The 72089-nt window shown below is 41.1% G+C and overlaps 3 protein-coding genes across 4 annotated transcripts in view; 1 reads left to right on the top strand and 2 right to left on the bottom strand.

Annotated features, from left to right (window-relative positions):
- Positions 1-30334: 30334 nt before the first annotated feature.
- Positions 30335-33450, bottom strand: aar2 (AAR2 splicing factor). Its single transcript, XM_028583217.1, has 3 exons — positions 32286-33450; positions 31976-32205; positions 30335-31392 (listed from the first exon to the last, which is right to left on the bottom strand). Exons 1-3 carry the CDS (start codon positions 33049-33051, stop codon positions 31225-31227), a joined length of 1164 nt encoding a protein of 387 aa, XP_028439018.1. The 5' UTR covers positions 33052-33450; the 3' UTR covers positions 30335-31224.
- A 3913-nt stretch (positions 33451-37363) lies between these two features.
- Positions 37364-53431, bottom strand: prpf6 (PRP6 pre-mRNA processing factor 6 homolog (S. cerevisiae)). Its single transcript, XM_028583496.1, has 21 exons — positions 53194-53431; positions 52418-52580; positions 52128-52246; positions 51909-51987; positions 50393-50569; positions 49706-49819; positions 49507-49601; positions 49256-49412; positions 48835-48997; positions 47300-47418; positions 46549-46767; positions 45411-45533; positions 45196-45317; positions 44876-45014; positions 43960-44079; positions 42597-42773; positions 42282-42415; positions 41890-41981; positions 40887-41001; positions 40588-40714; positions 37364-39343 (listed from the first exon to the last, which is right to left on the bottom strand). The coding sequence occupies exons 1-21, from the start codon at positions 53379-53381 to the stop codon at positions 39191-39193; spliced, it is 2895 nt and encodes a 964-aa protein (XP_028439297.1). The 5' UTR covers positions 53382-53431; the 3' UTR covers positions 37364-39190.
- Positions 53432-70721: 17290 nt separating this feature from the next.
- The window catches only part of samd10b (sterile alpha motif domain containing 10b), a 48613-nt gene continuing 47245 nt past the window's right edge, over positions 70722-72089 (top strand). The window contains exon 1 of one of the 2 annotated variants that reach the window (XM_028583861.1): positions 70722-71075. In XM_028583861.1, coding sequence (XP_028439662.1) covers positions 71063-71075 — 13 coding nt within the window. In that variant the 5' untranslated portion in view covers positions 70722-71062. The remainder of the gene's footprint in view (positions 71076-72089) is intronic. The other variant, XM_028583862.1, reaches the window with a different exon arrangement.

The raw sequence follows: 72089 nt of genomic DNA, 5'->3' as shown, positions 1-72089 counted from the left end.
TCTGGCAGGTGAAAAAAATAGCTGCATGGGTCACGATTTGTTTGTGAGTCAGTGAGCTGTGTGACAGTGAGTCTAACAGCCCCTCTGCAGGACAGGTCTCCACCTGTGACTTTGATATAAGAGCAGTGCTGAACTGGATCATTTCAAAAATACTCATCTGACCTATAAGACACAGAGGGAAGGGTAAGTAGAAAAACAATGAAGTTGAGATATTTCCTGGAAGGAAAGGGAACTAATCTGGAATTCTGGAATTCCAAGATTCCCAGGTTTCCCACAGCGGCCCCGGAGCTGCAGGAATCAGATAGTCTCGAAGTGAAAGGATGGTGCAAAGTCAGCTTCCTGAGAGGATGTGCATTTATATGCAAAGGAGGGGGAACATGATTTGCAAGTCCAATGGCTAAGCTGTTCTCACATTTTGTGTAAAGAAACATTTATAATGCTGCACCTATTGTGCATATTTTTACATTTTTCAAAAGAGGATCAAACCTTTTTATGATCATATCTGTAGAAACGGTAATGCTAGGAGTTAAAGAACAATTCCAGCGCAAAATGAACCTAGGGGTTAATAACACGGGTACTGAGTCGACCGTTCTCTGGGATATGTTTTCATGCTAATCGAATATGACCAGTTTTAGCACTAACCGCTAATTAGCTTGTAACGCACTGGTAAAGTATAAAAAAAAAATTGCTATTTCTATACCACTGTAAGGTTTAGAAGTGGAGTTAATTCATATTTGAAAGGTTAAGAATTTAATATAATTTATATGTGAGTTAATTTACTAGAAATGTATTTACAATGTTTAGTCAGTTAATCATTTACATATTTATGTTACACAATTATTAGTTACATATTTACATGTTTACATATTTAACACAGTCAGGATATTCTGTTGAATCTGCCTCTCTGATTCCCTCACATTTACCTCAGTCTAAGTTCTCGCTTCTGATTGGTTAGTGCAGTCACGTGGAACAAGGAAGTGTTGTTGTGAGTGGTGTTAAGTAAAGTACCGCTTGAGAAAGTTATCCATCTCCATCCTGCTGTTTATTCTCATAAAGAGTGATCCACCACCACATACCGAACCCTCATGTTACACCACTAACAAGGCTCAAAATAGCACCACACTTACACAGTAGCATAATGAGGGTCCCCACAGGTAAACCGAAGCTTTGAGAACTTTGTAAAAAGATAGTTTATAAAGACAGTACTGTTTGCGTATACAGGCAGGCGCCATCTTGGTCTCGACCAGTCCAACCACGACTGCCATGCAACCAGTAACCAGTAGCATAGCTCAAGCACGGCGTTCGTGGTTCGACTGGTCATGACTGGTCATGAATGTTTTCCCAAGATGGCGCCTGCCTGTATACGCGAACGGTACAGTCTTTATAAACTCTTTTTAATAAACTGTCTGTACACTTACAAAGTTCTCAATGCTTCGGTTTACATGTAGGGACCCTCATTATGCTACTGTGGAAGTGTGGTGGTATTTTGAGCCTTGTTAGTGGTATAGAAATAGCAATTTATTTTTACTTTACCAGTGCCCTGACTACTAGCGTTACAGAAATAATTTTATTGTCATTTCAGTTCAACTTTAAGCATTTGTGTTACATCCAAACTGAGTATTTGATCTCTGTCTGTTAAGTCACTCAGGCGTTCTCAGTGGCATTGTGTTGGGTGGTCTGGTTATGACACATACACAAAAGCTTCCTTCAGCAAGACAATGAACATACAAAGGGATTGCATTGCCTCATCTCTGTCATTGTCACCAGTGATTAATACACACTTCTAGTGTGCTGTTTGCACTCGAAAAACAATGAGTCACTGTGTTGGACAGCATCTTGCCTCAATGATTTTTGATTATTTGGAAAGCAAACTAAAACCCAAACTGCAATTTGAGGATGACATAATAAATGAATGTACTGTGACCGGGGGAGAAGTAGAAAACTGAAAGATGGGTCGGAGCACAAAGCAAGCAGTCTGGGAACCACAGGGAGCAACAGAGCAACACGGGGTCACCCAAAAAAGAAACAAACACAACGGTTTCCTCCTTCTTCTGGGAAAAAAAAAAGTCACTCACTCACTGCATGCAAGGAAACGGCTACATTAGCAGGCATGAACAAATTGTATTTTACAGAGTTACAGTAGGCCCTGTAGTGCCAACATCATCCACTCTGCATTTTAGGCCATGATACCAATAGCTCAGGGCATTTATTGAGCATATGGAAGCAGTATGTGAATAAAAGGCTTTTGGTTGGTTGGCCAGACATGAGAGAGAATACAATGGGAGGGATGAAATCCGAAACACTAATCTAGCTGTAAATTCATAGCGTGGATTGGTGGTGGTGAAAGGTCATGGAGTTGAGCTTGGACACCTTCGCCTGGAATTGCTGTGTCGTATTTCACACATGAATTTAGTGTTGGGCACCAGCAAGGATTTTTACAGTTGAGATTTGTGAGAATATATGACATTTCATACAAGCAAAACATGTGTATTAAATGTCAGGAAGCTGGGTTCAACTGTGTGTGTGTGTGTGTGTGTGTGTGTGTGTGTGTGTGTGTGTGTGTGTGTGTGTGTGTATGTATATGTATGTGTTGTAGGAGGGGTTGTCTGTGTAAATGTATCTGGGTAGGAGACTGCATACTTGAGAATCATTGCATTTTGCTCCATTATCTCTGGGTGGGTCCTGATTTCTGGCAGGGATGATACATATTGTTCTCTTAAAATCACTGAAAACCAACACCACAATCTCTGACTGCCCACAACTCAAACCCCTCAAGATCAGTACTGTCCATGTGAACTCCAGTTCCTTGTTATCCCCTGCTTTTCACAGTGGGACATGCTGGCTTGGAATTTCTTTTATGTGCCAGAACAAAATGATATTGTCTGCATGTCCAAAAGCACTAGTCAAATTATGGCCACAGTCACTATCATTTGAAATTACTTTAATGTTCATTGACAAGTCTTACCCATAACCCCATCCACTTTGACATTTTAGTGTCATACTTATGTCTCAGCCACTGCAGGTGTCAGATGCCTTTAGGCAGGTGTGTTTGGAGTTTCATAGCAAGACGCTGCCAGAGGGCAGATATTTAAAAAAAAAAAAATGCTTGTCAGGTGATTTTCTGACACATCATTTTTACTCATTACACTTCCCATCTGAAAAGGCCAAGCATAAAAGGATTACAGGGTACAGGCATGTCCAAATATCCCCATCACCACCGTAGGCTCCTGGTGTCAGGCCACATTAGCATCAGCGCCCCCCAATAAACACACCTGTCCCCCTGCATTAAGCTCCAAATCTAACCCCAGGCTTCCTGGGCCCAGGACAGGCCACACCTGGTTTAACCTGTCCACAGATGTTGACTCTGTTTGGGTGAAGGAGAAGGGAAAAGCTGCTGAAAAGTGATATTGGACTCATTCATTGGCTGAGTCCCAATGTTTGATTCCATAGTATCCTTGAGCTTCTGTCTGAAGTAATTAGGATTGTTCATTGGGTGCTCTTTAGACTTTTAGAATGTAGTTCATACTAACAAATTACAATTACCTTTCTGAAGAGCAAGTCTTTAGAAAAGCAATCCACTAAATATCCATGTCTGGTTTAAGTATACATTCACTAGTCATGTATTTTTTTATTTTACATACAAACAATACACAAAACAGTACAAATACGTACCCCACCCTATGATGCTGCACAACAACCTTAAACAGAGTTAAGAAATGTGTTTGTAGTGTTTGACAAGGCCTTTTTTAAGACTCAATAAAAGACAGTATTCCTAAAGCTCAAACCTGCATTATTCCATGTCTTGGAATAACTTGTGCAATCCATAACAAGTGAACCTACAGTAGATCAGTTTGTAAACAGTTTTATCATCACCCTTCCTTTGGACCTTGTCATCATTTCTCTTCAAGACAGTGGATGAGTTCAGAGCTCAGGACAGGTCAAATCCCAAACACACTGAACAGATCTGCTGATCTCTGGGCTACCCTGTAATACAATAACTGATAGGTTCCAGCTGCCCTCTCTCCTCTCTCACAGGTCCAATGCATCCCAGATGTCTCACGCTGACTGGCTGGACAGGCTCACAGCTGGCTAGGAGCGAGGCGAGAGAGAGAGAGAGAGAGAGAGAGAGAGAGAGAGAGAGAGAGGAGAGAGAAGAGAGAGGGAGGGAGGGAAGAAAGAAAGAGAGAGGGAGGGAAGAAAGAAAGAGAATTGAGGGTACCTGCCAAACCTGGATAGCTCTGCTAGTCTGTCACACTGAAGACTTTATGGTTTATGTTTCAGCTCAGAACAAAACACAAAACACAATAGTGCAGATAAGCAGCAGTCATTATACAATCCAATGCCAAACATATAACAAAGTATAAAGTGTGCACATTGTGTTTATTTAACTGCTCTGTATTTTGCAAATGTCAATTTTATTTATGTAGCACCTTTCATTACAATTAAACTCAAAGTGCTTTACATTAGACATTACATTTAACAGCATACAGATAAATATGTCTATACAGAAAGTGAAGGTGATAGACCAGATGTTCCCTCAAACACAGGCAAGTCCACAATTGATGTTATTACAAACTAAAGTAAAACTAAAAACAAACACTAAGGCCAAAATTGCTGTAACTGTCAACTAAAACAATCAAAAGGCTGTCAATACAACCCAGGTAAAAGTCAATAAAACAAAAAACTAAAATAATAGAATCGAGCCGGCTTGTGCACAAATCTAAACTGGCAAAAAGCAGCAGTGACACTCTCTGCTCTGCAGGTACACAAAGACATGGGTTGGTAACCATTGTTTAAAATGGCATATAAGTCAACCACAACGTACTAAATGTTTTAGCTCAGCTGTGCGCAATGCTCCGACCAGTCATAGGACATCGTAAACTCTCGGCCCCAAGCGAAGATTTACGCTGGACCTCAACGAGTTAATCCTAACTGGCGCATGAGCAGCACAGCACACGGAGACATCTCTCTGGAACACACTGTGGAATACATTTCACAAACTTAAATGACATAAAATAAACGAGGTAACGCTACCATCACAAGCGCACTCCACATACCTTGCACCCGAAAGATTTGCTACTAGTATTTATATCCGGGGAACTGATCTGTGCACTCGCTGCATTGGCCAAATGTGTGGGCGCGACAAGGGCAAATTAACCTGCAGGTTACACAAGGAAATCTGCGAGGCGAGAAAACACAACGGCACCGGGGAAGTTAGTAACAGCATTACTGGTACATGAATGCACATGGATGGAAAGAGAGATGAGCTCAGTGTGTCAAAGCAGTCTAAAACTATAGCAGTATAACTAAGAGCTGGTCCAAGACAAACCTGAACCACCCAACAAAGGGCTGTTAGATGAATCCGACAACTAAGAGAAGCAGAGTTGAAGAGAGGGTGTGCCGTGCCTTTGGCTACACACCCTCCCCTGCCGGTCTAGGCACTCCTCACTCCCTAACTATAAGCTTTATCAAAGAGGAGAGTTTTAAGCTTACTCTTAAATGTGGAGATGGTGTCTGCCTCCAAAACCAAGACTGGGAGCTGGTTTCATAGAGAGGAGCCTGATAGCTGAAGGCTCTGGCTCCCATTCTACTTTTGGAGTCTCTGGGAACCACAAGTAACTCAGCATTTTGGGTTCGCAGTGCTCTAGTGGGGCAATAGAGTAATATGAACTCTTTAGGATATGATGGTGCCCAACCATTGAGAGCTTTGTAGGTCAGGAGAAGGATTTTAAATTCAATCCAGGATTTTACAGGAAGCCAATGCAGAGAAGCTAATACAGGAGAAATACCAGAGTTCTGAACCTCTGGGCCTATCTGATGACGATGGAAGCCCATTAAAACAAATCCCAACTATTAATAATGTGTCCATAATGTCCTAGAAAACAGTCAAGCACCATTTAGCTGCTGTAACACTCCAACATGTGCTGCTCAGAGTGACTTCAGCTGTGTTTGCAACTCCAAGGACATTGTTGTCCTGTTGCAGCTGATGTAACAGCAGCCACTGGCCAGGCAGTTACATAAGCTCTGAAGCCACATAAAAACGCCAAATTGGAAATGAAAATCACAGAAAATCTCTTTGGTCACTTCGACAGAACCACACGACTCCTCCTAACACAGGCTACTGGCCAAGCACATCATAACAGCTCTGCACTGCTATGATCTTTCTCTTTTACGCAATATGACTGCCATACAGAGGAACCACAAATCAACAGCTGAAGGGATGTGTGCTTGTGCAAATTGTTAACATATTAATGTGATCTGCTGAATTGAAGTGTGCGTGTGAGCACCCAACTGCCACATGTAAAGTGTTTAGAGCTTCTTTTATTGCTTACTCTTTTGCAAATGAAAATAAAATACAGAAATCAATAACATACCATGACACAAACAATAGTGAGACTATAAAAGTTGCATTGTTGAAAAAAAATGCTTTGCAACAAATACAACAAATTACTTCAAAATTCAAAGTCTGTGCCCCTTTGGGCCAAGCTGATGACACAAACAAGAAGTTATATGATTGTGATCATAAAAATGAAAGCCATTTCTCCTGGTGAGAAGCCAAGAATTCCAAACATGTTTGATCCAGTGAGGCAGGGCGCCCAGCGTCATGCACTCATTCAACCCTCTTTCCTCTCAAACTGTGAGATAAACAGGAACTTATGCTTTATATAAAATTGTCGGGACACTTGAATCAAGAAGATTAGCAACACTAGGTGCACCAAAAGATTGTTTGTTATATCACTTAAAGTACAAGAGGCAACTGAATGTCCACTGAATGTTTTCTCCAATTGTGAAACCCTAAATCTGTGATTTGAGCACTTTTGTTACTTTGTGACTCTATACATTAACTATCCAATTAACAGTGTAAGAGACTGCTGAGGTCACACACTGTTATCCAGAATTAGTTGACTTTACTAGAAATTTGCGTGGAAACCCGTTGCCTAAAACTGTCTAAGTTTTTACACAAGGTGAAATTTAACAGGTCAAGTTGCATTAACAGTAAGTTGATGTGTCGACTTACAAATCAAGTTTACATTAGTAGTCATTACTAAAAATAAAATAAGCATGTTAAGTTAAAGCTTTAGTGCGTAACATTTTTATATTAATGAACATCCGTTACATTCAAGCCATTGCCAAATGAGTTGATACAAAGCTATCAGCTCCACAAAACTCTCTCTGTATTTCTAAGTATGGCTATGTTCAGAAACTGGTGTCGTCCGGCGACCTTCACTTTTTTTAATCCTCCATGGCCTCCTTGGCTACTAGCAACTGCGTGAAGGAGGGGTGGGCATGATGCATGATCATGGAGGGCTTTTATCATGTAAATGCACAAAAAGTTTTGTTGTCATTACTTAGAATTCCTCACTTGGTAGACAGAAACTATGCACTATAGCTTTAAACGTGCAAAGAAACTAACAAATATAAAACATTAGACTGCCTATCAATACTAACTACTGTACTTGTTCAAACAAAAGTTTTCCTTTACAAAAGTTAGATTTGAAGAAGAAAGTATTCAATACATCTACTCTTTAAAAACAAAAAAATGACACAAACACATTGAACATTGTAATTTTTAAATGTGATGTGCTGCATGGAAAAATTCACACAAGCAAGAGATAGAAGTTTCCAAAAGGTGTACATGCCATTGTTCACTTTCTCACTGCCCAGAGGCCATCAGTCCCCACCTGGGTCTCGGTCATGGTGCAACAATAAATGTAGATAAACATGAACACTAAATCAACCATACAAAAACTAAAACCCAGAAAACATAAATGCACACCCAGAACATTATTAAAACACACTTTAACCAGGAGAGAAACATTCAGAATTTTTTTTCCCATGAGCCTTTGCATCGCTTCAGCAGAACAGTTCAAATGATCTCGCCCCTCCATACAGAAACTAACTTCTAACTTCCAATTTGACATCCTTAGTTATCTGCTTAATATAATATGTGCACTGCATACTTAAGCTGATTATTACAAACAACTAATGTGATTTAGTAATGAATGTGGTTTTTAACAAAACATGAAAAAATATGTAGTGACCACTAAAAAGTTTGATTACTAAATCTGGGTTTACAGTGCCATTGCTATGAGTCATTTCCTGTCACTACATATGGAACAATTACAAGAAAGAAATGCACCTAACATTATGTACCCCTTTCTACAGTAAAATTGCAAGACGAACACAACACTAACATACTGGGATGGCTGCGTCGTGGCTGGTGGAATCACAAGCATTGTCTTGAGTGGCCGCGGTGCAGATGCGCCTGCTGGAATATATAACTCAGCAGGTGTTAAAAAGCACAATGTAACATGTTGTATGAATCTGTGCTAATTTTAGCAAGCTGGGCTGGCTAACTAGTGCAAACCTACTGTAACAGCAGGTCCTCCCCTCTCACTGACACACAACATGCTAAATGTGACATGCCGGGCAATATATATATATATATATATGTTCAAAGTAAAACAGCAATACTACAACTTTTATTCCCATTGTAAAACCATGACCTCTCTTCACAGCCAGGGAGGGTCTCATTAATATAATTCTGCTTTTATTAAAGGGATACTTCACCGATTTAGCATTAAGCTTTGTATCAACAGATACACGGTAGTTTGAATGACCGTGCCTCCCCTCCCTCATGTCCCCCTCAGACGAGAGATCTCTGTATTGTGTGTCTGGAAAAAAATATTCCGATGACGTAAAAAAGGAACATTTTTGCGTCATTGGAAGATTTTTTGCCCAGAGGCAATGGACTACAGCCAGTAGTAGGAGCTACTTCCGTATGTTTTCAACCCGCCCATAGGGGGTTGGACTTTCGTCTTTCTCAGAGTATTGCCTAAGCAAAACGAGCGTCAGCCATCTTGAATCCTCGCTACTGGCTTCTCAGCAGAAAACTTTTAGATAGATAGATAGATCTATTCATCCCGAAGGAAATTTTAACAATTAATTAACAATTATGTGCATTCAAACTACCGCACATGTGTACCACCGGGATACATTAGTACAGATCGGAGAATATGCAGGAAACTTTATTACAGATGGAATACTCGACACACTACGCAAGTTTCGCCCGCCGGCTATGGAGACCAGCGGTGTTGCTTGATGCATCTGGCCGGTAAAGGGACATGATCAGCGGGGAACGTTGAACGAGTGTGCCGGTGGAAAGCTAACGCTAGCTGGCCACCTGTTCCATCAATCCTGCCAGCAAGTGTCCACTCATTAGACAACAAACTGGACTACATCCAACTTCAACGAAACTCCCAACGCAAGTTCAGAGACTGCTGTGTTTTTGTTGTTGTGGAACCATGGCAGAACAACAGTACGGTAGGACTATCCAGCTACCAGGCCGGCTGCTCTGTTGCCGGGTAAGACTAGTGGAGGTGGGCTGTGTTAACATGGATTGCCTGGTGCAGAAATGCGGTGCTTGTATCCAACTAACTGTTTGTGACTGTTAAATGCCGACCATTCTACATTCCACGCAAATTAACGGCTGTGTTTACAGCCCACCAAGCGCTAATGCTAGTAGCTATCTGTTAGCTGAACTTTACGGAGCATATAATGTGTGTGCACTAAATGTAGCCAGTTTCGTATGTCGTTTTTATATATTTTAATTGTGTAACCACACGCGCCACGGTGAAAACGTTGTTTCGTGTATATGGTTGAAATGACAATAAAACACACTTGAGTTGAGTTGACTGTCTCACTGTCTGTCTGTCTGTAAATGGTAGGCGTGGCTTGGGAGTAGAGCTAAAGCAGCGAAGCAAGTGCATTCTGGGATTTGGTGTCTTTCATCCACATGAGCCAAGAACATATTTTCTGGCTTTTTTCGGCCTAGAAGCCACCAATTTCTAAAATAGTTTCACATTTCTACTACATAAGTGACCCAATTTAAAGATATATTCATCTTTCCAACGGTGAAATATCCCTTTAACTTGATTCACAAGATAGTTTGAATCTAGCCTACATATAACATTCCTCTGAATAGAACCAAACTATTTAATGCACTGTGTGAATGTCAAGCAGGATAAACGACATAATCACTGATGAAATCTAATGCAGTGCTGTTGGATAAGTTTCCTCTCAAACTGCCAAATGGATGGGAGTCTACTTCCAGTTAGTGGTTAAATTGGGCCGGGGCTTTCCGGGGCTCAGGCCTGCATATAAGCCTGCTTGTGTCCGGCTCTGCCTGCTTGCAGTCAGTTGCCTACTGGAAATATGTCACAGAAAATTTGATGAAAGTGATGCTTTTGAAAACATGATATTTCTGACAATAAATTAAAGATTTTTGAAATGGCATGTCTATTTTGTCTCGGCGGAGCTGAGATGAGAACAACCGGAACACGGCAACAACCCGCACAGCACTGCAGGCAATTCACCACTGCGGGTCAACTACATAATGATTAATTTAGTGTCCATGTCGGTAGGATTAACAGATAAAATGCCTTCTCCTAAAGCTAAAACCCCGTTCGCAGCGGTGGAAGCCTGGTGCTCGGAAGCTCCAACGGCCGCTACGAGTTAATGTCGCTGACCAAGCCGTTGAACCGGTCCTCGCCGTCGCATCTCCTCCAGCGGCGCCTCCGAGCATCGGAGAGCCCCACTCGGCGCCGTGTGTGTGTGTGTGTGTGTGTGTGTGTGTGTGTAGTAGTAGTAGTAGTATTAGTAGTAAAGAGAGAGAATGGGAGAAGGAAGTTTGTGTGATCTTCTCAGCTGTTGCTACTGTCATATGCTGCACTGTCTCTTCATGTGGCAGTATAGGCTCTTATAACTTGCAGTTTTGCACATATCATGTAAAACTTGATTTCTCTGCACAAAACTCTCCAGAAAGTGCCATTTAATGGTTTATTTAAAAAAAAATTGTCCTGGGGGGCCTACCCCCGGTCCCCCCTAGGGAGAGCCCCCCCACATAACAAATCCCAATTTAACCCCTGACACACACACAAACACACATGCTTTCTGTACTGAATGGTATTATATAACCCAAAGTATGGATTGCAAAGTTCTCTGATCAACTAAGCCCATTCAGAATTAAAATAAAAGAATAGTGGAGGGTAGAATATATTTCAGAGCCAGGCATTGTAACCACAAACAGATGGGTCCTCTACCACTGAACTTAAGTGATGGAAGAATGGAAATAATTTCAGCCTCACCAATCAGAGGTAATAGAGCCTATGCCTCCCCTGACACCCCTGTTCTAATTAAATTGTACTGGTGGTGTACATTATAAATCCTTGGTTGGTTAATTCTTCTGTGAGTTCTCGACTTTGACTTGCCATTGTACCACATGACCTGACCCTGTAATTGTACATTAAATTATGTGTGCGTTTTCCAAAAAAGTAATCAAGATAAGTAGATTCCTGCATATCAGCAAGATCTCTCTCACTTTATAACTGGTATGACTTTGACGTCTATAAAACTTACAAATGAAGGTTCTCAATTCCACATTAATTCACTTTTTAACTTTTTATGGGATGGAACAAGTACTAGAATATTATACTCAAGTAAAAGTACTGTTTTACTCAGGTAAAAGTACGTGTAAAAATGTATTTAGATGAAGGTAAAAAGTTGCATTAAAATTGCATTAAACATTAACATACACGAACAACATCACGTAGCCCCTTTGTCCAAACTAACAATGAATTCCATTTATATAGATGCACTTTTCAGCATGCATATTCAACTGATTATCAATTTATAATAAATACAACCACCTTCTTGTGTACAGCCTTAATGGAAAACTCAGACTGTTAAACAAAAATGACCGAAAATGAATAAAAAGTATATGGACACAACAGCAGATGCAACAAGCATTATGAAGCCACATAAATTAAATAGCCTGACACTTCTTATAGAAATCAATAGCAGAATAAAACATCACCAAAGCAGACAACACAGAGACAACAGAAATGTATAAACAATATAAATGTCAGCGGTTGCAGCCACAAACACACATATTACGGCAAAAGAGAGTTGCACAGTTTTTACACACCGCACACACACCACACTACGTAGGCAAAGCAGCAGCTGTTGATGCGGCTCCCTTCTTTTGTTCCATTCTCACACTGTTCAATAGGACTTTTTCATGTGACTTTTGTTTTTACTCTGTAAGGGATGCAACTTGAAATGTAGTAAATGCAGTACTTAAAAAAAAAACTTCAGTAAAAGTAAAATTGCCTATTTAAAAAAAAATGCTATTACTAATACTAATAAGTACACAAAAAATAACTTTGTTACAGTAATGAGAGTAAATTAATTTGTTACTTCCAACCTTGCTTTTTAACCTTTATGTTAATATACAGGAACAAAAATGTAAACCTGAGGTACCATGAGAAAATGAGGACAGCATGTGTTACTGGTGATTTGCTCCTGATCCATACAGATGGAAAGCCAGAAGGGCTGGTCAGAGTCATTTCCCCAGGAAACAGCCTGTGTGGACCAAGTTGGCATGCTTTGCCACATTCCCCCATTGTAAAGGATTAAATCTGCACATTAAACTGGGATGCTTTTTTTCCTTTTGAATGTCTTATTTTCATTTGCTGTGCATTATTGTTATAAGATTAAACCTATTCAGGAAATCTGATAGAAGTCCTTTAATAGCCATACAGTTTTGTACATGCTACGATACAGGGAAGAAAGGTTGGAGATTCAAAGATGGAAATACAAAACATTTGAAATGAATCAAATGCATTCCGTTTAGGCACTCTTTTTGCCCGCGGAGGGGGACTAGAGAGAGAGAGAGAGAGAGGAGGGAAGGGAAGGAAGCTGTCTTCAGGACCTGACAAGCATCCAACAAAATGAGTGTTCACCAGAGGCTGGTTTGCAGTGGTCTGGAGTCCACTTGGTTCTGTTAATAATGCTGGAGTCAGCTCCACAACAGTAAACACTGAGAGAGCTGCAGTAAATCAGCACCTCAGTCAGTAAACAGACCAAATTGCCACTGGAGGCCGTATGCAAGTGATTGTGAGTGTACAGTCAACATGATCACCTCATGATTTGCCATAAAGTGGCACATTGGTGAAAAGCAGAGAACAGTAAATTACACAGCATTGTTTGACAGTGGGAAAAAAATATGGTACAGTTTATTGTAAAAGTCTTTCCAAAAGAGGATCCAGAGGTCTTAGTGGGGATTTGAGGCTCTCTTGAAAAAGTTGGAAGAATAGTTTATAATGTTCCATTCACTTGCAGTCTGGCAGTGAGCTTGTCTTTGTTAAATACCAGAAATAAGGGGAACAAGCATATGCCCACTACTCCAGAGACCTGGGTTCAGTTGAGGGCAGTACTGCTTTTTTTGGGGGGGGGTCTAATCGAACACAACTGTTCACTGCACTAGCAGGGCGCCTATGGGGATGGGATCAGGATCTGGAGGAGGATAGCATCAACATCCTTGCATACTTTGTTCTCCTGCTGAAGCTGCTTGCTAGCAGGTGAAAAGAAGTGGGTGGCGTCACAATGTCTATTGGGGGAGACACACCCTGCCCAGTCCCCAAGCCAACAGTGGTAGTTAGCAATAATGAGGAAGAAAATGGGAAAAACACATTTGAAATACACAGTAGACATATTTCTTAAAGTATAAACTGAATCAAAACATCTGCCAATTGCTATTTTACTATAAGGTGACTAAAGGTATGTTGAAATGGTCACATACGTATTTGCTGCTTCTCTACAGAGTATGTGATCCTAACCTTGACACCAAAACCCAGGTCAATTTTTACCCCAAACTGAAATTAGATCAACATCCAAACAATGATTATCTCTCAGGCTTGCACTTAATAAATGGCAAATGCCAGATTGGCTATCCTACTTTTGGACCAGCATCAGAGGAGAGAGTAAATAAAGTTGCAATTGGTCCACTGTTTATCTGCATTTTGGCAAGATAGTCTTTAACTGACAACGGACATGTGATGACAAGGTGTGGTTAAGCAGGATATGACAGACATGTAGACTCAGGTTACAAGACATGGACTCAAGTGAGATTTAAATCATGAATGTGATGCCTTTAGACATGACAAAACAAAAAACACTTTAAAAACTCACATGAGACTCTAACACTAATGACTTGCTCTCTTCCCCAAGCCCAAAGATTAAAATGTATGTTGTGCAGAGAATCAACTCTTTATTTTCTGATAACATACATTTTGAACCATTCCAACAGCGGCCAATCACATTGTGTGAGCAGAAGGGGACAATGCATTTGGCAGTGCAGGCCACCTGACGGATGATACCTCGGATCGCATTCACATGTAAAGACTGGTCAACAACTTGGCCCAGAGATTCCACTTGATTATAATTGCAACACAGGAATAACATTGCGTTTAAATGTTAGTTTAACTGTTAAATTACACATGATTCTCGTTAGAAACGTGTCCATTTGGGGGTTGGATTTAATGACTGACAGAATCAAACTGTCCTCCAAGTCTTTTACTGACATACAACTATCAACTGATGCTCAGCAGACACATTACGCTGATGTAACATCTGATAAAAGCATTGGACTACTCAAATAAAATGAGAAAAACTCTTTTCAGTTTGGGGCACCGTGGATGAATTTTATCCAATGAGAATGTTTGGAACGATGTGTTTTCCTTTGGGTACTCTTGAAACTCTCACATGAAAACACTTTCTTTTTTTTTTTATCCAGCAATACAATTAAATACGTGGAAGGCTAAGAATTGGCATCATTGATTGTACTGCATGATATAAGGGAGGGATTGACCTCAAATAAATGAGAAATAATGGACTTACAAATGGAGAAGCTCATGTAAACACAATGTGTGCTCAAGAGAAGACAGGGGAGAACTTTTGAAGACTTTGCTACAAGACAGAGGAATAAAATGAATTAAGGAAATCAAGACTGAAATATGGGAATTGATAACTCTATGGATAACTCTATCATTATCTAGCTATCAAACAGCCAGTAAACTGAGAGGAGAGGGAAATGCCTTTCATTAAAACATCAAAGAGTGTGTATCATTCCCAAACCTGAGCGCTTCACTGAGCTACTTGGTGCATTGCATGCCTTATTAGATGAGTTCAAGCTAATCCAACTGTAACCAATTGTGCGTTATTGTTCACGCTAATTACTCCGTCAGAGGAGGTTGGTCTCCACTGAGCTCGCCCTCAGGTTCGCATCAGGATGTCAGAGGTCACACTCGACCAGGGTTGAAACTTCTCGCTCAAATTCCCACCTCAACCCCCACCCTGCCTTACACCATCGCCCTCTGCTCACTCAGCAGCTTGACCCATATTCCCTATACCCTCACAGCCTGGGAAAGATTAATCCGAAATAGCGGGAGAATGGGGTTGTCATTGGAGATTTGAGTTAATACTTATACATCCGCTCCCTGCTGTGGCCCTGTGACCTGCGCATGTGCCCCCGTCACTTGAGAGCACAGGTATGCAGGGAATGCCATCGCATCAGAGTCAGACAGACGTCGGAGAGGGCCTGCCACCAAAAGGAATTACAGGTTAGGAGGTGAGGACCGCACTTCACGCCCAGATGAATGTTTGTTCAACCTGGGATCATTTATGAAAGGAGCCTAAGTTGGAGGAGATAGTTATGCCTCCATCATCTCTGTCTTTGACTGGATAAATATTTCTCCCTCAGGCTACGAGATTGAAAGATGTAATGATGTGGAAGAATTTGGTCCAGTATTGTACCCCACCCCCTTTGGTGCATCATTGCCTGAAGCTATCTCTCTCTATCGTCTGTCTTTAACCCTGATTTGTCCTGCCTGGATCATAAGAAGAAGTGAGAGGGCTCCTCATTTCACACATAATAATCTCATTTCACAGCCTCTGGCTCAGGGTCAGAACAGAGGAGAAGCATGTAGAGTTGAGAAAGCTGGAAGTCCAATCACATGGTGTGTGTGTGTGTGTGTGTGTGTGTGTGTGTGTGTGTGTGTGTGTGTGTGTGTGTGTGTGTGTGTGTGTGTGTGTGTGTGTGTGTGTGTGTCAGGGGCCTCTACTCTGCTGAGGTACTGGGATATTTGAGTTGTCTTGTAATAGCATTCAAAGCATGAGTATACAGTATGTGTATGTGCAGCGCATGACTCTGTACCTCACAATTTACGTCTACGGTGCAAGGTGGAAATGAAGTTTTTCCCAAACATTTAAAAAGCTTGGCAGTGGACGTACAAAAACAAAACAGAAAAAAATGTATTGAACGTAATGCGAGATTTTGCAATACTGTCTGGTATCAATGTTCTTGCCTGGTGATTGGGTTGGTTGATTAGTAAGTGTGTGTGTCTGAGGGCATAATAACTTGAAGATGTCATTGAGTTGGTCAGTTTGGACAGTTAAGAGGCTCTTAGGGTCAACTGTTGCACTTGAAGATCAGAGGGAAGATCTTAGTAGCAACTGTGCACCGATACCACACACAGACTCTCTCTCTCTCTCTCTCTCTCTCTCTCACACACACACACACACACACACACAATCTGTTTTCTTTCCTACCTTCTTTTCTTCTTTTAATTCTTTGGATAGTTTAGGGTGGTTATATGGACTATATGGTGGTGATGTTTATTCATATGAAGCTTGTGTAGACAAGAAGTAATTAAGACCAAAGCATGAAATGGCCTGACAATGTATGACATTGTGTCCAGTGTTGTGATGGTGATATCAATGGTAATCTCAAAACCATATGGCCACTTTGAGGTTTGCAGGATGGACACACACTACGGCCAAACGCTAATAAAACCTAAGCTAAATAGTGTTTTACAACTTGCATACAGTTTGCAACTGTGGTTTATTTATCCTTGTTTACTTATTGCTGCCTTCATATCTGCCGTGGACCTCCTGCTGCCATTCCTGAAGAATGTTTTAATGACACATGAAAGGTTATACATGCCATTATGAAGCTTAGAACACATACCAAACACACGACAGCTGCTGTCAGTGCCTCTACTCTGCATGTGCACTTCACTTGAAAAATCCAAAGCATGTATGTGTGCTCATACGTTACTTTAAGGGGAGCCTTCAAGTCTCACACTTGGCTGGTGCAAATGTACAGTTGCCATAATACAGTTTGGAATGTAATCATGCTTGATAGGCGGAGCCGTGTCAATAAATCAATAATGAAGTGTACAGTTTAAGCATGGGAGCTGGAGTATGTTGGTTTAAAGGAGAGTTACAGTACACTCTTTTGTCTGGCAGTGTAATCCGTATGACACAGTATTATCCAAACAAATCTCACATTTTAATAAAGTCAGGAATTCTTCTACAGACTGTAAAAGGACCAAGCCCAGATTGGGTGTGATGCTGGAGGGAATGCATATTGCAAATGTATTGCCATAATTGTCTCCCGGTTCATTTTGTGCCCCTACAATCTGTCCATGCAGTCACACTACGAGCAACTTAATCAAAGGTGCACTCACTTCCTGCAGAGGATGAGGGAAGCCCAGCCAGTGTACGCATGTGTCAACATTTATCTTTCATTGGACATTAACAATTTTACTTAATAATGATTTAATTTCATAAACAATTGTGCAGCTGGCACGTTTGAAGTTGAGACAGCAAAAAGTAGCATGTGAAACGAACAATTACTTATGAAAGTGATAATCAGTGAAGATTATGCCAAAATAGGGAAAATATGGTCCAGTCCATTATATTACAGGCTAAAGGGCAAAATGAAATATTTCAAATGCATTATTATTTAGCACTTCTTCGAATTAAAGTGGCTATAAACCATATTTTTATAATAATGTATCAAATGACGATGTGAAAACACTGTGAATTATCAGCTGAATCTGTAGCTCCCCCCGGCTTAACATAAGTTTATAGCATCTCTCAGCTTATTCTTTAGCTGTCTGGCTGTAAGTTAAATGTTTGGTTCACTCTCACTGCTCTTATAGTGTCATCTACAGCAGGCAGCTGATTGTAGCCAAAACACTCCAAAACCCATCCACTGTCTGCTCAAAACAGCAGACAGACAAAGTTAACGACTAGATGGTGAACATAGTGGAGCATTTAGCAGCTAAAGGGCAAGATATCTCCCTCAGGAGTTGGTAGAGACCAAAAACAGAGCAAAAAGAAGAGTCAATATTCAACTTACATTTGCCAGGTGACTAGAAACATGACTGTAAATGAATTCTAATGTTTCTTTGTATCTACTGGATGTGTAAATACAGTAAACAACTGTTTGCTAACATGTCACCATATTTACTTAAAAGATAATGATGCTGCGGTGGAGGATGAGGATGTTGATCTGCTGAAGAATGTAAGAGATTTAGCCAATTGTTAAAGCTTTGGACATTATTTTACTTGTTTATTTAGAGTTTTGAAGAACATTTGCAAACTTTTTTGACATCTGTTCTCTGATAATTGTCTTAATTTAAGGAGAGAGAAAGTCAGCAGATCATGGCTGTGTTTTTAATGGTACTTCTAGTAAAATACTGATAGAGAGCCTTGGTTTATACATATATCAGTACAACGGAAGTTATGAAAAACACCAACAAATCAGGAACTATTTTCCTGTTCAAAACTTAGCTGTAATGTAACATCACAACATGTCCTTTTGCATCAACAACAATTTATCAAAACAAAGCAACCCATCAACTAACTTTCTTGCAGTGTGAATGTGGTAACTCCATGATCCCCTAGACCTTGTCCTTGACCCCAACCCAGATCCCATGACCCAAAGCCCCCCCATCTACCGAGTCCATTAATCATTCAAAATACCTTCATGCCTATTACACGGGCTCTCAAGCTTTTTACCAGCGGCATGCAGTGCTAATGAACTTCCTTTTTAGTTAATTCCCATTTACTTTTTCTCCTCCTTGGCAGGTTTTAAATGCAAAGCCTGGCAGGTTCCAAAGGAAATGTTTTTAATAAGTAATTCATACTCTCAAATTAAGAAGAATATCTTCCTCAGCTCCCAGTTCCTTTGCCTGGACATAAGATGATTTGGTTTAATGAAAGAAAAAAAAATGTTTAGCCTCCCAGAGCAGTATGGATTTAGCCCCTCATCCAGGAATCTGAAAGACTAACAAATCTGGACAGGATATGAAGGATATCTGCCACAGCAATCACATAACATGTGCCAGTCACATGACACATTGTGTGTGTGTGTGTGTGTGTGTGTGTGTGTGTGTGTGTGTGTGTGTGTGTGTGTGTGTGTGTGTGTGTGGGAAAGAAAGAGAGTGCATGCATGCACATGTAAGTACATTTGTGTGGTTTGGATTAAGAAACCCTGATGTGCCATGTGTTTTCTCAGGCTATTGGTTATTAAGGTAAGAATTTGTGCATTGGCGACCCCAGATATTTAACTTTAGGCAGACTGTATCCACTTAGCACAGCAGCACTACTGCTGAAACTGAAGCAATTCCCAATTGGACCACTCAGGAATCCTGTTTAGCCCCCAATCCCACTAAAGCATGTAGGCGTCAGCAGTGCATCCCAAAGGGAAAGGAGGTCCCATTGTTTTATATGGTATGTATACGTTTGATATATTGCCTCACAATACTCTTGTCCCAGTCACAAAACCCTTGACTCATAAAACGTTGAGATGTCTTTTCTTCTCAACATTAAAACCCAAACAAACACATTTACAATAAGCGCCCATGTCCTTGCTGGAGACTGAGGTCTCTGTGGGGCGTGTGAAATAATTGTGTGAAAAGCTGGACTCCATTTTGGTTGGGTGTGATAGAAACCGATTTGCCAATCATTCCATTGCTTTTATGGGACTGACAGGGCTGCCAAAAGAAAAGTGAAGAGTGAAACACTGCCTTTCAAATTAAAGGAGAAACAAACACTTGCACACAAAGATAAAACCAAGCGGAAACAATGTGAAAAAAAAAAATTGTCCACTCTTAATTACTGCTCACATTCTCCAAAAACCTTCAAGTTTAACAGATGCTGTTGTATTTGTTTTTCACAATTAAAAGAGAAAAAAACACATTTTACAAAACCAGAGGCGTCAGCTGATGAATCTTCAAAGCTTATTGTTTGTGTCGCATGTTATCCCTCATCTTTTGATAACAGCCTGTATACTATACCTGCTGTCAGTGGATGTGAAAGGTTTAAAGGAACACGCCGACTTATTGGGAATTTAGCTTATTCACAGTAACCCCCAGAGTAAGACATGTCCATACATACCCTTCTCATCTCCGTGCGTGCTGTAACGCTGTCTGACGGTTCCAGCATTAGCTTAGCCCAGCACAGATCCTGCAGGTGACTGGTTCCAACTAGCCTAGTGCTCCAAATTGTGACAAAAGTGACAAAATAACGCCAACATGTTCCTATTTACATGTTGTGATTTGTAGAGTCACAGCATGTACAAAAAACAACGTAACATGAGACACAGCCATCTTCTAACCGTAAACAAACTGGGAACTATATTCACAGACAGGCTTGCTGCGAGCATATCACTCCGCCCAAGTACTATATTCTTCCGCTTGAGAATATAGTTCCCGGTTTGTTTACAGTTAGAAGACTGCTGTGTCTCATGTTGCGTTGTTTTTTGTACACGCTGTGACTCTATAAATCACAACATGTAAATAGGAACATGTTGGCGTTATTTTGTCACTTATTCGGAGCAGTAGGATTGCTGGAACCATTCACCTGCATGTTCTGTGCTGGCCTGATGCCGCTGGAGCCGTCTGACAGCGTTACAGCACGCACGGACATGAGAAGGGTATGTATCGACTTGTCTAACTCTGGGGGTTACGGTGAATAAGCTAAATTCCCAATAAGTCGGCGTGTTCCTTTAAACATATGGATAATTCCCCTGCCTGTCTTAGAACATAACAAGATTATCCATCTGTCCTCAAAACAGTAAGTTTTTTTTAATACTATTTATTAAACCAAATAACTAGTTTTGTTTTATATAATGAAAACCTTATTTTGTCTCTACCATTTTAAAGGTCCCATAGTAAAAAGTTAGATTTCCATATCTTTTTTTATTACAAAGCAGGTCAAGGTGCTATGTAAATACTGTGAAAGTAATCAAAACATTCACATATTCAAAAACAGTGCTTTTAGATGAGCCGTCAGGACTTCCCTACAGTTGTGATGTCACAACTACAGTATATATAGGTTAAAAATGCCGCTACAGTGCCGTAACAGTTATTCCCCAGCTGCAATGACGGTGCAGAGAGGCAAAGAGAGCAGATGTGGAAGACCTGGAAAAGCTAAACAATCAGAGCAGACTGGGCTTTTTCAGGAGGGGGACTTAAAGAGACATATTCAGACAGACAGTGTGAGAAAAATAATGTGTTTTTTGAACATTAAAGCATGTGAACATGTTCTAGGATAAACCCAAAATAGTATGAACCTAAACATTTGCATAGTATTTCAACCTTAAAGAGGCAAAGAGTTTTGAAGTGAGCCTGTGTAACTTTTGCTAAACAGTGGCCACTGCGCCCACAAGTGACAATTACAAAGGAACATAGCAAATGCTAAAACGCAGTGTAACTGTAGCACAAGAAGACACGAATCATACAGTCAGTGAACAGACTCAGTATTGTCAGTTACACAGCAAAATCTAACCAAAAGTTTGTTAACATTAGCTACCATAATTGCCTGGTCATTACAGACCAAGTAAGGCTGTAGCTAGCTGCAAAACTGTATTGAATTGAGCTAAAGTGTATTTTATTGCTTATGAATTCGTTTCATTTGGAGGAACAATTTAAATGTCTTATTTTGACTCTCCATACTTGTCATTTAGGCATGCCATTATAAGACTAGCATCAGTAAAACAAAGGTTGGATGTTTGTGTGCACCCCTCAGACTGCAAGGTGACAGCCACCACCAATCTTCTGAAGAAAAAGACCCCTTCCTTTCCCCTCTTTGAGCATTAAATGCAACCAGATCACCGCACGTGTTTCCGTCTCAGCCTGGGTCTTTGTTTGTCTACCCATGAATCCGGGCAGCTCTTGTGTTGGGGGTGCAGGAAGGGATGCAGACTGGAAGCTGTGAGAGTAGAATATCATTAGCCATAAGGAGATCTTCACTCTCCATTACTGTATATAAAACTCATAAGGCCAATGCCGTCTTTACTGTAGAGCCAGCTGCAAGTGACTGAATGAGCTCTCAGATCAAATGTTTACTTTGGACTGGACGTCTTCCCTTAAGATACTACAAGAACAAAACACCCTTAATCTGAACAGAAAGGTGGACCCTCCTTGTCAGGTTCTGACACCCCATCTGGCAAAACAGAGGAAATAGTTTTAGTGTGTGTTCTGAGCACACATTTACATACATACATACATACATGTTTACATACATACATACATACAAACACAACACACACACACACACACACACACATTTGTTAAGGCAATATAATATCTACCATGGGCTCCATTTGCTGAAATGAACATCAGTTCTACAGTGAGACATAACTGGATTATTAATGTATTACTGTATGTGTTTTTCCTGCACAAATACAGTATGTTGTTAGCAAATTGATTGACTAATATACTGTAGAAAATTATTTCGATACTGGGAGCAAAATCATGTCCTGATGTTTCTGTATTGCATCCAACCTTAAATGTTTATACTGTGATCTCCAAAATCACCGGCATGTCCACAGGTCCACAGTAGTAGTTCTCTGACTCCCCTCAGGACACTCCAGTAGTTAGCGTGCAGGCATTCTGTGAGTAGTCAGGGCCTGACTTTCATTAGCCAGCTGTGGTTCAGTGGTAATGCGGATTTGGAGAAGGAGCAGAGAGCAGAAAAAATTGAGTCGGTCCGGACCAGGACCCAGGCCAGTCTGTTTACTGGCCAGACACCATTGGTCAGAGAGGTAAACATCACCAGCAGCACCAGACAAAGCCCTGTAATAGGAAGAGGGTGACATGGGGAGAAGAGAGAGGGACAGAGCAAGAGTAATGAGTCTTCATGGAAACATTTGAGTTAAGCTTCTTCTGGGTTTGCTGCAGAGAGAGGGAGCGGTTCGCCAAAGTGTTTGTGGTAAAGTTTATGGTATGAAAATGCTTTGTTGCAGCTTTTAATGACATCATGGCAGATGAGCAGCTTCTGCAAGTCGTTTCTGCAAGTAATTTCAGTTAAATTACTTAAGCCCTTAATTATCCTTAAGCTGACATACCGCAACTATACCACACCTAACATGCTGCTGAATTGTTGCTAAAGCCATTTTATTATGATGATTTTATACTTTCACTTGTCTCTCAGTTTTGTAATGCACTCTTCAAGCCTCTCCCATTTCAGCTTCAAGTCCCAACCTACTCATCAGAGACCCAGTGAACACACAACTACAGTTTATCTGTGTTAGCCATTAGCCAAAAATCTCTGATTCATGGCCATTATTTCTTCTTCACAGTTCCAATAACATCTTGGAATAAACTCAAACCATGTTGGTCATATATGCATACGAACTTTAGCCAAACTTCTAAACTTACCAGTCAAATGTCCCATTCCTGGTAATATTTAATGTCTTCCCATGCATGTGTTGCCAAGTCTTTGGCGTTATATCAAACCTTGAGCTGTGTGCATCACATGGCTGTTTATTGCCTGTGGTCTAACATTGATAGAAAAATAGTTTTGTTAGCCAAACACGTGGCCACCTGGCTCCAGTAAGCCTGGCTACAACATGGAGCCAGCCGCATATGCGCTCACACACACTGACAGAAGCCTGTCCAATTAGACGGACGTAATTGCAGTGGTGACAGCAGCAGGATAGGACAGGAGACAGCTAGGGCTCAGAGTAGGGACGATCAGCTGAGATGTGTCTGGGATTCTGGCCAGCAACACTGAGGGAGAATTGGAGCTGGAGAGCAGGAGGGAAAGACTTTAAAGAAAATGGTCATTGAGAGTCATTTACATAATACCCCTAATAAACATACCCTGATGAGAAGTGATGTTTCTTTTGTGTCTGCGAATGATTATGAGCTGAGATTTTAGAGAGCACAGAATAGAGAAGGGACAGAAAACTAAGAAATACTGATAACAGATCAGTTTCAACTCTCTCTGCTACTCTGGATGATTGTCCCATAACTCAACTTGAGCCTGGACAGCAAAAGCAGAGGCATAGGGGAAGTGGAATACAGTAGGAAAAAGTGGGATAGGGAAAAAGAACACAGAGGAAGAGGAAGATTTACTGTTGTATTAAAGAGATGCGGGAATAAGAAACATGGGACGAGAAGATTTTTTTTGCATATTTTTAAAAGCTCCCTGTGTCACAAAACAAATACAGTTTCTTTCAGAATGAGCTACAGCATGATGCATAAGGAGGGAACTATGCACACCTGCACTGCCTTCTGAGAGAGGAGGGAGAGTTGTGACGAAGTGACAGGAAAAACAGGAAAAAAGAAAAGAAAACATTAAGGGACAATAAAAAGCTCAATTAAAACTGAGTTTTTTTTCATCAAATAATCTTAACTCAAGGTCCCCTTTTTAAAGAGCTTTCAGCAACATCTCAGTCTTTATTGGCAGATGGAGTTTCTACTGGAGTTTTTACTGCGAAGTGTCTCCAAAATGAATGTTCTCATTCTCAGTGAGTTTGGATTGATTTTTGTGTTAGCTGATGAAGACCGGGGAGTTGTGGTTGAAAGCTCCACAAAAAGCTGGTAATTGGACCTTTGGTTAAAATCATTAAGTTAAACTACAACTTCCAAGGTCAAGAATGAACTGGCAGGCTCAATTCTACAGTTTTAACAGAACACAGATTGAATCATTATTTTAAAGTGCATTGTGTCAATGTCTTTCACTCACTAAGCTCTTGAAAAGAATTTCTCATGAACACTTTTTATTTTCAGTTTACTTTCTAAGATAAATGGGAAGCTTTAACTGTCCAAAAAGATAGGTCATGATTTTTTTTTCTTTTTCTTTGTTCCACAAGAAAATAATAATCAACACAAGCCAAGGCAAAGCAGCCATTAAACTTTACAGCATTGGTCGCCAACCAAGGGTTAGGAATCATACAACAGGTCGCAAGACACACTTTGGGCCCTATCTCGCACTCAGCGCAATTGCCTTTGTACACCAACGCATGTATCATTCCTATTTTGCACCCGACGCACGTTGGTAAATTAGGGAATGTATTTGCTCTCCCGGGGGCGGTTCAGCGAAAAGAGGAGGCGTGTTCCGGCGCAAACATTACCCGGTGCTATTTTGCAGTTTCAGAAAACAATTCCACCACTGACCAGGAAAAACCTGGTCTAAAGTCTGTAGCGCGTTATTCAGATGCTATTTTAGGGGCACATGCTTGGCCATAATGTAGCGGGTGCACAACGTGCATACACTTCTCTCATCTAAACGGACGCAGCAGTTTCCATTTTTGCAAACCATACATAATTACAAAGACAAATATTACTGAAAATGTGCTTGCAGGTGTTTGGATAGATCAGGAGGCACTTTACAGTACAGTCCTCAAAAAGTCGCAGCATTCTTTGTGGCTTGTTGTGTTTTACACAACATTTCCATGAATCATGGATGTGTTGATGACATAAATGAGGAAATATTAGAGGAATTAAGGAGAGGTGTGGTTGAACTACGGTGGGATTGGACACTCCGGCGGAATCTGGTCCAGGAGTAATGCGCGATGCGCTCCTGGTGGAGCAGGTGGACGGAGATGGAGTGGGCGGAGGAGGAAGGGGTACAACAGGAACAGGTGGTGCGTTTGGAGCCTCCATGGCTGCAGCAATCCTATCCACTTGAGGAAATGCACCCGAGAGGCCGCAGCAACATCGCCACCCGGTCAAGACGGGCATTTATTACTTTGCCGCATCCCGGACAGCTCCCGCTGGCATGCGCCAGGCAAAAGCACCGTCATAATAGCAATCCGCAATGGAACAAGTGTGCCTGATCTTAAAGGGAATGTGAGATGACTCTCTGATTGGTTATTTTCACGTTACACCCAAACCACACCTAGCTACTTCAGACCAACCCATTTTAGATTTGCGTCGGGCGCAAGACTCATTTATCCCGCCGGTATTGAGAATGAGGAGATATTGTCACAGCACAGCGCCCCGCCCCTAGAGATCCCCCTTCCACCATTTTGAGCTGAATGTATTCATTGTTTGTCTTCGTTGCAATTCTGTTTTTCTAGATTCTAGATAATTCACTATTTTAGAATGCCTAGAACACACTGCTGTGTGAAAAACTGCTTCAGTTCTGCACACGATTTTTGTGGAAAGCGTAGGAACCATGTGTTTTTTTGTATCCCTACATGAAAAAAGCACAAAAGAGAGCATTTGTCCGATTTGACAATGAGATGTCGGATTTCTTGAAAGGCTGCAATTAGAAAAAAAAAGGACATTACTTTCGACCGCATCTCCCAGTCGATGAGAGTGTGTTCTCTGCATTTTCATTTGGGTAAGTTCTCTTAAAATCTCTTTAAATGTGTTTGTGTTGTCAGGTCTTAAAGCCACGAAGTGCACCTAATGTTGTTGCCTAGCCTGCTAGCTAGCTAACTACAGTGCTAAGCATAAGTGAATATACACACACTAATTATTTAACATTAGCCTGTTAGCTGTCTTTTGTGAGATTTCTATAGCAACAGCGCCCGAGATCCGCCCACAAAGCTACTTGCGTTTCATACTTGCGTTTCAGATTGTTAAAATAGGGCCCTTTAAGACAGAGGAAAGCACTTTTCTTCTTCTAAATTATTGAATCATTTATATGACCTGTATTAGTTGTATTCACTTTGGGGAAAAAACTATTAAGATTATTCTTTCCTTTTCTGAAAATATTGTGTATGAAATCCTTGAATCTTCAATTCCATGTTGGAAATACCTGCTGCTGACATCATACAGTTAGTATATCATACCTGATTGGTTGGAGGCAGGTAGAGGGAGGGATCATTTCACAGAGGCGCACAGACAAAGAAGTTACTTTTTTTTAAGATTAAGGGCAAAAATAAAAGTAAAGCTGTGTGTGTGTGTGTGTGGGGTGTGTGTGTGTGTGTGTGTGTGTGTGTGTGTGTGTGTGTGTGTGTGTGTGAGAGAGAGACAAGTCTGAATAATAGATTTAGAATATAATTAATTTACAAGGTGGAGGGAGTTGGTGCAGGCGGTAGAGGGTGAAGAAAAAAATTGAAAGAAAGCTGGAAAAGGACAGAAGAAAACAGGAATGACTTTAAGACCCAGAAGAAAACAGTGAGTGATGAATGTTTTCATCCTCCTGAAAGTGCCATCTGAAAGGCCCGTTCTGCTCAGGGTTTCCCTCCTGCCCTTCCTCTCCACCCTGTTACCATTCAGCGGGTTCTCCCCCTGGGTGTGGGGCTATCGGGAGGGGTCTGCTTCCACCTCAAAACCCTCAAAGAAAGAAAGAAAGAAAAAGAAAGAAAGTGAGCAATAGCGAGAGGTTGTGTGTGTATTTGGGGTGCAGCGGAATTCAAATCCTTTCTGCAGTGACAAGGTCTGCCAGAGTTCATGCTGCAGTGCCATAGCCAAAGACAACACACACACACACACTAAAAATGGAAGTCAGGGATCAGTCATCTGATGGGCAGGTGGGGGAGAGTGAAGGATATCTGATTGACTGAGGACGGGGAATAGGGACCAGGAAAACATCTTTACTGTGGTTTGTCCAATCCGTATTTAATTCAAAATGACTCGTCCAATGTTTAGCTAGGCTCTCAAGGAGGATATACAGCACAGGCGCAGACACTTTTATGAGCTCTGTGACAACAGGGAGACATGACAGCAGAAGTTATCTCTGCCTCTGTTGTGCTGCTGTGTCTGTGTGTGTGCTAATCACAGCATGTGCTTGTTTCACCTCTACAACTTGAGTTAGTTAGGCTGGGACATTTATGGCCCAGCTGCCGTGCCCTCATGCTACATGATCAGAAAGACAGACAGACACACATGCCTGCTGACCAGACCTCAAAAGGTCTACCGCCTTGCCTTTTGCTCCTGCCTTTAATCACTTCAGCAGATCACTATAATAGAACATATTGTTCACACACTCTCTCTCTCTTCCCTGGTGTGTATAAAATTTCCAGGAGGGATTTTTAACCTTGTCCATCCCCGCTTTTAGTTCTCCCCCTCCATTTGTCTGGGACCAGAGCTCAAAATGTACACGCGCCGCACACCGCACACTCATATACACGTCCTGGGAAAATGTACACGTGCCTGCCTCACATTTGGGTCATGCGTGTCAGACATGGGAAGCTCCGCTGGTACTGCACAAGAGGGGGAATACAGCGGAATCACAAGCAGGCTGGCCATCAACACTTGAGGCAGCACTGAAGGAAAAGTGCAAGACAAAAAGGTGAGAGGAAGCAGCAGCTGATATGTGTGGACAGAGAACAGAATCCACACCACAGATGCACAAACTTTACATGCCTTCAAATTTGGTTTATGAGAAAACTTCACAACTAAACTTCACCACACTGCCCAATGTTTGTAATTATACTTTCTTCACAAAACAATAAAAAGAGGTCAATGAGTAAACACCTCTTTCCACTTCTGTACCAACATATTTTCCATTGTGTAATCTACAGACAGGGGCAATTACCAAAAAGCCTGCTTTTTGACAAGCTATTTATTATAAGTATGCATCTAGCCATACATCAAAGTGGTCATAGAAAGAAACAGACTTCACCACGATGGTTGAAAGACAAAGAGCAGGCAGAGAATTGGCAAGTAACATGTACGTGAGAAACGACAACCTAAAATTAAAACTTCTACAAAAATACAGTATTTGAGGAAATGCAACGCCACACGGCAATGCAACAACAGCAGTAAACTAGAACGGATCTTCTAGGTGCTGATAATCCTGCACATCTCTCACTGCATTTCTAAATTTCCACTGTAGTGGGCAAGAAAATCCCTCTCATTTGCCCATTTATTGCAGATGCTTAGGTGACCAATGCGTCAATTAATAATCAAGTAATTCCATAACCACATGACCGAACACCTGATTTGCTCAATAATTAATAACCAGAGTCAATACTCAGTCAAGAAATCACACGCACGCACACCAACATCCATCCTTCTTGCTGCCGTGAGGCGGGGGGGAAGCGGGTGAGTGACTGGGAAAGAAACAGAGGGGCTTGTGTTTAAACTGGCATGGTGAGCAGCTTGTGAAGCCCCATGAAAATGACCAGCTCACATCTAATGGAGAGAAAACCCCACCATGACTGACAGGGCCTGCTTGCCTTTGAGGTTCTTCACAATCAACTTAATCCATTTCCCAGCGTGCTTCACTCCCCAGGGCGGCCACACCAAACGAAACAAATAAGAGAGATTAAAAGGAAAATGGTTGCCATACCAGGATAATGGCAGGAGAGTGTTTGCCGAGGGTGAAAGAGTACGTGCGGCACAGAAAAGCCGGACCCTTAATGAGTTGTCCTCTGACTTTCTGTACACTGTAATTTCAGCCATAACGGAGGGGCTGGAACGCCAAGGACGTCCCAAAAGTGTAATTTCTGAGACAGTCTTCGTTGACAATGTACAGTGCTTAATCCCCAGAGAGGGACCTGAATCTACCAATAATTGGTGTACATTTCCTTCCATGTTGTGCTGTGATGTTTCCACCATGTGTTCCAAGCCATTTTCTCCATCTAATTGCATTCAAAAAGGGAACTAACAAGCAGCACAGGGCCCCAGTGGTCTCAGAGTGGCCCACAAATTCATAACTGATCTTCTTTTAAGATGTGCGTATATTTTCAAAAGGGGGAGTTTTCATCATAAAGCCTAACACTACCATTGATTTCACAATACCATCTGTCTTCTGGGAAGAGAATGGATTTCTTGTATTGGCATTTGGATCTCCCTCAACAGGCCAAGACTATGGATTCACATAATTGCATTAGATGGCTTTAGTCCTTTTCACAGCAGCTTTATGGTTATAGATAGGTTCATAGAGCTGGGATATGTCAAAGCAGAGTCCAGCTGGAGAGAAAAAAGGTTCAGGGAGGACAGAGGAGAAATTAACGAGTGAATGGATTGATGGACCAACAGGCTAACACAAGGCCTGTCCCATCCATCACTGCCAAAGAAGGGGACAAAAACACACACACACACACACACACACACACACACACACACACAGCTAATAAATTGCATGTAATTATATCATCCAGTTGTCGTCTGTGCTCCCCACACTTATTCCTCCACCTGTCAGTCCGCACAAATCATCTTTGTTGAGATCAGAGAAAGCTTAAAGATGATTTCCACCCAACAGTCATGCTGTGCAACACTGCCAATTCCAACCAACCTCGTTCTTCTTCTCTAGCACAGAAAACAGCTTTTCATTATGTGCGAGTGGACATTAGTACATTTACAATGAATACCCTTATCAAGAAACATAGTTGTAAATTTCACAAAAAGCACATGAATGCCATCTAGTGGAGGCGAGAGACTCCTGGCAGGTATTAAAACGTGCATCAACATTTACTAGATGGCCCTGACATACAGGAAGCAGTACACAGCTATTTTCTATCAAAAGTGTTTTTATTCAAGGGAATTTGGATCCAATAAATCATAAAAAAAGATTCTGAAGAAAACAGCTCAGATGTGGTCTTTTTGTTTAACAAATGTACCATTACAAACAGTGACTTTGTCATTTTCAGTGTGGCAACAAAAATGATTAATAAACACAAAATGTATATTTAATATAAGGAGGTATAGAACTACTAGTCACAAAATACTATACTTTTGTTTTCTTCTAGCTAAATCCTGTATGTCTAGAATTATTATAAGGTTTGGTGAAATTAACTAAGTGTGTCCTCATCCATGCAGTTATTATGTGGCAGTTGTGGTGAACATGTAAGTTCTCCATAATTGATGAAGATAACAGCTGTGTGTATGACACCATTTATAATTCTTAGCATAGCCATTCATTAATTGAACCCTCAACTTAAGTGAGTTTAAAAACAAGTAGGGGGTTGATTTTGGCAATAAATGGGCTGTAATTGGGTTCTAAAACTGTCGAGTAATGCATGGCAACTTGCATGCTGAGTTTAGAGAAATCCACCACCAGAGGGCACCGCTGACATTTAGTATAATGCAGCTCTGCCATGACTGAACACTTCAGATGACTTAATGATGTTTGCTTTGTTCATAAAAGGATACAAAATGTGAACATATTAGAGAAGGGGTTGTACAGCCTACATGTAACACTCTCAACACACACTGTTAGAGAACTACTGGTGTGACTGAAACTAAGAGAGGTTGTTGTTTAAGTTTCCTCGAGCCTCCTGAGAACCTTTGGATCTGGTGTTAAATACCAGGCTTCGCTGCTCTCCTTCAGTGTCAGATTATTTCAGTCCTGTCCCGTGCTTATGGTTCCAGCACGTACACTGAATCCATCCTACACACAGTCTCAGTCCACTGTAACACCTTCCGGCAGCTCCACCACCACAGGGGCACAGTCGTCCAAGTCTGCATCAAAGTCCCAGCGAAACTTCTTAGTCAGGTGAGCTTTGAACTTCTCTGCTCTCTTACGCAGTGTGCCGTCTATACCGGGTCCACTGGAAAACTGGAAAAAGTCCTGTAAGAAAATACTCAATGTAATTATTTGTAAATGTGAACATCCTTGATAAAACATAATAATAATAAAAATAATAATAGTGTGTGTGTGTGTGTGTGTGTGTATGTATATACATGTCTGTGTGTGTGTGTGTGTGTGTGTGTGTGTGTGTGTGTGTGTGTGTGTGTGTGTGTGTATATATATATATATATATATATATATATATATATATATATATATATATCTTTGAAATACTAGGACTTGACTTGTCTAATGTGTCTCTAATTTCTGAGGTTAAATGCATTCACAATTCTACAGTGATTAAGCCAATTATAAATCTAAAAGCAAATTACGTATTTTCTTTTTCCTCATGTTGAGATGGGACAGTAAACATTTGGTAGGACATTATAAACTACTGTACTTCCACTTCCGGGATCCGTCCACTAGATATGCTATTGAGATCACAAGAAGCTCAGAACAACTGTTGTGTCTATGCATCCCGATAAAGCTTCTGACAGACACTACATGGTTGTTTCTTTCACTTGTATTACTAGTACTTTGAGATCATGTTTATCCCAGCATTTATGGGATTCTGGGCATGTACCTGCAGTGTGGAAGTGAGGAAGTTGCTCTGAGACACAATGTCGACAAAGAAGTCAGGTGGGATTTCACCGAGCTGGTGGTAAAGCACGGCGATGAGCCCCAGATACAGCTCCTTACGCTTTCGCATTGCCTCCTCTGATCGGCACAGGAGAGCAAGGAGACTCTTCCAGTGCTCAAAGCCCTCGTACACATTTCCAATCAGGAAACACACAAAGGCAAACTGCAGCTCACCTGAGAGGGGAGAGATGAAATGTGGTTAGCTTTTTATGTAAAAAAAAATGTAATTGTGTGCTATTTTGATGAACACATACCTAGCAGGTTGAGAGGCTGCAGCTCATGGTTCTTCTCCAGCACAGTCTCTAGGGCATAGCTCAGGTCCAGGCTGCACTGGGTGATCTCGGCCGGTGTAGCCCCAGCAGGGTATTTCTTCTCGGGGATAACGGAGAAGCGCAACTCCGTCCCCTCCCTCTGCTTCATCCTGGGGAGCCTGTTGAGTCCCTCTTTCATGCTCTGACAGGCTGTGTCATTCCTCGGCTGCTCTGCCCTGTCTTTGGTGTGTCTGAGCTGAAGCTCAGGGATGACGTCACTAAAGGCACATATTCGACCTGAAAGAGGTTGTAAGTTATTGGCCAGCTCGTCACTCAGACGGTCAGTGAGGGACACCCATTTCCTCATCACCTCGTATGGATAGGGCCCCAGGTGAGGATCCAGGTCTTGCAAGTTCGCCCTGATCCGGCTCACCTCCTCTTCGTTTTGTGAGGCTGAGAAGTCCAGATCTTCCTCTTTGGGATCCCAGTTGGCCAACAGGATGTCTTTGGGTTTGAGAGTGAGGAAGAGGCCTGTCTTTGGGCCAATTTCCCCTCCACAGCTTGGCGAGTTAACAGAGCTGTAGTGGAGGAAGTGCAGGCCTGGGGGGATCATTTTCACTCCCTTGAAGCGGGGACCAACCTGCCAACTCTTGCAGTCAATCCCCAGCTCTGTACCTTGAGGAACACCCAGCAACACCAGGGTAGCTCCCTCTTCAAACAGCTTCAGAGCAACATCTGGATCCATGTCTACACTGTTGCTGCTGGCCATTGTCTGCTCTGGCGAGGGCTACTTGACGTATGCTTAACGTTACTGACTGAACCAAACCAGGCAACACAAGAGCTACACTTCGCTTTCAGCTGTTAAGTGAATGTTTTTCATGTTCAGAACATTCCGTAGGATTTCGTCAAAATGTCTGGCTAAGTCCGACAGTGAGTTAACAAAAAACAAAAACACGTTTTATAAATGGATGCGGTTTGTCTGTCTGTAAAAAATGTAAGCGAGACTATATAACGGAAATACCTCTAAATAAAGTTTTAAACGTACATTTGTATAGCTAAAGGTGTTAGTATTGAAGCGTATTTACCGCAACGTGTAACTGGTTGTTGATGTTTCGTATCGCTAGAAAATCGTTTGGTCGACGCTGTGCAACATATCTTCAGCTCCGGGCGGAAACAGTGCTGTATTTGTATTACTATAGAAGTGTTCCGCTTCTATTGTAGCAACCATTGACATAAGGGCTTTACCAAAGAATTTCTAATTGGCTTTACCGAGGAGGTCGACTTTAGGCACAAAGCTATTGTTTACTTAGTGTGCAGCTACCATTTCACCCCCAAATATATGATTAACTTGATTACAATATTAATGTAATACCATATACAGTTTTTTTCTATTATTATTTTATAACAAGGATACTTTGCATTAGGCTTTGAAGTGTGACATAAAGTCTTGTTTTATTTATTGATCAGTTCATGATGATCTATGATTACTTTTATTTTACTTTTGTGTTATCTTTTTTGTAGTATATTGGAAGTCTGATCGTTGTACACTGATTATGTTAATAAAGATATTTTTTAACAGTAGTATAAAAATATGTAGTTGATACTGCACCTACACCACCACCATCACTAATAATAATAATAATAATCCATAATCATAATAATCACAGTACCAATCGGTCATTAGTAGAAATTAAACATTTAAAAAAGTTTGTTTTATTATAATGCATATACTCCAAAACATAAACTGAAGAACATTCATAGGTATGATGATTACATATGGCTTACAAAGACAAAAATAGTTGTTAAAACAAGATAGACTTTGGAAAATGTGCATATTCTAAAAGTATTTGAATGCATTGTGGATACTTTGTAGCTTATCTGTGGTTACTATAAAACTATTCCATAAAACAAGGAGCAATGTTGACATGCAAAGTCTGGTATAGTTTTAACACACAAAACACTGAGAACTTAACAGTAAACATTCATGATATTGCATTTGAAAAAACAGTGGGTCATTGGCCACGTAATATCCTCTGTTTGATGTGGTGAAATTCACCTGAAAGTAGCACAGGCTTACAGGAACCAGGAAGCCACAACATTTCCTACTTTGAGAGCATAGAGGCACTCTGAAGTTTCTGCCAACAAGTGATCAGTGCCTTGATAACTTTAATTAACCTGATCCTCTTTCTCTTCTTTCCTCGTATTTTCTGGACAGCTGAACAAGATACTTTCTTCCCCTGAAAGCATACAACCAGAAAAAGAATTGTTATGCAGATAAAACATTGGCTTTTATTCAGTTATCTGCATTGATAGCCTAATGTTCGTATCAGGGTCACATCATGAAGGAGGTTAATGCATCTTTGTACCATGTGCAAACCATTTCCCTAGCCCAACCTTTATTTGTTTCTTATTTCATGTATCAGAGGGTTGGTATGGGGGTGGGATATCATTTTCTGTGCAGTTTTGTTTTGCTCTTTGGCGTGTCCTTATTCATTGTGGGAAAATGAAAACTCAATAGATATTCATTCAATACAAATGGAAGAATATAGCTCTCTCCTCACCAGATAATCAGGGCTGCAGTTGTGAACGATGAGCTGCTCCATGCTCACCAGTGGCTTTTCCAGGTCAGACGTCTGCTTGGCGCCCATCTGACACCTCATCTGCTGTGTCATACCATAGATGGAAACCAGGATGTGACGAGCCTGCCATGGAACAGTAGTCCAGAGAGTGAATTAAATAAAATGGCATTTAAAATAGCTCATCAGTTGATGATACTATACAGCAAACTCAAGTTACACTCCATAATTCTCTTGGGTGAATTCTTATTTTGAATTTGGCAAATCTTTAATGACATGCAGATTATGTGACAGGTTCTTGGGAACCCCACAGTTTAACGGTATCAGGACAAATTAGCCTGTTATGAGTCATTATTACCCTGTCCATGGTGCTGAAAGTGCACATACTTTAGTGCCATTTACCTTTCCTGAGGGACAGGGGTCTCTCACTTTGGAGGTATTAAATGAGCCAGTCAAATTCTGCAAGAGAACAAGGAACTATGGATTTATTCAATAGAGAAGAAACGAGCTATGAGCTTTACTGGAGTACTGAAGACAGTTGCAAACAGTGGAACGCTGCAACCTATCACAGGACATTCAAGCATTGCTCCCACTGCAACTGACTCGAACTAATAGACCATGCTAATGGAGCAAATAGAAAAAAAAATAAAACTAGAAACTAAATTTGTCAAAGTCAAACATATGAGCCACACATAGTCGCAAAGACATTAACAACAATGTCCTCATACCAGATTCTGCAGCTCAACGAAGATGACCTCTCTGTAGGAGCCCAGGATTTCTCTATAGTTACATCTACGTTTACCACAAGCGTCGGCCAACAAGAGAACCAACAGGATACTACGGAGTAGAGTTCCGGTCAGACACTATAAAAGAGATAGTTGTTATGACATGCATTATGTAAAGGTAAAGTCCATTCTAGATTTACAATGAGAAAGAAAAAAAACACGAATCAATGTTTAATTGGCTCCTGCTCGGGTGCACAGTGCGCTACAGCTGACACTGCCAAGCACCCGTCGGTTTCCAGCCGTTTGCACTTAACAGCATAATAACCTGTGAATACAGCTAAAGTAGGCTACAGCAGTGTACACAGACTTCACTGTCAGCGGAGCAACTTGCAACAATTTTCTACATTAGCCCATCTGTTGCGTAAATACGCACCAGATGTTAAATTCCCACTTACCATTTATCATGTTCTACTGCAGGATCCTCAGACAAGCAAAGACATCTCTATCAGTAGCAGGGAGGTCCAAGGAATTACTCCTGATCTGGCTGGGCTCATGGTCTCCAAAACGTTTTTTTTTTCAGTATTTTTACACTTCCTCAGGTGGATAGCTTAACGCGGTGGCGGGTAGACTTCCGATGTGGTGCTCCGTGGTTTCCAACATCACCAAAGTCACTGCTGCTCCAATTTCCTTTCCCGTCATGGATTGTTGACGCGCGGTTTAGGATTTCACCAAACTCCAGTCGAATCAAGTCGAGGACAACTTCTGCAATTAATCACTTGCCTTCATTCTTTCGGTTTCGTTGGAAAGACGTGAGGCCGAGGAGGAGTGGTGTGAAGAGCGGGTGGATTATTATTTTTTTTTAATCCAAAGCGCCGTTTGGGAGTTCACAGTGGGTGGCTTACATCCAGACTGCAGGCAAAAGTGGCCCAAATCTGATTTTTTTTTGGGTGGGTCAAGTGACCAGGTCAGACTTCAAAAGTAGTGTGGACACTCAAATCTTGCCCAGATCAGATTTCTTTTTTTCAAATCACATTTAGACCACTTCCATATGTGGTCCTGAATCAGAGGCAGGTCGGATTTTGTTTTCAATGCGGCCGCAGTGTGAACAACCAAGGCGGATTTAATGATACTTTGACGTCAATCTACATTGACATTTGTCACAATTATGCGCCGCTGGGGGTTAGCCCTAGACACAGACAGTACAATTAAAAACTTGACTAGGCCTACAAAATGGAGAACAGTGATGGAGGGTCAATGAGGTGACCTAGACTTATTTAATGTATGGGGAGATACTTCAATTCAATCAAAACTAGAAGTATCATACCGTAACTGCTCCGTTTTTGAAAAAATCGCAAACAAAATGGAAATCCACACAGACCTCTGTAGTGAATTTGCAGCCATAACCCGCAAAATGCCAAAATAGCTAATTTGGCTCTTTCTCTTCATTCTTCTCCTCCTCAGCACCTGCTCATTAATGTTACGCTGCCATTACACAAACGTTTTGAAATAAACGAAAATGCTTAATTCTTCCATAACCTCCCTAACTTTAGTGCAAAGCGTGCTGCGTCTGATGCCATTTGTATTGTTTCTTTTCAAACAAACCAGTTACATTGAAAAACCCCACACAGAGCAACCAAAATGCTGACCATGCATGGGAACTGCATGGGAGGAATTAGAGTGGGTACAACTCTTGAACTCACTAACAATCAGATTTGACATTCAAATCACAACAGGACATTATATAACAGGACTTGTTTAGGAAAATCAGGACATTTTGCAATGAACAGTTATTTTGTTTATTGGATGCCTGCAAAGTATTTCAACACATTTCAAGCATGCTAAGTAAAAAAAGCATATCACTACTAGAACATGAGAAAGCATGTAATAATCCCTGACAAGTGTATATACAATTACTTAAGAGACAGTCAAATCCAGACATGAAATAAAATTCCTCAAAAATAAGATTTAAAATTTTTTTTTTAACAAACAAGTTTTGACATTAACACCCAATACCTAAAGAGTTCAGTCCAGAGATACTGTAAAGGTGGAATCAACATGAGTGTGTTTTGCACATTTCTCTCTCACAGTACCCATTTAAGTTCATGTTTGTTTTACAATTTTCACAACGACTGAAATTTGAATTTCAACAGTAAACAGCAGAACAACTGACTGTCAAAGGGAAATCAAATCAAATATTTATCCTAATTTAGTAGAAATATAAAAGAAAATAACTGATTACCTCTAACTTTTAACCCCCTTTACTATAACACACCTACATCATTACTGGTGCAACTCACATTATATGTTGCACAGAGATCACTTGTGTGTCCTCTCCCAAACTTGGCTGGTACAGTGCTGCTGGAGCATGGTTTTCACACCATTTCAATTCAGCACACAGAAATGGCACACGCAGCTTATGCAGACCTGAACTGACGGCCACACGGACCAACAGCATGGCAAAACAATAGAGACTAGTAAGTGTATTTCACATGGGTGGTCATGGCTAGGTATAACTTTTGTTATAACAAAAAGGTACTGTACATGAAGATGCTCAATATGCATAGCATAATTCTGAAGGTGGTTGAGATACATATGTGCATATACACCAGAAGCTGAAAAGACTCATAGCTCTGACACAATTCTTTAATTCATGAAGCTGTATATCAACATTTTGCCTTAAGAAATTGTGCTAAAGGTTGATTTACAAAAAATTATGAATTAAGCCAGCACCTCAGTAGAGTAGGTGTGTTTCCCTTTAATTATTCTTTGAACTATTTAAACAACTGTTTAACTGTGATTTGCCAGATGCAGCCCAGTGTTGCAAGGAGAAGCAAACTGCTCGTGTAACATCTGAGCAAGTGTTTTCCAGAATGCAAGTGAAAGACTCAAACTAAGTGGAAGAAGGTTCTATGGTCTAATGAGACCACAATTAAACCTTTGCATCATCATACTACACTATATTTTTGCTGTAAGCAAAACCAGCCACATTACCAGAAACATACCATCTCCAGCATTAACCGATGGAGGCAACCTCACACTGTGGGGATTCTTCTCTGCTGCAGGCTCTGGGTAAAATGAGAGAACCTGCAGCACACTGCAAGCAGACTTGGAGAAGGTTTACTTTCCGGCAAATGCCAAAACGTAAAACCAAAGCTACGCAGGAGGGGCTTAAAGACAATAATGTTGTGCCCTGGAGTGGCCGATTCAAAGTCCTGAACTGAATCTGAAGACTTGAAAACTACAGTTCAATGACAGACCCTGTGCTACCTGAAAGACCACAGACCTAGCCACAAAAACCTACTACTGTTGCTACTACTTATTCACTTGAAGACGGTAATCAGTGATTTTGAGTTTTAAATTGGTACTTAGGTTTTACTTTGACATTAAATGATCGTTCTCTGTCGGTAAGTATAGAAACTGTGATTCCATTTGGTAAAACAATAAACTTGGAAAAAGGTAAGGGGGGGTATGTTTGAATACTTTGTATCTGCCACAGAGGGGCAAGTCCTGGTTGAGAACAATAGTTGAGCATGTCCATAGCTGTTTTCTGCTTGACTGGTGACTGCCAGAGTCCTCCAGGTGTTTTCAGTCCAAACTTTCCCCATTCTCAGAATGTGTTCTTGATCTTGCTGGCTACCTCTGCTAAGATCTCTCCTGTCTTCTTCTGCCAGTTCAGGACGTGTTTGGACTCGGCGCACCACAGCTCTCCATGGCGAGGCTCCGCATTCTCACAGCGCTTTCGCACCTCTTCCTGCTGTTCCTGATGGACGCAAACAAGCGAGTTTAGATAAAGCACCATTTGTAGTGGTAAATGATACAATGAGAATATTAGCTTCCCAGTGCAGTCATAGCTCTTAATACCTGATCAACTAAGATACATTAACTGAGCTTGCATTTGACTGCAGAATGCAATTGTCATTGTTTTTCAAATAAGACATGTAGTCAACTTGGAGCATGGTTCTTTGCAAGAACCTGAACCATCAAACATTGATTTTATAATGAACAATATGGAGAAAAATAAGGATAAAGTTATCTCAAAGATTTATAGTGTTTTTACTACAAGCTCAAGGGTAAATACAGACTATTTAAGACAAAAGTGGGAACAAGACCTTCAGATTGAAATACAGCAAGAAGATTGTTTTTTTTATTTGCAGGAAAGTACATATATGCTCTTATAATTTAAAGGCAAAAAATAAAGGGTCTATTATACCCCAGAGAAATTAAATCAAATGAACAGTGAAATATCATTCCTTTGTTGGTGTTGTAAGAAATACAAAAGGTACTTTTTTTTTTCATATGCTTTGGTCATGTGAACAACTTTCATTATTTTGGAAATTTGTTACCAAGATGCTATCTCAGTGCTTAAATGTATCTGTTCCCCTTTCACCTTGTTTATGTCTTTTGGGAACCAATATGTCTGACAAGTGGAATATACTGTATATGAAAGTATGTACATAGATCCTGCTTTGATGGCAGCTAGGAAATGTATAGCTTTAAAATGGAAGGCGTCCAAACCCCCAGCAATAGTCCACTGGTGGAATCAACTCTCAAGCTACTTTGTTTTGGACAGAATTTATTATAATAGTAAAGACAGAACCTGAGACTTTTTGAAGATATGGCAGTCTCGAAGAGATTTGGATTTTATACATTTTTACATTCATGTTAGGGATTATGATAAAAGTGTTATCGGAGTGCATTTATTATGTTGTTTGATTTGGTTGTTTTGTAGTTTTGTTTTATTTACTTTGTTTTAGTTTAATATGTTTGTTTATGATTACGGAATTTTTTGTCTGTGTCCTAGTGTCTGGAATATGAATAATGAGATGTATGTATGAAATATCTTCACACTGTTTATGTAAAAATAAAATAAAAAATATAATAATAAAAAAAGAATGCAATTGTCATTCTCCGTCAAAAGTGAACCGTGTGAGCTTGATAGTACTTCCATGTAAAGGTGACCCAGTGTTGTACCCAGATAAGGAAAGTCAATAATAAGATCCATACCTCGGTGCCATGCTGCAGCTCAAACTTGTAGAAGAGAGCCCAAGCATCTCCCAGGTCTGGCTCGATCTTTACGGTCCTCAGAAACCACTCTCTGGCTTTGGTGATCTTACGCTCACTCCAGAACAACCTAAAAAGGTGTGCACAAGAATGCATTTGAAATGAAATCCATGCCTAAAGGTTTGCTGAACACAGTGTAAAACCAGAACCGCGGAGAAAGAGAAAATATTATATAATAAAGACTAGCATTATAAGCAGAGCTTATTACTGAGAAAAAGAACAGTGAAAAGATGCTGGCATACTTGGCTACAGCGAGCAAGACATGGGGATCATGTTCACACTTCTTCAAAGCATCCACACTCTTAGTCTTCCTCTGGGGCCTTGCCTCCAAAAACACTGCCTCAGCCCACAGGATACCTTGTAGGAAGGAAATGGGGTGAAACAGAGAATTTGACATTAGGGACACATACATGAAGCAATTATAATCTGCAACCTAGACAATAGGAATACGGTTGACAACTCAAATATTCTCATTCAATTCATAGTTTTGTTCTAGATATTGTTTTGGAATACATTTAAATATACTTGAACAGGAATGTGGTACTGTTGTCTTGTGCAACTCATCTTACTGTAACTGAAAGATCACACGCAATTTTGATTTCTCTCTACCGTTGAGTATGACAGGAGAATAAATGACAGTCGGGTTAATGTAGAACAGATCAGGTGGTTGTGGTGGTTGAACAGGGGTCTTCAATGTTTTTTAAGCCAAGGACCCCTAAACTTAAAGACAGACGGATCAGGGACCCCTCTACTACATATATTGTATACATTGAGTTGCATATTAAACTGGGCCTACAATAATGTGTAGGGCAGCCTAAAGCCTTTATACATAACCTTTTTTACATAGAATACTAAGCTATTAAAACAGCCTAATACGTAATTGTTGGCATGATTTTATAATTAATGTTTTAATGTTAAAACATACATGTGACGATTCACTGTGTCTGTGGACGGCCTTAGTGACTACCTTACCTATAGGCCAGTAGGCCTATTATCAGTGGGGATTTATATTTGTTAATAATATATTCATGTTAAGACTTTTAAATTTTGGAAAAAACTTCAAAAATTAACAATAATTTGGAGGCCCCCCTGCATTGACTCTGAGGACCCCCTAGGGGCCCCGGACCCCGTGTTGAAGATCCCTGACCTAGAACATAGAGCCCTAGAACATGGACATTTTCAGACTTCTTAGAAATTCATTGCCCTATTAGGCTCTTACAAAACCTGTTCTGGTTATATTCTCACCTGAATTGGGGCATTCCTGCAGGGCTTTGGCCATCAGTGTGTTGGCGATGTTCTTCAGTCCAGCCCGGAACTCCAGTCTGACCGACTCCAACCTGGTTGATATGATGACATACAAATAATTATAGAGGCACAGAATTATACGTGTGTCAGTTTGATCTCATTTTGACATTGTTCCAAGTTTGTTTTTCTTTGCTGTTTTTAAGTTTAATTTTTTTAATGAATGTGAATGTAAAAGCATAAACATATATCAAGACAGGGAAATGAGGGAAGCCTCTTGAATACCAAAGTAACAATTTCTAATTGAAACAAAATTTGAACACAGGTGACACATTTTTATTAAAAGCTCTTTCTTGGGCAGCATTCTGCTTTTGCATCCAAGTGTATTTTCTCACCACAGGTCGGGGCCCTGGGGATTCTTGAGTCGGGCCTTTTCCAGGATTGCTCTGGCTCTGGTCAGCTGTCCCACTCTCTCTTCAAGACGAGACAGCAGCAACCACAGGCCGCCCGAGTGGGGACACTTTTTCAACTACGGAAACAGACCAGTCATTTACCACTTATTTATTTTGCCAATCATTAGGGAAACACTCATTTTCTATTCAAAGCACATGTGATCAAAAATGCACTTTTAAAGTGTCCAACACCATTGCATTGCTTCCCTTGCCTTTGTGGTTATTATAATAACCAAACCAACCCTTGCCTCTCCTCACCCCTTGGTTGTACGCCTCTCTGGCCTTATCCATGTTTTCACACTGCTCTTCTATCTGGCCTCTCATCATCCAAAGTTTGGGGAAGTCCTCGTAGTGTTTCAGGGCCTCGGTGCACAACTCCTGGGCAGCTTCTATGTTCCCCAACACCCACTCCAACTTGACTGACTTCATAAATACCTATAGAGATAACAAACACACATGTTTTTCAACCAGGATATATGTATAGACAGTACAGATCCATGAACTGAATAAATGAAATGTATTATATTAACATGGCACAACACAAATATTTTACAATACTTATATTGTAGCCCCAATTATGCAACGCAAATACCTTACCAGCTTTCAGCTGTATCAAATACCAACTTCCGAGGGCATAGCCTTAATGCTTCAATAACACCAAGCAGTTGTTTTATCTGACAGGACAATCAGTAGAGCCAACATTAAAGCTCTCTTACTCATACCTGTCAGCAAATACAATAGAGATAACTTAAGGGAGTGTAGCCAGGTCACCCGATAGAGAGAGTGATAGTTTAAGAGCACCGCTGACAGCATCTGTCAACCTGAGAGGTGCAGACTGTTTTGAGGTGTAGAAACTTGGCAAGCCTGAACCTGAGAAAGACAGCATTTGTGTAGAAGATATCTCAAGTACAATTAATTATTAAACACTTTAAAGCTTCTTTTTTTTTTTAAGCAGAGAAGAACAAAATCCTGATAAAGCCACCCCATGCGTTGCAGCTCTATTCATATCAACGTTGCATAATGAAAAATAAACTGTCAGTACTGGTACAGAGGGTCAGAGAAGGGCTGTTGCAGTCTCAATCTTCCCCTGTACAAATTAACTGCCAAGAAAGTTAGGGAAATGTGTGTTTATTCCATCAACCTTCTAAGGAAAGTACTCTTTTTTTGGTTGACATATCTTTTCAGGCTGTATTCGATTCCAACAAAACACAAAATAATATGGCACAAGACTGATATATTAAAAAGGTCCCATGGCATGACAATTTCACTTCATGAGGTTTTTTAACATGGTCCCCCAGTGGCTAGAAATGGCGATAGGTGTAAACCGAACCCGGGGTATCCTGCTCTGCCTTTGAGAAAATGAAAGCTCAGATGGGGTCATAAGGAGCAAGGTTACCTCCCCTTTCTCTGCTTTGCCCGCCCAGAGAATTTGGCCCACCCATGAGAGAGACATCATGGCTTTCAAACGAGCAAAGTGGCAGTTGGTCAAGGCCACACCCCCACCCTCCACCTTGCCCCCGATCCAGTAGGTTTATGTGGATTTCTACTCTTTTTGTAATGGATCCTCATGAAAGTTTGAAATAGGGAAATCACTCTCTCGCTCATACACATACAAACTCACCCTGGCGGTTGGGGCACTGCTGCGGGCCTTGGCCAGCAGTCGACGGGCTCTTTCATATTCGTTATTCTCAGACTCCAGCTTGACAGCAGCCAGCCAGATCTCTTCACTGTTTGGGTTAGCCTATTGAGGAAAACAGAGTTAAGACACAGGCTTGCATGGATACTAGGGCTGTCAAAATTGCTTAAAAATTACGTTAGAATATTCCCTCTAAAATAACAACGAATATTCGAACTATTCGAACATCTGGTTGCGCATGCATCCAAGGTGGCGCGCGACATCGTGACGTCAAAATTATGCAATATCCGGCCGAGCCGACGTCGCGCACGGCTTTTTTTTTGAGTTCGCCGACAACAGGACTCTCAGAGTGACTGCAGGTCTCTCTGGTAAACTTACCGGGTTAAGATGAGCTCTTTTATGGTGAAGGAAAGGCTCGATCCGACGAAGTAGGTCAGTGAATCACATCGAAGCATTGACGGCAATGCTGCTGCCAGTTCGGCCGTTGTTTACCTTTTTCTTCTTCTAGTCCGTAGAAAGGGCAGCGTCGGTAGCATTTGCTCATTAGCGCCACCGCTGTTCAGGAGAAGACTGCAGCTAGTGTCGCGACCACCAGCGCAGGTATAAACATTCACGGCGATCTCATGATGTCACATTTGTATGCGCCAGCTGGGCTGCGTCCGGTATGTAACGGCTTTCAGGCGCGCTAGTAAAGCAGACAGCCAGACAGCCTCTGCTACCGAGAGCGTTTTTTTTCCACTGTTTTTTTTTTTTTTTATTAGAATATTAATTTTCACCTTCGAAATTCGTTTTTTTAAAACTATTCGAATATATATTCGAATTTAGAATATTCGGTGACAGCCCTAATGGATACTATGTGAACAAGTCAAAGTTTGCATAAAAACAACAACATCATCATCACCTGGAAGGCCAGAGCAAGAATACTTCTAGCTGCAGGCACATCCTCAGCCAGCCACTTGGACTTGGCCCCCATCAGCCACAGGACCTCTGCCTTGGGACAGTGAGCCACGGCCCTTTGGAGCAGGGCCTCCAAAGACTCCCTGAGAGATGCAATGAGACATGAAGAGTGATGGAGGGGGAGGAGCACAGTGAAAGTTGATTAAGCACAAGAAAAACAAGGAAACAACAGAATGTTAAAGACAGACTCTTAATACAGGGATTCATTAAAACATTTACAAACTGACTACTACGGTTTGCTGTTTTGAAACTAAATCTGGTCACCTGGTGCCGTTATTCTTCTCAAAGTAAGCAGCTCTAAGCCAGACACTTTTTTTACTGGGGAACACCTGCAGAGCATGGGCATAGATGGCCCTGGCACACTCCAGCGCCCCATGGGCCACACACTGAAACACAACAGAAAAGCATCTCAGTTAAGTTAAACGCTGACAGCAAATAAGTATGTACCTTATCTAGGTGACTGATATATCGGTACTCACACTATCTGCATCCTCCATCCAGGTGTGTTTGCGGTCCTCCTCCTCGATGCCAATGCCTATGACGGCCCTTATCACGGCCTGGCAGGTAGCTACACTGCCTGCTTTGTCACACTCCTCTGCATCCTGCAGGACATGACAACATTTCGGAGGAAAAAGATTGTGGGTAGTATATGGAAGGGGAATGCAAGAGTTAAGACAAACTGTTGACCACAAAAAGTATAGTAGTTAGCAAATTCAGGGGAATGATGGCGATATCCATGTAGATGGCTTACGGTTTTTAGATAATTATGAGAGAGAAATTCTTGTGGGCAGAAAAAAAAAAAAAAAAAAAAAGGACTAGCTCAGGGTCCCATACACAAAAGCATTCTTTTAAGAATTGCCAAATCCGGTCATTTTTAAGTGAATCTGTTGTTTGTGTTGCAATGTGTGGCAAATGGCCTTAATAAGCCTACCACAATAACCACATACTTTGCCAGAGGTAGAAAAAGCTAGGTGGGAAGGACAAGAAAAGAAATCAATGTGAAATGGGATTGAAGGCCTAGGATTGCAAAACAACTGTGAACTGCACAACAAAATGTCAATCACAGTGCTTGCTTGTATTCTGTTGCACCCAGATGAAAAACCTTGGAGGAGCTTTGCCAAAGTATGCTGGCATGCTATCAAAGCAATGACAAACGCATGACGCAGTCTCTGCGCCCTCATACCAAGGTTTAAAGGCACATGCATTCATTTTGACCTCATAATTCAGAGGTGTCCTCAGTGTTTTATGATCTCTGTGTGTGTGTGTGTGTGTGTGTATATGTGTATGTATGTATGTATGTATATATATATATATATATATATATATATATATATATATACACACACACACACACACGTACGTATAGTAGAAACACCTTATTATGTAATCTATATATACAGTACAGTTACTGATTAAATATAAAGCCTTTGCAGTTTAAAGTAATGCTTCTGTCCTCTTTAACCTTAAAGATTTCCTATCCTGAAAGTATACCAATTTCTTATGACCTTGGGAAATTCATTTATTTATTTTTTCAGTGGAGGTTTCCCTCTGCCAGCCTCAGGAAACCCGCCTCACTCTCTATGAAGTCAAAATAACCACAAAGCGGCAGGAACACACCTGTATCCACTGCTCTCTGTTGATCTCCACGCCGTTGGCACGCAGAGAAGTGATTGCTCGGTCAATGATCTTGTCCACCATCTGAGTGTTGCTGTTGGCCTCCTCCAATTTAGCAGCAGTGATCCAGATGTGGCGATCAGTAGGGATGTTCTCTCGAGCTTTGTTCAGGACACGACGTGCGTTCTCGTACGTCTCTAACCGGGCTAGTGCCAACCACAGCTATAGAGGACAGACGGACATAGTTAGATATAGAGGTAAGTCCAATGGTTTATATATTGTATTGAAACATTTGAAACATTTTGCGGGGGAAAAGTGTAGAAAAACATCAGAGATCATTCTAGTCAATGCTAAAAAAAAAACAGCTCATGGAAAGAGTGTTCTGAACAGTGTTACAGGCAGACAGTAATTTTGATTTGGAGATAATCGTGTTATCATGTTAATGATTAGAGTAGATAAATGGTATGTTTCGCCGTAAGTCTGTGTTCATTATGGATGCGTTTACTTCTGTTGGCAGGCAACCTGATTTGCTTAACTTTCGCTCTCTTCTTCCTTATTCACAAATTAATTTGTTTGTACGACCCCTGGTGTCTCGGAGAATACTGCAACAAACAATGCCTTGAGCGTAAAAGTCTCTGTGCATGCTCGTAGCGGCCCGCACACGGTGTTGCGCTCAAGTATACCCAACGCTTTAGTCGTATGTGCATGGCTCATGTTGGGGGAGGGAGGGAAATTAAACGGCAGCTAAGCATACCTCCACACTTGTAGGGCAACACTCCACAGCTCTGCTAAGCATGATCCTGGCATCCTCTGGCTCCTCCAGCTCAACAGCTGTCTTCCACAGTCGAACTGACTTTGACACATTCTCCAGGGCTACATGGGTAACAATTACACAACTGTTAAGTCAATTCATTGACACTTTTATTCAAAATCATTTACAGTATGCAAGCATGTCCGTGTGTTGCTCAAGGCAATAAACTGTCACAAAATGTTAGGCAAAAAGAAACTTTAATACTAAACATACACAGACATTAACTACATTTACACTGGCAAGACATCTGGACACTTTAGATTTCAGAGCAATAAAAACAAACTGCATTTCCTGCATTAGTAGTAATAGTCAATAGTGTCTTAGTGGGAAGGCAGAGTGTTGTGTTTGTAATGGAGAAAAGTAGAGCAGAGGCAACTGAACATGTAGAGGCGGAGAGAGCTCTTCCACAAAGGAAGCTTCACATCCATCTCTGTCAGTGGGGTATGCTGCTGGGAAATATTGGTGTGTGTGTGTATATATGTGGGTGTATATGTGGATGTGTGTGTGTGTGTGTGTGTGTGTACATGCATGCGTGTAAGTGCATTGACACCATGGTTTAACAAGGGTTCCTGGCCTTGACGAGAAGCCAGAACCACAGCTGTCAAATGTATTCTTTATGAAATCTTTTATGTAATCTTATGTGTGCATGGACTGTCTGTGTGGGTGTTTGAAATGGGACAATGGAAAGATGGAGACTGGTTTTGAATTTTTTTTTCCCCCAGAAGAAATTAGTGTCTTCCTTTTGGCAGGGAAATTGTTACATATTCATTCATGTATGCATTGCTGAGAAAGCACACAAAAAGCTTCTCATAGAAACATAACAGCAAGGTATCTTTTGACTTCCTTACAATCTGACAATTGGGCGGCAACGGATTACAAAACTCACGATTCATCGGATCACGGTTTTGAGTCACGGCTCGGATCAGCACAAAAATGTTAAAGAACTGTCATAAAACACAGGGAGCGGAGTTCGCTTTCTGGGAAAAACAAATGACATTTACCTTGTTAATGCGTTTCTTGGGAATGTTTTAATCCAATCTTTTCCGTAAACTTAACTAGTCGTCGCCGCATTAACGCTCACTTTATGTCGCACATGTTCACATGAACATGCTCTGTTCACGTGAACAGTCAACTGTTTTTAACAGAAAATTGCGTTGCATGTATCTTTTCACAGCAACCCTCCATAGAGATTTATCAGCCTACTTTAAGCAACAGCAAACATTTGTTTCATACTATTCTTATGGTTAAACTTTGCAATTAATCCACAGTTCATATGCATTCCAAATCGTTAGTGTGGATCCGTACAGACCACGGATCAACTATGGTCCGTTACACCACTATACAGTCAGATTGTGTGTGTGTGTTTGTGTGTGTGTGTGTGTCTGTGTCTGTGTCTGTGTGTGTATGTATGTATGTATGTATATATATATATATATATATATATATATAAATAAAAATATATAATCTGGGAGCCTTACCCTTCCTGAGGACTCGTTTCTTGGCCCTGATGTCTGTCTCCAGCTCTGCAGCTCTGATGTAGATGCGGACGGACCCAGGCAGGTGGCGGACAGCTTGGGCTACCACGGCTTTGGCTGTGTCTCCGGGTTGGAGCCTGGCTGCCTCCAGCCACACATCCTCACTCTGGTGGGTCAAAGGGAAACGCTTACATCCACAGGTAGGCACGGACCAATTTCACCACTGCAGCTCAGCTGAATAGTACTATTAAGCTGAGCTGTAATTCAACTAAAAAGCTGGCAAAGCAGATTGACAGGTCTGCTATCTATCATTGATGTTATAGGTTTAATTTGCTTCTTCCTCCAAACATCAACCGATAACAAAACAAACAATACATTTAACACAATCTATGGTCTGGATGAGATAATGACCACCATCCTTTACCTTAGGACACATCTCTGTGCCTTTCATGATCAGGTTCCTGGCCACCTGCAGTTTTCCGGTCACCTCCTCCAGCCTGGCAGAGGCAATCCAGGCAGGCGGGTGATGGGGATTGGTCTCCCTCACAGATTTCAGTAGTAGACGAGCCTTCTTGATGTCACTAGACATGCAAAACCACATCCAAACCATCACACACACAACTTATTAACACAAATACCCCCTAGGAAATTATTCTTTCACCAGTGTGTCTCTACCTGATGTCTCCTCCATGTGTGGGGATCATGGAGTTGAGATCTGTCAGGTAACCCTTAGGATCCACCACTGTCTGCCCACTCACCGAGTCAGACACCTTAAGATTGAATAAAGCCAGACACGGTTAAGAGAAAACAATAAATCCTGTGTATCGACAGCACCGATATTATAATAGAACGAAGTAGGATGACCCTTAGTTACCTGGCTGAGTCTCATATCCATAAGTGTGTTCCTGGCCTGACCGATTTTCCTCATGTCCAGCTCTCCTGTTCCTGGTGTCATACTTCCTGGGTAAGGTGTGTTCAGACCTCCCAGCTAGTGGAGAGAAGAAACAGTGATAATGGAGGAGCATTATACACATTGTTTTGGCTTGGTGAAAAAGGTAATGAAACCTGGGCCAAGATCATATGACACTTTTCTCAGCACTGTAAATGATACTTGTGAACATTGCAAGTGTGAACGAGACTCTCCTGTGTTGCACGGCTGAACTAAACCAACTGGTGAAATCATTGTAATAATGTCAAATTCAAAAATGCAATGTGTACATGGCAGAAACTGACAACTTATCAAACAGGCCAACAGTTTACAATTACAAAGTTGTTGCTTTCTTTACAATATTTTAAAAATATATTTATTCTTAAATCAAAGTTTTGATAAAAAAATGTGCCATTCTGTGCAACCCAACTATGCAGGGACTACTATTCACTTAGATTACATGACTGCATGAAAAAACAAGAGCATTTGCAAACTGCATAAATTGCACAGTTAACGTTATTTGCTTGTTTCCAGTGAGATATCATGACTCCTGCTGGTGCAGGCTAAAACTACATCATGTGTTTTTATGTGAATGTCTACGGTATGTGGATGTGTGTATGTGTGTATACTGACCCCTTGCAGAGGGTCAACAGTGGTGTGGTTTTCTCCAGTCTGCAGGTGTTTGGAAAAGAAGCTGTCGGGGACAGGGGTGAGTTTCTCATAGCGGGGATTTCTCTGGCGCTTATTCCTGGCATCTCCCACCTCAGGGATGCTCAGCCACTCCTCCTCTGACACCTCTGACAATTTCCTCTGAAAAAGGAAAAGCAGAGAGAATAAAGACCGATGAAAGAGAGATGTGAAGCAACTTGGAATGTCGGCAATGTTTTTTTCTCTCTGATCATAGGACAGCATCATTTTAAAGCTACAGCTGATAAATGTCATAAAAAATAACTTTTTGTCACATTTGATCAAACTGTCAAATATATCTGTGAATAAAAATCACATTACTCTGCCTCCCCCTGGTGCTCCTCTAATTGACAAGGGTGTCAGTGTTCAGCTTTCCGCTCCCTTTTTGATTCAGCAAAGATTAGGGTTGTGTACCATTCACATTTCTATCGGTAGCAGTAACTATAATGCTACCTTAAATTTGGTTCCGGTACCCAACGGTACTTTTTTTTTTTTTTTTGTACTTTTGCACTGTTATAACAAAAAATTATTTCAGTTGTAAAAATAATTCCAAACATATTTATCCTATTTCATTAGAACATTTTGTTATTTATTTAGAACATTTTACACTCAAAACTAAATACACAAAACAAAAACCCCTCCCTCTCCCCTCCAAAACCTGTCTCTATATTGAATCAAATAATTATTAATTTCTTACATGGCACTGTAACTTTTATTCTTGTACATTATTCTATTTTAGCCGGTTTTATTTTCATGACCATTTTTAATTGTTCTTGTGTTTTATGTAAATAACAATGAATTGCCTTGTTGCTGAAATGTGCTGTAGAAATAAAGTTGCATTGCCTTACACCTCAGCCCGTCAGTCAGTCACCAGGGCATATAAACCACTCTTGTACCTGCTTGTTTTAGAGGAAGTGTAACGTCAACAGCAACGCGAACGCTTTTGGCTCGCCATTAATATATCGCAGTGAAAGGTGTCGCTTTACCGACATTGCCGTGACTTAAACAAAACTGTCGAGACAACGTAGTTCGCTCTGTCCGCACCTCTGATCGCGTGTGTCTCTATCAACATGCAGAGAGCGGAAAGATAAACTTGCCCTTACTCGCTCTCAGGTACCGAAATTTGGCACAGTTTGATTTAGCGTGTATCAGTCCACGGTGGTACCAACGTAATTTGGTCGGTACCCAAAAAAGTAGCGGAGTTCGTTACCCAACTCTAGCTAAGATGTGGTTTCTTTGTAACAACGTTATGGCAGCATACTGTTATTGTCTTGTGACAATCTCTAAAATCCAGTTGTAGAGATTTTCATAGTTTGGGAAGATATGGTTTTCCACCCAGTGACCAAATATATGTCCATAAAATGGTAAGAGACAATGTAAGAAGAGGACAGTATAGGAGAAATCTATGTGATCACAGGTGGAAAAAAGACAACAGTTTGGTGAATCATGTGCAATGTTTTACCTTTAGATCTGAAAACTGCTGCTGGATTTTGGGTCGCTCCATACGGTATTTCTCGATTTCTTCCTTCTCTCTCAGCTCCCTGAAAATAAACAGGACAGAATTAAAAAATACACTCACATGCAGTTTCAAGTGCACAGGATTTCAAACATACACTGTAAAATTTGGGAAGGATATGGTGTTCCCTAAAACTCAGGTAGGAAATTGACTAATTTTAGTGACCTTCTTTCTTTGCGTCTTTCGTCCATCCTCTTGTCCAGTGCTGCATATATGGCATCTGCTTCTTCATCATCCTTCTCATAGGGACCACTGGAGAACAAGCTACCTGCATATCCATTAAACTACAAGACACAATGCACCATAATGGGAAAAGAAATGACAAAGGAAATCATTATATAGGCAGAGTTATAGTCTGGTCAAGTTTAACTTTAATCTTGAGTGGATGAATGAAGTCCTTGCAAACATCCATATAAACATTGAATAACAGCTAGAGACAGTCCAATCATAAGCACCTCATCATAGTTTGTGTCGTTCAGATCTTCGTCATCATCATCCTGGTTCTTTTTCATTTGGTCCCCAACTGTCCTCTTCCCTGGAGGTGCATGTCGGTCATCCACTGGATCGTTGGCATCACGAGCAGGACCGATATCAGATCGGGTGGTGAAACCAGTTGCACTAAAGAAATGCAATTAATTTAAATTGTACATAAATAAACATAGGTAGACTTGTGATAAGCATACACTGGGATTTTTAACTGAATACATAACCAGCTTATGGTGGTTGCTTTACAAGTTTATATATGCTTTAAGCGATGTTTTGATAATGTTGCTGATTGACTAATTAACGTTAGATGATAAAATATAACGTTAATATAACAGGAGATACCAGTTAGCTAGCTATGTTACCAGCATAGAATTTCAATTTCAGCAGGCTATGCGGGGTCAGAAATAAACCGATAGAAAGTTAATAATTGGAGTGGCTGCCAGTTTTTACTTTAGTTTATTTGGCATTACGACACGGAGGACATCAAAGTAATGCAACAACTGATATTACCGACCTAGCTAGCTAATATCTTCGTTCATTTAACTAGCTAGCTAGCTAACGTTAGAATTGTGTGCCTAAATATAACTAACGTTAATGCATTAGTGCGCGTTGTTACGATGTCTTTTCACTTTAGCTCACTTGACAACTTTGGCGTATTACAGCGCAAGATAGTTTGCTGATGATGAGACTTAACAGCTAGCGATAGCTAAGTTAGGTAGCAAGCAAGCTAGGCATGTTAGCTTACCCTCTACCCAGACCGGGGACGTAGCCCAGCGGAGCGGGCATCCCCAGAAACGGCTTCTTCTTTTTCCCCATGAGCGGAGAGGCGAGGGGCATTATCGGGGGCCCACCACCAGCCCCCGCCGCCCCGGTGCCTCCCGCAGATGACTTGGAGACAATTTTAGGTCCTTGTTTTCCTGCAGCGTGGGCCATCGTTATACGCCAAAGACGAGGAGGCTAACTGCCGGATAAACAACAGTCAAACTTCCGTTAGTAGCAAACCCCGCCCTTCTCGAAATTCACGTTGATGTTTGTAACAGCGCCCCCGCAGGACAGGCAGATTTCTCTTTATTTTCACTCCTGTTATGATTCTCATTTAACGTTAGTAATACATTTTTGATGTGAATAATTTAACGTGACTATTTTTCCACGTCTCACCGTGTAACTATGTTCTTTAAATTACTTATTTCGAATATTTATTATGTTTCATACTAATATCAGTTTTCCACGGAAGCCCCAGGAGGGCGCCACATCCTGAAAAATAATAAGCCTATTTAACTTTTGCAACTATTGTAGGCTTTATAGATTACTATTTCTAATTAAACTTATTGTTTTTGCGGTGAAATATTACCCATGTGTTTGAAGTTTATTGCCTGAACTAACTTGATGATGTTTTTGTACTCCCAGCAAATTCAACTTCATTTTTTTTTGGGGGGCATGTTTTGGATTTTCCTGTGATATTTGTACATTATTCTACTTCATTGTAATAGTCTCACAATTCATCTTATCATTAATGTAAACTTTAAAGGTATATGCAAAAGACCTGGAAAACCTAATTTAATTCAATTTAGTAATCAACATAATATGATCTTTGAGCATTTTATGAGACTATTTAATTTCCTCCCTTGACAGAGTGTAATAAATGAATCTGTGACCCCAATCATGGCATATATGACAGAGCTGGCATTTGTTTAAATAAACATTCAGGCCCTGAAGGTTGCATGTTGCCCAATTGAAATGAACCTTCCCATCCTTCATAATGTCAGGGCTTAACTAGACTCCTGCATTTAAAAATGATCAGTGTAGGCCTAATCCACAGTAAAACCATTTTTTATTGAACCCTAACTGAAGCATGCTCTGGCACTCAGTAAGAGTAGTTTATGAAATATTGAAGCAGAATTCAGGCCATTGTCTTAAAGAGGACATTTAGATTGTAGAGTTGATTCAGCATACATTTGAAGTCATTTTAGAGTGATTCTGACAGACACTGTGTTACAGCAATAACTTTGCATTATGAGTGAAACATATCAATGTTGGAGAATATATTCAAACATGGAGACTGCAATAAAAGTAATTACATTCTAACATGACATGTCTGGGTTTCATCCCTTGAGATGAAGTGAGGCCATACATCAATTAGTTTAAATCACCTTTAACTTCACCCATCCAGTGTCTGATCTTAGATGCAGGCCTTTACATTTTTCTTCATTTTAATTGCCTGGAGGGCAGACATTATTTCACTGCTTGAAGAAGACGATGAAAATGGACTGTCAGACACATTAGAAGACATATAGCTCACACAGCCGAGGACCAATTTAAACATGAAGCACAACTCGTGCCTTGATTTCATCTCTAATACAGCCTCTTTTACTTTCTTGTGATTATTTCAATGATCATTTCATTTTAGTTGAATGCTTTTTATAATCCCATCTAGAAACTGGCATTATGTGCAGCTTATATTTATAACATGTTTTGTACAATAAGTGAAAGACAATTAACAAAACTACATATTACATGTGTGCTAGGGGTGGGAATCACCAGAGACCTCACGATACAATATCATCCTGATACTTATGTCACGAAACAATATTATTGAGATTTTAACATATTGCAATATTCTGCAATATATTGCAATGTGTTACCTTTTTTCCTACTTCAAATTTTTCACAATTTCAAATGATGTCCCCAAATGAAAACTTTGTTAACATCTGTTTGATCTAAAAGATAAATTTCTTTGTTGGTTCATCTCACTTCAATTTTATTGTGCAAAATGGGATTGTCAAGCAGACAAACTGACCAACACATATACAGTATAAGAAAAGATCAATACTTGGCGTCTGTGTATCGATACAGTATTGCCACAGAAAATATTGCGATAATGGATTCATTTATCTCTGCTGTGACTAATATATGAGTTCTAACAAATTTTATTTCGGTAATAAAAGTGTGTTTCCATAAGCATGATGACATTCAGCAGGGATCCACCACACAACACACAAACACACACACACACACACACACACACACACACAGACGCACACATGTTAAAATCTACAATTGTGGAAGCAGCAGAAGACAGCTGCAGGATATGATATCTGTTTGGGGGTCGTGAGGCCTACCAAAAATCTTACCATAATCATTCCCTTTGATGTGCTGCCATAATACATTTGGCAAAGCTTTCTGTTAATGAAGCTGTGAGCTGGAAACAGAGTGCAGAATGAAAAAAACTCTTTTTCTAGTTTACCTGCATTATAGACAACTTGGTATCATGACACAGAGGACTAAAAGGAACTGCTGTCAATGTCAAAGAGTTATTTACATAACTCTTCATGTGTTACATCTGTTTCACACTAAAATTATAGGGTTTCTAAAAAATATATCTTTTTTTCAAAATAAATGCAAGTGATCTTTATTAATATTGGGTTTGTGACTGACAGTCCATTTGAAGATTTTTATTATGCTGAAGGCAAAAAATATTAAGAATTTCCTTGTCTAAGAGTAAGCCATTAGTGTGGTTTGCTGAAAGAGACTCATTTAACTCATTTTAACGAAGACTAATCTCTTCATTCGGATACAATTGCATTTTCAATGAGAGAGTTTCACAAAATAATATGCCTCATTTTGCGAATAAATACTTTAGTTTTCGATATGGTGATAAACCTATGCATGAGAAAATTAGTAATATGTAAATTACACTGTGCTATAAACAAGGCAAATTATAGCTGGCATACTGTGCATAGGATAGTGTGTCTATTTACGTGCAAACATAAAATAATCTGCATGTTTATCCATTCGTGTGTGCCACTTTGCGTGGACGCATGACTCCATTTAATCTGTTTATTCAGTGCATATGACACGAGATGGAGGGGAGGACCACTGGACTATCCGTCCTATCTGTCCCAGCATAGTGTGATGATAATTGTAGATGTACTGTGGTAGGTGGGGCTGCATGGATGCAGCAGAAGCAGTCTACAAGAAGATACCAAGAATTAAAGATGAAATGGCAAATAACACCATGTCCCATTTATGGTCCACTGATTGACAGAGTTGCTGTTTGCAAGAAAAGAAGCACAGGAGGAGATGTGTGGGGATGACAGGTTTATTGATATACAGTACGTGCACTCCTACAAAAACACACCTACTCACACAAAGAAACACAGACACATCAATCATAATGCCTGAGCTGCATATTGAGTTAATTTTAGCTCATTATATTCAACAATACAATGTGGGCGAAGGAAGCAAAAAATTGCAAAATAGGACATCATTTTTCACTATTACACACACATGCTCAACTCAATTACCGTCTCTTAGTTGAAAGCAGTCTATGTGCACAAAGCGTTATTTGGTACATAGAAGAATCCTGAGAGGATTAATGGTTTATTTAGCTTATTACTGACTGTATTATTCTGAAACAAAGAGTAGTGTCCTTGAGAAAGGACAACAGTAAATTGCTATTAGGGCCTTCTTTTAGGAATGGCCAACTAGAGTAATTTTGGGCAACAGATGCTCAAATGGAATTCCATTGATCCGCTGAGCTTAGTGCGACAACAAAAGACTTGAATGAGGACAGTCCGGTAATTAGTCTAGGGCAGGATCTGAGGCACTGTACAAAAGAGAAAAAAGATGGTGTGCTGTGAATACTAATACATTGACAAACATGACATATATATATATATATATACATTGTGGGTTAATCATATTGAAAATGATTCATTAGGCCAAATGCCATGCAAAATAAAGGACCCCGTCCAGAATCAGAATCAGAATCAGAATCAGAATCAGAAAGGGTTTTTATTGCCAAGTACGTTTTTTAACACATACAATCAATTTGTTTTGGTGTTGTTGGTGCACATCACACATTCTCTAAATGTAATAAACAATATAAGTATAGGTATAAACAATATAAGTAGAAGTATATGTACACAGTATGTATTAAATTAAAAATAAAGATAGAAATAAAATAAAATAAAATAAAATAAATAAATAAAGAGCAAAGAGCATTACAGCAGAGAGAGAACAGTGGCATGAAGAGCCAGGTGGAGAGTCAGGGTGGTTTCCGGGCCTTGTTAATAAGGCTAGTGGCGGAGGGGAAAAAGCTGTTCATGTGGCGTGAGGTTTTGGTCCTGATGGACCTCAGCCTCCTGCCAGAGGGGAGTGGCTCAAAGAGTTTGTGTCCGGGGTGGGAGGGGTCAGCCACAATCTTTCCAGCACGCTTCAGAGTCCTGGTGGCGTAAGGTCCTGGAGCGGCGGCAGATTGCAGCCAATCACCTTCTCTGCAGACCGAATGACACGCTGCAGTCTGCCCTTGTCCTTGGCAGTGGCAGCAGCGTACCAGATGGTGATGGAGGATGTGAGGATGGACTCAATGATGGCTGTGTAGAAGTGCACCATCATTGTCTTTGGCAGGTTGAATTTCTTCAGCTGCCGCAGGAAGTACATCCTCTGTTGTGCTTTCTTGACGAGGGAGCTGATGTTCAGCTCCCACTTGAGGTCTTGGGAGATGGTAGTTCCCAGGAAGCGGAAAGACTCCACAGTGTCAATTGTGGAGCCACAGAGGGTGATGGGGGCAGGTGGGGCTGGGTTCTTCCTGAAGTCCACAACCATCTCCACTGTCTTTAGAGCGTTGAGATCTAGATTGTTTTGGTTGCACCACTTCACCAGGTGGTCAGCCTCCAACCTGTAGGCGGACTCGTCTCCATCAGAGATGAGTCTGATGAGGGAGGTGTCGTCCGCAAACTTCAGAAGCTTGACGGACTTGTGACTGGAGGTGCAGTTGTTGGTGTACAGGGAGAAGAGCAGAGGCGAAAGAACACAGCCCTGAGGGGATCCGGTGCTGATGGTCTGTGAGTTGGAGACGTGTTTCGCCAGCTTGACATGCTGCTTCCTGTCAGACAGGAAGTCAGTGATCCACCTGCAGGTGGAGTCAGGCACACCAAGCTGGGAGAGCTTCTCCTGGAGCAGAGCCGGGATGATGGTGTTGAAGGCAGAGCTGAAGTCCAAAAACAGGATCCTGGCGTAGGTTCCTGCAGAGTCCAGGTGCCGGAGGATGTAGTGTAGGGCCAGGTTTACTGCATCGTCTACAGACCTGTTGGCTCTGTAGGCAAACTGCAGGGGTTCCAGGAGGGGGTCAGTGATGGCTTTGAGGTGTGAAAGCACAAGGCGCTCAAAGGACTTCATAACCACAGAGGTCAGGGCGACGGATCTGAAGTCATTAAGTCCTGTGGTCCTTGGCTTCTTGGGGACAGGGATGATGGTGGAGGTCTTGAAACAGGCTGGCACGTGACATGTCTCCAGTGAGGTGTTAAAAATGTCTGTGAACACTGGAGACAGCTGATCAGCGCAGTGCTGCTTGATGGGGAGACAGCATCCGGTCCAGCAGCTTTCCTGGGATTCTGTCTCCTAAAGAGTCTGTTGACATCCCTCTCGTGGATGGAGAGAGTCGTCACTGAGGTGGGTAGGGGGTTGAAGGTGGAGACCTTTAAGGAGGGCATTGGTGGGGGGGCCCAGGACCCTGCTGAGGTGAGGGAGGTGGAGGTGATGCACAGTGGCTGTAGCTGTAGGGAGGGGTCGTGGGGGATGGTGTCAGGACTGACCTTTTGTCTTTCAAATCGACAGTAGAACTCGTTCAGGTCGTTGGCTAGGTGTCTGTCATCGAAGGAGTGGGGGGTTTTAGGCTTATAGTTGGTGATTTGCCTAAGTCCTTTCCAGACAGTCGCAGAGTCATTAGCTGAGAACTGGTTTTGGAGTTTCTCAGAGTACCGTCGTTTAGCCTCCTTCACCGCCTTGCTAAACTTGTACTTTGACTCTTTAAATCTGTCTTTGTCCCCACTCCTGAACGAGTCTTCCTTAGCCAGCCTTAACCTTCTGAGTTTGGCTGTGAACCAGGGTTTGTCATTGTTGTAACTCACCCTGGTGCTTGATGGAACACAGCAGTCCTCACAGAAGCTGATGTATGACGTCACAGCCTCTGTGTACTCATCCAGACTGCTGGTAGCAGTCCTGAACACATCCCAGTCAGTAGAATCCAAACACGACTGGAGATCCTCCACAGCCTCACTGGTCCACTTCCTTGATGTCCTCACAACAGGTTTGCAGAGCTTTAGTTTCTGCCTGTAGGTGGGGATCAGGTGGACCATGACGTGGTCAGAGTGTCCAAGTGCAGCACGGGGGACAGCGTGATAAGCATCCCTGACTGTGGTGTAACACTGATATAGAATGTTCTCCTCTCTGGTTGGCATTTAATATGCTGTCTATATTTAGGGAGTTCCTGAGTGAGGTTCCCTATATTACTGTCACCAAGGACAATAACTAGGGACTCCGGGTTGGTCCGCTCCTCGCCCAGAATCTGGTCGGCAAGCATGCGCTGTACGTCCTGCACGTTGGCCTGCGGTGAGATGTAGACACCGATCAGAATGAATGTCGCGAACTCACGGTGTGAATAAAAAGGCTTACAGTTTATAATGAAATATTCCAGGTTAGGAGAACAATGCTGCTGGATCACTGTCACGTCGTTGCACCAACCGCTATTGATGTAGAAACCGATTCCTCCACCTTTAGTTTTGCCGGACAGGACCGAGTCCAATCCTCTCCTTAAGCAGTAATAGGTTCACCTTGAGTCTGAGGGAGAACACTTGCACGGCAGATACTTACAGACACACATACAACAGCATGAAACTCACAGTGATGAGAAATACTTGACGTATTCCCCAATTTCAAAGCATACTTACTTTTTACTTGATGTCATCCCCCTGCTGCCATGTTACATTTCCCCCATGTAAGCACTCACTTTACTCAGTGTAGGAGAAGAAAGGATGGCAAGTCACACAATGACACTCACACTGGTTCAGTAAGAGGTTTTCATATTTTCCACATTAAAAGTCTGACAGCTAACATGATCCAAGGCAGAGCTGATTTGTTTCCGCGATGGATGAGTAGACAAATGAGATTATTGACTGAAGCTGTTCTCCTGACCTGACCTGTTGTTTCAGCAAGACTGGTATTTAGCTGGGTTATTTAGACACAGTGGATCAGACCATGATGCATTCCCTGTTTTTTCTGACCCTGTCTTTTTTAGACAAGTTTGGACAGCAAAACAGAAATCCACTGAGTGAAAGAGACAGAAGAGAGACAAGAGATGTGGTGGATTTAAAAAGAACGGAGGGACTGACAGAGAGCACAAGAGAGAGAGAGAGAGAGAGAGAGAGAGAGAGAGAGAGAGAGAGAGAGAGAACAACCCTGCCATTACTCAGAAGTATGAACCTGGATCTTCTCAATCAGAATTGTCCCTGGAGACTGGACACAAAGAGGTCTTTTTTTTTATAGAAAAAGATGAAAGTGAATATGGCAGCGTCTTCTTGTCTGCTATTGAATGCCAGAACATCTGTCTTTGTATTGTCATAATTCAGCCAAGGCACAATGCACATTTATGATATTTGGTCACATTTTCAGTGCTTTGCATTCAAAGAATCGTTACTTTGTGAAGATAAAAGCAGACATTGTGAGGAAGATAATGAAGTGAACAAAGACTGAGGGAGTTGATTATATTATTGACAAAGAGGATTAAAACAAAAAGTTGTGCTCCAGTTGTAAAAGGTATATTCAGGACTTGTATGTTCAATTCAATTCAATTCAAGGGGCTTTATTGGCATGAAAGTTTCAATAACAATGTTGCCAAAGCATCAGACAAAACTCCATAAACAGTTATATGTACATTAACACAATAGGATGGGTTTATATCAATATATAAATCTATTCGTATGGCAATTATAAAAACAAAATGTATTAAGCAATACGAAACAAAAAGTATTTATGAATTTAGAAGTAGAACTAGTTGTGTTGCATAAATGGAGATTATTTCTGTTGTACTTAGTGCTTTTAAGTTGTGCTAATAAGCCAATTGTGCTGACTTTTATTAGATGTTATGTTTGTGTTTTGGGGGTAATTTGGTGCACTTAATAAATTACATACAGTTTTACAAATATTTATGTGTTCTTATGTTTATATGGTCTATTTTTAAAGGAATCAAAAGAGTCCCATCTACAGAAACTTTATTTAGTGAAAATCCTGGGAAAAGATAGATAAATCAACTCAAATCAAGCAATCATGCTAAAAAAGAAATCATCTCTGGAGAAAGACAAGAGTGACACTGACTTTCAAAGATGAGACTGGAGATGAGAAGGGATGATGAGTGATGGTGCAATTGTTGCCTTTCTCAGTTTTTTACTTGCAGAGTCTGCTATTTTCATTAGCTGTGGTTTTTACAGCGTCTTCATTTTTAGGTTGGAAAGAAAGAAGTAATTACTGTTTGATTGCAAAGCCGGAAATGCTTATCCAGTTCGGCTTCCAACTTTATCCAAATTGACAAACCTTCAACCTTCATCAAAGGAACAACCAACATAAATAGTAAGGTGTTAGCTACGCAGATGACACCCAACTAATTCTCTCCTTTCCGGAGTCTGAAACTGAAGTAGCAGCACCTATCTCGGCCTGTCTGACTGATATTTCTTCTTGGATGTCCACACACCATCTGAAACTCAACCTTGACAAGACTGAGCTCCTTTTCCTTCCAGGGAAGGGCTCTCCTACCTAGGACCTGACTATAACAATTGACAACTCTGTGGTAGTCCCCACCCAGACTGCTAGAAACCTGGGTGTGACAGTTGACGACCAACTCTCCTTCACTGCCAACATTGCTGCAACTACCCGATCGTGTAGATATATGCTGCATAACATGTCCTGGCTCATAAATGGTGGAATGAGCTCCCTGTTGACATCAGGATGGCCAAAAACCTGTGCATCTTCTGCCAAAGGCTAAAAACACATCTCTTCCGACTACACCTCGGATAAAGAATGGGAAAAAAATATATATATATTTCTTGATGCTGCACTTTGATATGGCTCTTTGTAGCATTACCTATTTAAAGCTAATGTACTTGCACTTACTACTTGTTGTCTGGAGTTTGCACCTTAACTGTAAGTCGCTTTGGATAAAAGTGTCAGCTAAATGACATGACACGCTGCCAGAACATCTTCAATAACATAGATTACTACAAGTCTCTTAAACTCGATTGGAGAGTTGAAACAGCATGTTATTACAAAAGATATTCCATGATTTGATTTGATCTTGTTGTTGGAGAGCGATGGCCCGAGATCTCCCATATATATTCAGTTGTGTCGAGATCTGACTACAAAGCTCTTAGCATATCATTCACATAGTTTTCATACTCATCAAACCATTCCCCTCGTGTGCTGTGGATGGGTGCATTGTCTTCCTGAAAGAGATCACTCTCATCAGGGTAGAAATGTTTCATCGCAAAATGAAGATAATCACTCAGAATAAATTTGTATTGATTTGCAGCAACATTTCCCTCTGAGCGGACCCCAACCATAGCAGGAAAATGCGCCCCACAGCATAGTCTATATCCTTTGCGTTCCACTTCCGGGATTGCTCAGGTGCTGCAGGAAATTCCACCCAATGCATGTATTTTCCGTTTTCTTCCGGTTTCTTTGGGTTGGAATGTTAAATTCGGTGGTTTTATGAGGACTATTGTTAACTGCTCCTCAGATCTCTGCAGGGTAAATTGAGACAGCTATCTAGACTATCTGTCCAGTTTTCTCTCACACAACTATTTTGCAGCGGCTCTGTGCGGAGTTTAGCACCGCCCATGACAATACTGATTGGTTTAAAGGTCCCATGGCATAAAAATGTCACTTTATGAGGTTTTTTAACATTAATATGCGTTCCCCCAGCCTGTCTATGGTCCCGCAGTGGCTAGAAAATGGTGATAGGTGTAAACCGAGCCCTGGGTATCCTGCTCTGCCTTTGAGAAAATGAAAGCTCAGATGAGCCGTTTTGGAATCTGCTTTTTATGAGGTCATAACAAGCAAGGTTAACTCCCCTTTCTCTGCTTTGCCTGCCCAGAGAATTTGGCCAACCCATGAGAGAGAGACATCATGGCTTTCAAACGAGAAAAGTGGCAGTTGGTCAAGGCCACACCCCCACCCTCCACCTTGCCCCCCCTCTCTCTCCTCCTCAATAGCTTCAGACACAGAAATGGCACATACTAAGGAAAGCTCATTGTGGGACTGGCTCTAGTGGCTGTAGTTCTGCACCAAAGCTGAATTTCGGGAAAGAGACTTCAGATACAGTATTAGGGGACCACTAAGGTCTATATAAAAGCATCCAAAGAGCACCATGTCATGGGACCTTTAAAGAAATGCCATTAAACCAGAGCACGTTTTCCTCCCATCCCTGAATGAAAGTAGCCAGACTCTCCTTCAGCGCGCTTTGGAAGAGGGTCTGGCAAAGCAAGATTACCCACAGCATAACAGAGCAACCAGACCCCTCACTGTACTCACACATATTTGTACACCAAAGCCATGGCTTTGTATCACAAGCTCTTAAATTTGAACTCACCTTGTCACTTGGATCGCTTCCTTCCTGTCATTTAGATCCAAAATTAAAATCAACTGGGCATGCTAAGCATGTTTTTGCATGTCACAGACACAGACCACGATATGATGTGAATGCCTTATTACCTCCGCCAAGGAGGTTATGTTATCAGTTTGTTTGTAGGTTTGTCTGTTTGTCAGCAGGATTACGGAAAACCTACTGGCTCGATTTTCATAAAACCTGCTAGAATAGTGTTGCATGGGCCAAGGAAGAAATACATTTTGAAGCGGATCAGAATCACAGGGCTGATGCACACATTTTTGTTCACTTTTGTTAGCATTGCTAGATAGGGCATGGCATTGGCGGAGGTCTGCGTTCTCCGAGTGCCCTTCCAGTTTGCATCTGCATTTGTTATGTTTCTCCATTCACTTATTCACATTGTTCCTTTTAATTTGTCCCCATCTGTAAAGGGAACATTCCTGTCTCTATCTCTCTTACCGTCTTTCTCTCACTGTGTGACACACATGAACACACATATAGAGCATTTTGTTTTACAAGAATCAATGACATTCAGCCACAGGCTCAGGATGGCATTCTTCCTTATTCAGTTAGGAATTGGCTTTACAGGGGAGGAAACAGGCACTATGTAAGTAACACAGATAAATACTGTAGCTATATGTGTCTGTACCCACAAGCAAAGAGTTAGAGAGACAGTTTGTGTTTGCAGCACAGCTCAGCTTCAGACACTGTCTGTTACACTGTGGTCATTTGCATAACAGTGAGGTCACCATCAAGTGAGTGAGCGGAATTTGAATCACCTTCCTTTCCCATCCCTCCCTCCCTGCACATATGTGCCTACACACACACACACACACACACACACACACACACACACACACACACACACACACACACACACACACAGAAGACGTACCCATACATTACACACACACACACACACACACACACAAAGGCACACACACAGGGTGCAGAGCAGGAGACAAGAGGTGATGATCAGGGAGTGGCAAAGGGAATATATCTCTTAAATAGGTTCTGTCATCTTCTGCTCCACATCCTGAATAAATCCAGAGAGGGGACATAGCTTTTCAAAGGAGACCTCTCCACAATATGCCCACAAAATTACGGAAAACTCTCCCAGGTCTCTGATTATGAAAACAGCTCAGGGCCACAACTTAACACTATAAAGTGGATTCCTCTCTACCATCTGCACTCATCTCAGTGGAGTAAATAGCTTCCTGTGGGAATTCATTAGATTGCTTTCACTTCCACCTCAAAGAGCCCTCCCTTTCAGATCAGATTAAGGACAGGCAGAAGAGAACGCTTATGTTCTATTGAAATCCAACCTCTTTGAATCTTTTCTCTTTCTGAAAATTTAGATGCACCCAAGGTTAGTCTGGTCTTTCTTCAACTGCTCTTTTCTTTCCAAATTTCTGTCCTATATGTGGCACCATTATTTCTAACTTTCAACTTAGGGACAGCCATTCGAAACCAGCTTTGGCAAGCCTGATACCACACTCCAGAATCAATAGCTTGTCTTGTCTCTCTCTTTCTCTCTCTCTCTCTCTCTCTCTCTCTCTCTCTCTCTCTCTCTCTCTCTCTCTCTCTCTTTCTCTTGCGCTCTCTATCTCTCACTATCTCTCTCACTAGCACAGGCAAGAGACACTTGTTTTTTATCATGTTATAATGTTTCTGTTTAAACTTACTGTTTTACACAATGTTAATCAGTTTTGTGGTGTATGTACTGTATGTGTGATTGTGTGTATGTGCATTTTTATGCATTTGTGTGGCACTGTCACAGCAAAATAATAAAGGTATCTTGGCACAAGGAGAACAGGCCACATGTGATGGTATAACACTGACAATAAAAGTTTAATGGCATCATCTGTTAGTTACAAGATGTAATGTATAGGCTGTATGGAGACACCAACACTCACTGAGTTCCTTTCACTCTTTCATAACTGCTTATCACCAAGAAAAGATGCTTTAACCAAACTCTCAGTGGAAACTCCAGACTCCAGAGTAAAGAATGAATATAAAGATGAACATTTTCTATTCCCTTGAGCTCCTCATTTCGTCATCTTTATCTGTGTTGTGCCAGAAAACACTGTATAAACATTTATTTCCACAAGAGTTGCTTATGTTTTTCTACCACCTGTCACCCAAAGGACCGGTGCACAGCAAATCTAACCCCTTGATCTCTGCAGGTCCCGGTCTTTTTATGATTCACTCCACTGACCGTCCTCTGAATTAAAGATGCGCTTTGACTGCTCATTTTTTACAGGACAAAACGTCCTTACAGGCACACAGTAGCACACTTCTAAATTAAGCTCTGTCTTTGAGAGCACAAATGAGCACGTACAAATGTGTGTGTTCCTGCATGTGTGTGTGTGTGTGTGTGTGTGTGTGTGTGTGTGTGTGTGTGTGTGTGTGTGTTTGAGAAAGAGAAAGACAGTAAGTGCAATGTGGTCAATCAATCAATCAATCAAATTAAAACACCATTAAACATGGTCTCAGTGCACTTTACAATTAAAAGAACACAGAAATAACAGACAGCAACAAAACAATTGAACAGCATTAAAGCAGTAATAATAAACAATAGAAAACCAGAAACATAAGGGAACAAGTCTTTGTGAAGGACGCATAAGGATTGTGTGTTATGGTTGGCTGTAGTATAATAAGTAAAGATAGGTTTTCAATCTAGATTTAAAAATGTCTGCTGAGTGAGCTTCTTTAACATGTAGTGGGAGGCCATTCCACAGATGAGAGGCACAGTAGGAGAATGCTCTATAGCCAACTGATTTTTTGTTTACTAGGGGAATGACCAGAAGACCAGCATCAAGGGAGCAGAGAGTGCATGTCGGTGTATATGGTGTAATTCAATTCAATTTTATTTATAGTATCAAATCATAACAAGAGTTATCTCGAGACACTTTACAGATAGAGTAGGTCTAGACCACACTCTAAAATTGACAAAGCCCCAACAATTCCCGTAATTCTCTCAAGAGCAAGCATTAGCAGTGGCTATTGCGACAGTGGCGAGGAAAAACTCCCTTTTAGAAAGAAACCTCGGCAGACCCAGACTCTTGATAGGCGGTGTCTGACGGATCCGGTTGGGGGTGTGATGAACAGTGGCAATAATAGTCATAATAAAGATAATGGAACAGTGACTGGTAGTCGTTGTAGTTCATGTCATAGCAGGGCACACACAGGAGGGCGAGGCGGGATGTAACGTGGCACAGCAGAGCATGGGTGGATGCAGTAGACGCAGCAGGACGCAGCAGGACGCAGCAGGACATTGCAGGGGCTACGCTCTGCGATTCTACTGCAAAGTAGAAGAAACATAAGGACTCCGGGGAGTAAACTCCCCAGAGTTAGGTTAGTAACAAGCATTTCTGGGACAAGGATGCACAGAAAAGGAAACAAATGAAAACAGAGATGAGAGATCAGCTCAGTGTGTCAAGTGTGTGTAATAGGCTAAAATAAATAAGGTGGTGCTAGTCCATGCAGGGCCTTATATGTTTCAAGAAGAACCTTAAAATCAGCTCTAACTTGCACTGAGAGCCAGTGAAAAGAAGCCAGAACGGGTGTTACGTGATCATATTTTCTAGTTTTTGTCAGGATTCTGACTGCAGTGTTCTGAGCAAGTTGAAGGCCTCTAGCGGCACAGTTTGGAAGACCAGATAAAAAGACATTGCAATAATTAAGTTGGGAAGACACAAATGCATGGACTACAGTATATACATACAGCATCACAAAATGATGAGATGGGTCGAATTTTTGCAATGTGGAAAATGCTGTCTTGGTAATAGCCTTGATGTGAGACTGGAATGTCAGGCGAGGATCAAAAGTCACTCCAACATTTTTGATGCTCGAGCTTTCAGAGATAATACAACCATCAATATTAATACACAGATTCTTAAACAAGTGACCATGTTTGGCTGGTCTTACTACTGTTAGCTGTTTTATCAGCATTCAACAGCAGAAAGTTCATACCCATCCATCTTTTTACGTCTGATACATTAATCTGCATGAGTGTGTATGTGTGTGCATGCAACGGCGAGTGAGTATAGTGCTTTCACTCCCAGTCACCATGTGTTCTAGTGAAGCCCTGATGGACCAGCTAGTCCTTTGTTCTTGGTTGTTCACCCTTTGATGATCCAGTGCCTGGACACTGCAAAAATCCCTCATCTCCCTAGACAGACTGATGGACTGTCTTGAAGTCTTTCAGGGACTTATCGTTTCACTGCATTACAAAATTTACCAGCACTGAGCCGTCTGCGTGCATCTGAACGGCAGCAGAATCAATTAGCTGGGTATGTTGTGGGATTACATTGACAAAGATGCGTTCACATCTTGCTCCCACATTCTCAGCTTTGAAGTGAAGTTTGGCTGTTTGATGGGCAAATAGCAGCTGACGTGGGTGTCTACTGACGGATGGCTGTTTTTAGGCTTTTCTGCAAGCATCCTTCTTGTGTCTGTTTCTTGGTTTGTGCAAAGATCATGTGTTTGCATAGATAGCAGCCAACACATGCTGACTTTTCTACTGTTTCAGCCAGCATTAAAGGGACAGTTCACCCAAAAATAAAAAAAAATATTTTTCCTCTTACCGGTAATGCTATTTATCGATCTAGATTGTTTGGTGTGAGTTGCCCAGTGTGGGAGATATCGGCGGCAGAGATGTCTTCTTTCAAATACAATGGAACTAGATAGCACTCATTTTGTGATGCTCAAAGCGCTAAACCAATACATTTGAAAAACTTTACAGCAAGGTGGCTTTCCAGAAATCATGACCCACTTACTCAAGATAATCCACTGACCTTGTTGTGAGTGGTAACTATTTTCTTTCTACTGAACTACAACCGTATCACGCAGATGGAGGCAAATGGATCAATGTGGCACTATGGTTAAAGGTCCAATGTGTAGGAATTTCTCCCATGTAGCGTTGAGATCATATATCGCAATCAAATCTCTTGCACCACGCAGTTCAAAGTACGTATTACAGCTACGGTAGCCTTCACACTTCAAAAAGCCAGTCTCTTGCTCTTTTCAATATCTTTCTTCTTTTTCTGGGAGAAGAAGACTCCTGTTCCTGAAATTTGGATTTTGAATATGTGTGGTCCTCCATGTTTCCTTCTTCAAACTTGCCAGGGCCGGGAAGCTACGATACCCATTAGCAGCATTAGCAGCACCTGTGAGTTTATCATGTGACAGCGAAAACGCGAAAGGCGGAGCAGTATGTCCTGTATGTTTCTTACCGGCTAACGTATTTCAAGATGGTGCATGAATATGGAGCGTCTACCCCAGTTCATGCGAATGCAAATGTAAAATTTCAAGCCTAAAGAACACTTGGAATTGATGGTGGTGGTAAATATTCATGAAAAATTACAAGTTTGTGAACGGGCAACACAGATTTTGATAACGAACAACTAAACACGTTACACACTGGACCTTTAAGGTTTGGTTAGGCACAAAACGACTTGGTTAGGTTTAGGAAAACATTGGGTTTGGGTTAAAATTACAATTTCATTAAGGTAGGGGTCCTTTGATGTCATATGATAATCACATGGTATATAAAAACATCACCTAACTTCTTTCTTTGCTCCCCTCATAATTACTACACATGCTAGCAGGCTTTGTCACTTGAACATAATATCACTGTATGTTGTTTTAGGCCACTTGCTGAAAGGTTACGCTTGAGAGGACATTTTTGAATTATAGGATCCAAAGGTTTTGAAGATCGACTACAGTTGATATCTTAACATCTGCTGTTTTGCTGTTAATCATTCTTTTTTTGTATCTCTTGTGTGTCCCCCAACTTTATGAAAGTGCAATAATAAGTTCCAGTATGTGACAACCTGGACCTTATTTTCATATTTTTGAAATGTTTTTCTCACCACCTCAATTGTAGAGGAATTGGAAACTTTTGTAAGCATTCAGCTCTCAAAAAAATAAATCAACAGAAATCATCTACAGTAAGCACTGAAAGTAAACACAAAGAGCTCCATAGCATATAGCTGATCCATGTTGTCAGCATGCCGGCTGACTGTTCATGAATTCATTCAGGGTTGTTTATGTCAGAGGCGGGGGCTCACTTTTGATTTTGCTTGTATAAGCAGTAGTCTTGTCTGCAAGTTTGCAACCTGCACAAATAAAATGACATGGTTCCCACTTGGCAGTTGTCTTTGCTTCCACCATACAGCCTAGGTGACTACTTTCTGTTTTTACTCTCAGTGAGACACAAATGCACTCACAAAAGTATTTCATAAGATCTCTGTTAAATTAAAGTTTTTTGGAAAAACTAGGAGGCTTGTGCTTCTTGCCCTTACCACAGCTGGCATTCCTCAAATCTGTAGAACAGAGTTGAGTAAAATTTTGTTCCGACCAATTGTCATAGAGTGCAATAATGTGAGGATTACACCCAGCACTTCAAGCACCACCTTAAAAAAGTGTGGACTGGAGAAGCAGACACAATTATTGATATACTTATTTGCCTTCTTTGTGGCTCAGTTTTACACTGGACACACTGGACATATCTCTATAAATGCTGCAGAAATATCTTGTCACCAAATTTCAATCCTTGTTGTATAGGGCAAAGTGTAGTGGTGCCGCAACTTTTAAGTGGCATTATGGTTCTTGTCAGCTTTGTGTCACTTTATTAAAATAATCATAGTTGGAGTTACATCAAAATATACTTTTCTGGAATGTATTCACAGGGGAAAAAAGTAATAATAATAATAATAATAATAATAAAAGCCTAATATTCCTATTGTAGCCTATCGTGCCTCTGCGTGAGGGAGAGAGAGAGAGAGAGAGAGAGAGAGAGAGAGAGAGAGAGAGAGAGAGAGAGAGAGCCGTATCCAGTCTGTATCCAGTAACAGCTGGTGTAATGACCTTTTGTCTCCCGGCGGTCAGGTACGGAGAGGGGGGCGGAGATTCAGAAGGAGCCGCTTCACATCGGACTTGTCCCGGCGTCCCGCACAACAAATGGCCGTGAACCGACAGAGAGGGAGACTGTGATGATCCAGGTTTCTCTTTTTTCTGTGTACGACTACAGTGCAAGCCGTCTCCATGCTCTCATAGTAGGTTAGAGAGGGCAAGAAGCGCTCTTTATCCTTTACGTTCAGAACATTTTATCCATCCGGCAGAAGAATGGGAGAGTCCTGTTGACACCACGGAGAGATACACGCTGAGACCGACTATGGCTGTGGACGGTAGGAGCGCTTACTATTCCTTTCACTAAAAGCATGTTACAAGCCCCATCGTTCAAAAACACAGTTCCTAGAGACCCTACAGTACTTTGATTTTTTTTTTTTTATCGCACATTAGACCACATTAGAACATTTCCATAGGGACATGTGCTTATTCTGAAATGTAATATTGTTTGTTTAAAAAAGCCTTATGTAATCCACAGTACATTTATGTATAGGGACTTGCAATTCCCTTGATTTTGTAATAACCTTCTGGAGCTCCATTATTTTCCTGACCAAAATAAACCATCTGACAGGATATCAGATGCTGTCAAGACAAAGTGTGACTCCACTGATCTTCTGTCAGGTTAAGTTTGAATTTAACAAAATCCACTCTGAAACTTATGAATCACCCATGCAGTCACAAAGTATCTTTCATTAATGCAGATGTTTTAGAATATTTTAATATTCATTGCAGTTAAGTAGCCTACAAATTAATTTGGAAAGAGAACTAGCCTATATTGGAGGTTCAGTGTTTATCATGGTGTATTTCAACTAGGCCAGCATCTGTCTCACCTGGATAAATTACAGCTCAGGGATATAACAATAAGGCAGCATGCTTTGTTCTTCATTCATTTGTTTGACTAAGAAGGAGACAAACTGTTACAAAACTTATACAAAAATAAATATGTTCTTCTGATGTGTGAAATCAAAGGCATGGAGCCCCAGGACTTGATCAAGTGGTTTTGTTGTTTTTTAACCAAACTCCTAACCATCATCCAAACCAACTTAAAACCCAAACTCAACTGAAATGCAAAAAAAATATAACTTTTCTTAGTGTATACAGTACAATTTGTGTAGTGGAGACTGGGAAAATGTTTTTTTTTTCTCCTTTTGTGTGTTTGGAATCGGAAAACAATTATTTTGATTATTGATTACTCTGATGAGTATTTTCTCAATTAATCAAGCCATTTCTTTGTTCAATTGCACGTCAGAAAATAATGAAAAATTCCCATCAACATTTTCTAAAGCTCAAGA

Source organism: Perca flavescens, chromosome 7, assembly GCF_004354835.1.
Source record: "Perca flavescens isolate YP-PL-M2 chromosome 7, PFLA_1.0, whole genome shotgun sequence".
In the NCBI taxonomy this organism is placed as follows: Eukaryota; Metazoa; Chordata; class Actinopteri; order Perciformes; family Percidae; genus Perca; species Perca flavescens.
The sequence above is the reverse complement of the archived record's forward strand: the minus strand, read 5'-3'. Positions and strand labels throughout refer to the sequence as shown.

What these genes read in the sequence shown, in the direction of transcription:
- aar2 (XM_028583217.1), bottom strand. Translation starts at nt 33,051, where the DNA reads ATGGCCAGCAGCAACAGTGTAGACATGGATCCAGATGTTGCTCTGAAG. An exon ending in GCAGCCTCTCAACCTGCTAG is followed by an intron (nt 32,206 to 32,285) that starts GTATGTGTTCAT and finishes CTCCCCTCTCAG; the next exon opens with GTGAGCTGCAGTTTGCCTTT. An exon ending in TCCTCACTTCCACACTGCAG is followed by an intron (nt 31,393 to 31,975) that starts GTACATGCCCAG and finishes ATTTTCTTACAG; the next exon opens with GACTTTTTCCAGTTTTCCAG.
- prpf6 (XM_028583496.1), bottom strand. Translation starts at nt 53,381, where the DNA reads ATGGCCCACGCTGCAGGAAAACAAGGACCTAAAATTGTCTCCAAGTCA. An exon ending in CTGTTGACCCTCTGCAAGGG is followed by an intron (nt 49,820 to 50,392) that starts GTCAGTATACAC and finishes TCTCTCCACTAG; the next exon opens with CTGGGAGGTCTGAACACACC. An exon ending in TTCTTGCTCTGGCCTTCCAG is followed by an intron (nt 44,080 to 44,875) that starts GTGATGATGATG and finishes TTTCCTCAATAG; the next exon opens with GCTAACCCAAACAGTGAAGA.